Source organism: Carica papaya, chromosome 8, assembly GCF_054855325.1.
Source record: "Carica papaya isolate Zhongbai chromosome 8, ASM5485532v1, whole genome shotgun sequence".
Taxonomy (NCBI): Eukaryota; Viridiplantae; Streptophyta; class Magnoliopsida; order Brassicales; family Caricaceae; genus Carica; species Carica papaya.
The window spans coordinates 12,523,277-12,595,365 of NC_142316.1; the positions used below are offsets into that span (position 1 = coordinate 12,523,277).

Consider the following 72,089-nt stretch of genomic DNA (forward strand, 5'->3'; position numbering starts at 1 on the left):
ATGAAATAGTGTACACATAGGCACAATCATTCATATCCAAAATTATGTGAGTCATTCAATCATTCATAATATCCCAGCTTTATAACCCAAACATAATCAAACTCAGTTGGAAAAAGAGTAGGCATACATACAAATTTATTTTTAAATTTTTTTGACACACCTTATTGGTTTATTTGGAATATCAGTCAATCTTTTTACGTGAGTGCAAACATTGGTGATGTCAAGCCCCAGTTACTTAGTTTGTCACTCTTTCAAATGGCCACTACCTCTACTCATAACCACCATTGTTTTTTCGAGTCAAATCGGTCCACTAAGGAGTAACCCCTCCCTATTAAAGGCAGTTGCGTTCCCAGGGCTCAAAATTGAGACCTCTAGTTAAGCTAGACTAGCGACGGATCGCTAAACTATGCCACTTGGTGGTGTAAAATTAAGTGATCAACAAAGTATTTTTTTTTATTTTTTTATTTTTTGCATAGATATATATATATATATCTAATTCTATACCAAAATATACTTTCTTTTGTAAAGAATTATTCAGTTTAGATAAAAGAACGAATTTCATGACTCAAAGGATGTAGACGATTCTAAACTCTTAAAACTCGAATAAACTAAATAAGGTTGAATACTTCCATCGCTAAATTGTTTCCTCAAACAATCTTATCCCAGTACAGACATATTTAATACTATAATTATCATCATAAGTACTCATGACACAATAGGACACATCAAGATCAAACCATGGAACTTTATTAAGATTTAAAAGATAACAGTAATTATAAAGAATTAGAATACCACTTCCCCACACATAAATGCAACTATGTCCCTATACTTCGCAAAGTAGAAAAATAAAAGATAATGACAGCAAAAGAAACGAAACTTCCCTGAAATTTGGATGGAGTAGCATCCATGGTAGCCTTGGTGAAGTTTGCAAAAAACCTAAAAACATACTGACAAACACTAAAGGAAACCTAAGCAAGCAAGTTAGTTGTAAAGAAGAGAAGGGAACTAAAAGATATAAAAGGTAAAGATAGACTGGAAAAAAAAACATAAAAAAAATGAAAATAAAAAAAATAAAAAAAAATAAAAAGTGAGACTAACCGTCTGACGGTGGTGGGTACCTGGGGGTCGAAATCCTATATGCTAAAAGTACGCCATCATATAATGCTCCATTTACCTTTGGAGTTCTTCAATCCTTTCTTGTCCCCTACTAAGCTGCTCTAATCTCTCCTCTATGATGGAACTTGAACTAGAACCTGCTCCTACATCGTCCTGGGGAGAGATGGGGCCACCCTTATCCATGGAGTCATCAACCACTACATTCCCATCCTTTAAAATGCAACTATTTCCTCTCCTCTTAACCATTCCCATTCTTTGAATGCATGCTATGTCAATGGTCACAAGCCTTTGTTAAGCTTTGTGCTGCTTCGTCAAAAAATGCCTAAGTTCTTTGTTAGCATTGTGACATAGGCCCCTATAACAATAACACCCTTTTACTTATTTGCAATGCTTCTTATTTGGTAAGCAAACCATGCACCCAAATTAATCTTTTCATTCTTCACCATGCAGCATAAATGGGATAAGTCAGTTTTAGTAACTACCCCCAATACTCTTATTTCTACATGAAACACTACATGCAATATACCTATGGAGATACTTTAATGTGTAGCTATTGAGAAGAGAGATCTTGGAGCTACTTGGGTTGTAATCAAGATCTACACAACGAATTTCTGACCAAAAGCAACTGGTTAAAGAAAATTGGCTGTGTTTTTTTTTTGGGAAAACACATGCAACACAGCCGTGTGTTAAAACGACACGAGTGTGTGTAAAATAAGACGGGCTTGTGTAGAAGAACACGAGATTGTGTTGTGTCCAAGAATTACAAAAATGATAATGGTTTAATTGACGGTCGTGTGCACTTGACACATAGCCTTGTGATTAGTACTGCATATGTTGAAACTCTGTTTTTCCTATCAAAAGTGACTTTAAATTTACTACCTAACAATAACTCCTATATTTATAAAGGTTGGGAAAAAAACCATAAATATACATATCTGGGTTGCCTCCTTGTCAACACTTGTTTTTCATCCTTAGCTTGATGTAACAAGTGTCTTCAAGAGTCGTCAAGCGGGATAGTAATGGTCATGAGCTCATCTCCTGCATTATATGGTTTTAATCGTTGATCGTTAACCTTAAGAGTACCTTTCTCTGGGTGAGTTACTTCAATTGCTCTACTTGGCCATATTTAGGTAATTGTGAATGGACCTGACCACCTTGATTATAACTTGCTCAGAAACAATCGAAGTCGAGAGTTGAAGAGGAGCACATGTTGCCTAACCTTGAAGTTTCGTTACAATATGTGTTGATCATGCCACTTCTTTACACGTTCCTTGTAGATCTTTGCATTCTCATATGGATTAAGACGTAACTCGTCTAGCTCATTGAGTTAAAGGGTTTGATGTTTACCTGCAGTTTTCAAATACAAGTTTAAAAATTTTAATGCCCAATATGTTTTATGCTCTAACTCTATTTGCAAATGACATGTCTTCCTAAAAACAATCTTATATGGAGACATACGAATAGGGGTTTTAAATGTAGTCCTATAAGCCCATGAAGCATCATCAAGTTTCAATGTTCAATCCTTTTTAGTGTGTGCAAAAGCTTTCTCAAGGATCCTTTTTAATTCTCTATTCGAGATTTCCACTTGGCTACTAGTTTGAGAGTGATAAGGCATAGCTAATTTATGCTTCACACCATATTTAGCTAGAAGCTTTTCTAATTGTGGGGTTGTAAAAATGTGTCTCCCTATTACTAATTAAAGCTCTTGGCATACCAACCTACTGAAAATATTTTTCAAGAACTTGCAGATTATCATAGAATCATTAGTAGGAGAAGTAGAATCTTCAACCCATTTAAAAAAATAATCTACAGCAACTAAGATATATTTATTACCATAAGAATTGGGAAAGGGTCCCATGAAATCTATTCTCCACACATCAAAAATCTCACAAACAAGTATGTTGTTTAAAGGTAAGTCATGTTTTCTAGAAATATTAATTGTTCTTTAGCATTCATCACATGGTTGAACATACCTGTGGGCATCTTTAAACACATTAGGCCAATATAAACCTAATTGGAGCACCTTGTTGTAGTTCTTGTGGCTCTAAAATGCCCTCTAGCTTCCTTAATGTGACAGAATTTAAGGATCTCTTCAATGTTATAGTCAGAGATGCATCTCCTTATCACTTCATCTTCATATATCTTATACAAGAATGGATCTTCCCAAAAGTATTTCTTAATATCAGAAAAGAATTTCTACTTTTGTTGGTAAGAAAAATTACTTGGGATAATATTAGTAGTAAGGTAATTAGTAAAATCCACATACAAAGGAGAGTTACTTACCTCAACCATGTATAATCGCTCATCCAAAAAATTATCGTTGAATGCATCTTCATGAATTGTATTGTCTTCTAGATTCTTCAAATGAGAGAAATGGTTTGCTGCCAAGTCTTCAACTCCCTTTTTGTCCTTGATCTCCAAATTTAATTCTTGAAGAAGTAGGATCCATCTAATCAGTCTCAGTTTTGCATCTTGCTTAGCTAGGAGATGTCTCAATGCTGAATGGTCTGTAAAAATAGTTACTTAAGATAAAATAAGATAAGATCTAAATTTATCAAAAGTAAAAACAATGACTAACAACTCTTTCTCGATTATTGTGTAATTATGTTGGTGTCCGTTAGATTTTTGCTTGCATAGTAGACAAGTTAGAAGTATTTCTTCCTTCGTTGACCCAAAACAACCCTAATTGCATAGTCACTCACGTCATACATGATTTCAAATGGGAGGTCCCAATCCAGTGCCACCATGATGGGTGCATTGATCAATTTTTTCTTGAGAGTCTCAAATGCCTCAATTTTTTCTTGAAGGGTGCCTATTTCTGTAGAAGGTTGGTTAATGGGCATGTTATTTTGGAGAAGTCTTTTATGAACCTCTGGTAAAACCCTATATGGCCTAAAAAACTCCTCATTGCTTTGACTGAAACTGGTGGTGGCAACTTCTCAATTGCCTCTATATTGGCCTTTTCCACCTCAATCCCCTTGTGCAACACCTTGTGATCAAAGACTATTCCTTCTCTTAGCATGAAATGACACTTCTCCCAGTTGAAAACCAAATTGGTCTCCTCATATCTCCTTAATACATGCCTAAAATTTTCCAAATATACATCAAATGAAGTACCAAAAATAGAAAAATCATTCATTAATAGCTCCATAGTTTTCTCTACCATATTGGTGAAGATTACCATCATGCATCTCTGAAAAATTGCTGGAGCATTACACAAACCATAGGGCATCCTTCTATAAGCAAAAGTGCCATAATTATATGTGAATATTGTCTTCTCTTGATCCTCCAGTATAATGGGAATCTGAAAGTAACCCCGAATATCCATCCAAAAAATAGTAGTAAGCATAACCTGAAAGTCTCTCTAACATTTGATCAATGAATGAAAGTGGAAAGTGATATTTTTTTGTAGCATCATTAAGCTTCCAGTAGTCAATGCTCTACATCCTATCACTGTTCTAGTGGGAATCAACTTGTTCTTCTCATTAGGAACTACTATCATTCCTTATTTTTTTGGTACCACTTAAATCGGGCTCACCCAGTTGCTATCCGAGATTGGATAGATGATTCCTGCATCAAAAAGCTTGATCATTTATGCTTTCACCACCTCTTTCATCTTAGGATTCAACCTCCTTTTGGGTTGCACATAAGGCTTGTGTCCATCCTCCATTAGAATTTTATGAGTACAAAAAGAGAGGTTTATCCATTTTATGTCAGCAATCTTCCATACTATGGCAACTTTGTGATCTCTCAATACCCAAAATAACTTCTCCTTTTTTCAGGTTTGATAATTCTGAAGAAATAATCACTGGTAACCTGGACTTCTCCTTTAAGAAGGCATACTCTAAATGTGAGGGTAATGGTTTTAACTCCAACTTTGGTGGCTCCTTAGTCGATGACTTATTTTTTCATCACTAGAGCTGCGAATCTACTCAAATATAAAATTGATTGGTACATTAAGCTGAGGTCTTGCTTCTAGCAAAGGTACTTGCTCTTGGACTTCTTCATTATTCATGTCACTTTTTTCTCCATTCACGATACTTTGTTCCAAAGCATCTTTAAAGAAATTTTTCTGAAAAATATCTTATACGACCAGATCAAGTGTATCGATCATGAAACAATTATCATTTAAAGTATTCGCATATCTCATGGATTCAGATACATGAAACATAATTTCTTCATTATATAACCTAAGAGTCAATTTACCATTATGAGCTTTAATTCTAGCAGTTGTAAGAAATAGTTTTCTTAGGACAATTGGTATCTAAAAATCCTCTTCCTTAAATAAGATCATAAATTCTACTGGAAATATAAACTTATTAACCTTAACTGGCACATCTTTTATTATTCCAAACGGAATTTTGATAGACCTATCCGCTTATTGCAAAGTAATCTTAATAGGCGTAGGCTCCCCTAAGCCTAATTTCTTATAGATATCATATGGCACCAAATTAATGCTTCCTCCTAAATAACATAATGCTTTTTCAATTAAAAGATCTCTTAAGTCACATGGAACAGTAAACTTACCTGGATCCTTCAACTTTTGTGGCATATTGTTTTCTAAAATAGCTGAGCATTCTTCGTTAAGCATCACCATGGCCACGTCTTCCAACTTCCTTTTGTTAGAGAGAATCTCCTTTAAGAACTTTGTATAGCTAGGAATTTGTTTTAAAGTTTTAACTAAGGGAATATTAATATGCAATTGTTTAAAAATATCCCAAAACTTACTAAATTGCTTATCCAATCGTTACTATTTTAATCTCCCCGGATATGGACTATTGGAATGTTCTCCTCCTCAATTGGGTAGCTACTTCTCTTAATCTCTTTCCTATTTTTCTTCTTCTTCCTTGTTTGGGTTGCTCTCATCTGTTTGCATTTTTTTTCCTGGTTCTACCTCCACTAATCTCAATGCTATAGCATTCATATGCTCTTTTGGGTTAGTCTCTGTATTGCTTGGCAAAGTTCCTTGGGCACACTCAGAAATCAACTTTACTAATTGTCCAATTTAGTTCTCTAGACTCTTGATGGAGGTTTCATTACTTTGCAGCCTAGCATCCATTGGTATCATGAATTTAACGAGCATATCCTCCATATTTACCCTTCGTTCAATGGGGGCATAGGCTAGTGGGGCAGCTTGTCTATGATTATTTTGGTTGGCCCTTGAAAAATTAGGGTGATTCCTCCATCTAGGATTGTAAGTATTAGAATAAGGATTTCGTTGTTGTCTTGGAGCATTACCAACATATTCCACTTGTTCAGTTTGTTGAGACAAACCCCTTTGTTGAACTTCAGAATTATGAATTCGCACTGCTTGCAATGTTGCCATATTTATGTTTTTTATCTTCTTAATTAAGGAGTCAATTTGTGCAAATAGAGCTGTATAGTTGTCAATACTATGCAAGCTAATATTCTTTCTTGATGAGGATCTCTCCTTCTCCCAATGGTAATTATTGTTCACCATCTCCTCGATCAACTTGTAGGACGCCTCAGGTGTTTTATTATTCAATGTTCCTCCAGTTGTTGTATCAATCATGGTCTTGATGTTGGTGATGAGACCATTGTAGAATGTTTGCATTTGAAGCCACATAGGTAGACCATGGTGAGGAACTCTCCTTAGCAGATCCCTATAGCGATCCCAAGATTCATACAATGATTCCCCATCTATTTGTGCGAATACGGTGATGTCATTCCTCAACTTAGCTGTCTTTGAAAGGAGAAAGTATTTTAGTAGAAAGTATTGAGCTATGTCCTCCCAAGTAGTGATGGAACCAGCTGGCAATGAATTCAACAAAGCCTTAGATCTATCCTTCAATGAGAAAAGGAAGAGCCTCAATCTGATTGTATCATTGCTAATTTAATTGTGCTTGAAAGTATTGCAAATATCCAGAAAATTAGCAATGTGCTCATTAGGATCTTCAGTTAGGAACCCAGAAAATTGTACACTCTCCTGAATCATCTGGCTGATGGCTGGCTTAATCTCAAAGTTATTAGCTACTACAGCCGCCCTTGTGACACATGGTTCAATTCTAACAAGGGATGGAATAGCATAATCCATCATTGTGTGCTCTCTTCACCCTTCTGGTTCATTACCAATTGTTGTTGTTTTTTCTCTCAATGAATTTTTGACACGAGACAAGTGTAGTCTACTTCTTGTGTGTGCTTTCAGTTTACGACAACTCTTCTCGATTTATGGATTAAAAATCAATAAGTCTTTGCTGCTTTTTGTCATACACTATAGAATCCACTGCAAATAGCTAACAAAACAAATAAATAAGGTAAAAATACCAAATTAATAAAAATCAACCAATTCTAATATTGCTAGTATTAGCCTCCGGCAACAGTGTCAAAAACTTGTTGTGATGTGAACTCACCTAGCAAGTGCACTAGTTTGAACACATACTATAGAGGTAAATTCATATATTGTCCCACAAAGACTAATATAACAATTGCTAGAATCTCAACTAATTGATATTATTTGGCCAATGACTAGGAAAATGAGTATAAATTAAAACTTAACAAAAATAAAAATGATGAATTAGGACTGATTAACAATCAAGATATAATTACGGTTAAAATCTTAGAATCCACCCTAAGTTCAACTATGAATTTTCTTAATTCAATCTGTAACCAGAACTTTCACCCAGTTTCATTCAATGATTTAGTAATCTCTTTCTCAAGAACAATTACCCTACCTACTTCATAATAACACACATATCTCTATATATTAGTATGAATCGATGCATTAACATTCAATCATTAAATATATTGATCATGCCAGGTAACTCTACTCACATTCAATCTATTGTGCTATTCTAATGAACAATCAATCTCTCAATTCAATCATTCATCGTAAATCAATAAATAAGTGATCAATCTATTTATACATTAATCCACAAGATGATACATAGGGATTGGGAAAAAATACTTTCAAAGATTGAATAAAGAAATCACAATGTATCCCTTAGGGTTTATCAAAGATCCCAACAAAAAAGTTTAATTATACATCCTAAAGAAAATTGCAAGAATCAAATTTAAAGGAAATATGAAATGATTAAGAATAACCCATTAGAAGAAGCTCTCGATGTCTGCATCCGTCTTCTCTTTTCTCCTCCTCCGATATATTCTTTCTTTTTGAGATAATCCCTTTTTATATAGTTTAAGACTTAATAACTTGAAAGATTCCAAATCTGATCTAGCATGTCCCATGACCGTGTCGAATTTGCACACAGCCATGTCTTTCTCACTGAACTAAATAGAAACACTAGCTTCTTAACACCTGGCCGTGTGTTAACTTGGTATAGGGCACACGGTCGTGTCTCCCAGGCACAGGCTATGTCTCTTTCACTTAATGAAATAGGAAGACTAACTTCTTAACACATAGTCATGTGTTAACTTGGTATAGGGCACACGATCGTGTCTCTAAGGAACACTGCCGTGTCGCACTCCTCCTCAAAAATATAAATGCTAGCTCCTTAATAAATGGTCGTGTGTTATGGCCATGTCTCTGATATCTTCATGTTTCAACCCTTTTCTGTCTAAAGCTTGCTCTAATCCACTCTAATTTACTTTCAAGTCCCAGAATCATTATTGAAAAGTGCCAAAGACAATCCAACAGTATGTGTGGTAAAAAAATCAATCAAAATTAAGTCAAATGAAATAGAAGAATATCTATAAAATTCAATTATATCAGTAGTTAATGCTAAGAAAGAGGTATCCATCTTTCTCCTTCGCTAGTTGCACTGGAGCACCCCAAGGAGAGGAGTTAGGGCAAATGAACTTCTTCTCACACAGTGTTAACAGCTGACAATGTAATTCTCAGAGTTCCACTCAATCTATTTGGTGCATGGGACTATCGATAGGTTGGGTGCCTGGTACTAGGTTAATAGATAGCTCGACCTCTCATCTCGGTGACAGGTCTGGTAGCTCTCCTAGAAAAACATTTGAAAAGTCACGAACAACAGGAATTGAATGAATAAATGGCTCAAGATCCATCCTCCTATTCATCACAAGGGTTAGAGGAAAAACAAACAAATATTTTTGAAATAACCTCCTTATTATGTAGTCTTAAAATTAGTCAAGAAACATTCATTTACAAAATATAGTTTTATTTTAATTATTAAGAGTGTTTTCTTCTAGACGAGCGTAATCGCTCAATAGTTTTCTAACCAATCCATCCTTAAGATTATATTGAATCCTGAGAAGTCTAAAAGTATAAGATCTACAATTAATTTCCTACCTAAAACACTCACTTTACAATTCCTATATATAATATATGCTTTCAAAAGTCCTTAAAAGGTGTTTATACTTCTAACACTTGCTCTAAAGGCTCTGGTTTAACTTCTAAATTCCTTGCGAATTCGTAAGACACAAAAGAATGAGTGGCACTAGTATCAATCAAAACATGGGCGGTATAACGGTAAAGAGAAAACATACCCTAGATGATGGCTGGGTAGCTCTCGCAATAGACTCGTCAAGATGAAAAACTCTCCTTACGTGACAGGTCTCACAACATCATAGGACTTTTAAGGGCAATCCCTCATAAAGTGCTAAGTGCTACCACACTTATAGTAGACATTGTTTAGGCAACGACAGGATCGGTCACCATGGTTTCGCCCATAGTGTCTACATGACGGGGCAGGTGACAAGGGTTACTAGGATGTAGGGGCAAACCAACAATAGGTTTGACATAGGGTCTCTTCGCAATACTACTAGAGCTAGAGTAAGAAATTCTCCTTTTTTGTTGTTGTTGGGCATGGATATGGGTAAAGCATTGATGTCGGGCTGAAATGAGATCTTTGGCCACCTGGGCATATTCAAGGGCCTCAGTATAGGAGCTAAGCTTCAAAATGGTAATGCCATCAAAGATGTCAGCCCTAATGCCCTTCAGAAACTTTCTTGCCTTTCGACTCTCGGTGCCACTAAAATAGGACAGCTAGATGAAACTAGTAGCATATTGGTTGATAGATCTATTTCCCTAACAAAGGTCCTAGAATTCTTCCTTCTTCTTCTCCTTAACATAGGCTATGAAGAAGTTATCTATGAAAGCATCCATAAAAAAATCCTAGGTGATGGGGGTAAATAATATGTCCTTCATAAACTGCCACCAATGTTCAGTTTCTCCGGTAAACATAAAAGTAGCTAGAGGGACCTTCTATTCCTCATTCAGGTCAAGAATAGAGAAAAAGTTTCCTATCTATAGAATCCAGACTTTTGCAACTAAAGGATCATGTCTGCCATCAAAGTAATCTCATAAACTCAGAGATATCTGGGAGATGGATCTTTCTACTGAATGAAAGTCAAGAGTAGGGGGTGGTTGGTGTTGGTTCTGACCCACCGTAGCAATCAATCTCTAAATGCTCAGAATAATTCGGCAAACTCGACACAGGTTAAATCATCCTGGCCTCAAGTCTTTCAATGGAAGATCTAACTCGATTCATTGAATCCTATAAAAAGGAGACAACAAAGAGGATGATTAGATAGAAAAGTTATTTCTCATTCTAGAAATTTTTCTTAAGGTCATTTCTAAGCCTAATTGTAAACCTACGTGTAAGGGATTTTCCTAGAATCGGGTTATGATACCAATTGTAACATCCCAAATACTTAAAGAGTAAGGGAGCCAACTACAAAGTAGTTACGAGTGGTAATAACAAACTTTCATTTCAGCGGAAGATAGAAATCCCTTACAAAATAATCTAGGTTTAATATTTACATTAGATGCCATAAATTGGAAATCTTAGATATTAAAATACAAAATAGGGTTCTTACAAAATAACTACATCATAGTGAAAATTTAACTATTACACTTGAATTATATACTAGAAATTTACTAGAGATCTGTGAATGGATCCAAAAAAGCTTCTGGGGGGAATCCAAGGAACAACTCCTCAACTTCCACATCATCTGGGGGGCACATATTAGGGGTGAGTTCCATGTAAACTCAGTAAGCAAAACAAGATTTAAACAACATAGCTAAGGTTTTAAAAGTAATTAACCTGAATAATATTTTCAAATAAAACTTTTGCCTCAGAGGACCGTTGCAGGACAAACATATTTAAGTATTTAGAAAATCTTTTTGTCTTTCTTAGAAAAATCCAGTGAATAGATTTTAGACCAAGTAGAGGAGACAAATAATCAATGCCATAGACAAGTGTGTTAAGTCACATCAAGCATAACAGAACATATCAGGTATTCAACAGAAACCAAGTAAATGGAGTATTCCATAGTCTTAGAATAAACAGAAGAACAGTCATACAAAATTATCCTAGAATACCTATTAAGGATTATGGTCGTGTTTTATTTAAGTCTTCTTCTAACCTTCACATGAAGCTGTTTAATACATATATTTACTGAGGGCATAATGATCCCAGACTACCACTATAAATGATAAAAAATTTCTATTTCATATCGGTATAAACTAATGACCACAGTCGTATGTCACCGCTATGGCCCTATATACCATCATGAATCCACTTTAACTAGAGGGAACACCAATTCTATTTCCATATCCATTTCAGACGTAATCTAATTACTACAGGAGTACATCACCACTGCGGCTCCTACACGTGTAGATTGTGAATCCCACTCTCGTCAGAGAAAACACCATCACTTACAGGGGGCAGTTCATCAATAATTTCACATCATAGAGTAAATAGAGACAAAAACCCTTAAGATATAACAGTCAAACGAATTTTTATTCTTTTCACTTATTTATTTAGTATTATATCAATCATACATTTTGAACCTGATGGGGTTCAGTGACATATTCGGCCCAAGGCTTAGAATAATGATCACATATCCAGAACCCAATAAGGGTCCACTAACATATTCAGCACAAGACCCATATTATCCAAACTTGACTGTCGAAATATTGCTCAAAGCCGGGGCTCCTAGAATAACCCTCTCCATCATGCCAAATGGTAATGCAAAGGGTCAACTCGCATGCATTTTCAATCATCGTGTTTTCCATGCATGGTCATCATTTCATATTTTGATGTTTAAAAAAATTATAACTCATCAATGCAAGGTTTATGCATAACAAATTATCATGTTTAATAATTTCGTATACAAATCATGTATAATTCCATATAATAAAATATTATTCAATATTTAAATTATTCTTTCTAGAAAACGCATTTGGAAGTGTGAGAGAAAATACTAAGAGAATCCCCTACTGATACCGAAGTCAATTAAGTCTTTAGAGAAGGAGAAGAACATCTATAAACTCTTGATCAAGTTCTTGAAACCCCCAACTTTCATTTCTTCCTCTTACCTTTTTTCTCTCTCTAACTTTCTCTCTTTTCTTCCTTAAAAATAATATATAATGGCGAGAATAAAATGATGGAAAAGAGAGAAGAATTGAGTATGTGTGCAAAAAAGGAGAAGAGGAATTTTAAATACATTTCAGGAGGCTCACGGATGCACGACAAGTGGCAAGCATTCGCAAAAACATGTGGCGAAGTGGGTGGCTGGGTGGGGCCCACACGGCATGGCCAAACATACCCGACAAGACAAGACAACCACTATCCTATCTGTGTGCGGTTGACAGTGCGCAGTGTGCCCGCGCGAGGTTGCAGGATATATTTGGGGATTTTTCCCCTTTTTTCCAATTTTTTTTTCTTTTTCCTTTTTCTTCCATTTTAGGAAAATGTTAAAATAAATTAAATTCAAATAAATCACAATTTTTAGAATATAATAAAATTTAAAATACAGAAAGCTAACAATTAAAATTTTAAAAACAAATTTCAATTTAAAATGGAGTTTATAACCACACATTAAAGTGTAAAGGTTCGGGGTGTTATAGTGAGTGGGTCACCTACCAAACGTACTTGCTGTGACCAATATGAAATTTTATGTGTATGCTATCCATGAAATGGGGGGTTCTTTTTTGCCTCTTCTCAATGATGATATAAACGGTATTGCACAATGAAACCTTAGACGTACCGAGTATAAATATATTTTTTTGGGTATATTTGTAATATTCCGAGTGTACATGTGATACTTCAAGTGTATTTATGATAATTCAAATTCGTAAGTGATATTTGAGTGTAGAAATGATATTCAAGTGTAATTGAGATATTCGATTAAAATATGTGAAAATTCGATAAAAGAAATAATTGTGAATAATAAGTGAATTCTTAAGCATAAGATTGTGAAATTAAAAATATTGTGAAAAATTAGAAATAAGTTTTGATTTGAAAATATTAATATTGTATATGTTACATGTTTGCATGTGTTTGAATGATATTTGATTTAGGTATTGAAATAATGGAAATACTTACTGAGTTCGTGAAACTCATTAAATTTCACCTTAATATTTTTTAGAACATGAAGAACAAGACTAATTGCTGAACGAGCGAAAGACACGTGAAGGTGTTATAATCAGTGTGCATTTTGTTCTTATCTTAGATATCACATCATTTTGTTAAACTCTATGTTTTGTATATATAAATGTTGTATATGTTATAATGGATGTTTTATTTTATATTAAACTTTTGGGCTATGCATGCGAATGAGTTATGGCTCCCATTAGCTGGAAAATGATGTGAGTACGTCTACGCCTCGTTATTAGGGTTCAAGAGTGTTACACTTGAGATGCTTTTCTCCCACTTAACCCTAGACATCCTTTTCTTTTCTTTCTTCCACTTCTATCATTCTTCTCTCCCTCTTGGAATGTCTTTCTACATCTCGAACTATTGTTTTCCCCTAGAGAAAAGTTTCTTGGCCGAGAGAAATTCATTTATCTTTGGAGAAAAACTCTTGCCTAGGGAAATGTTTCTCCCAAGGGAAATTATTTTCTCTCCCTTTAGTTTTTCTAATTTTCTCTCATTATTTCCATGGATAATTTTTCTCTTGAGGGATGTTTCTTTCCCTGAGATTCCCTTTTCATCTTTTCACTTTTATGTGAGAAAAATTGTCACTAATTTTTGGGGAAAATTTCTCTCACCTGAGGGATCAAATTCTTTCTTCACTTTTTTTTATGTTCCTTCCTTCTTCTCTTGTCCTAGGGTAATCTTCATTTATGTTTTATTCCTAATTTCACCTAAAATAACACTCCTCAAAATAAATGTTGAAGAGTTAAATGTCAAAAATCATGCATTTATGTTAAAACACCTTAATCATCCATACTAGGTTTTTTGGTCTATTAAAAATAGGTATATTAATTGATGCCCTAATAACATTTTAAATAAGGTTGTCTTGTCTGATAAGGCCTTATAATCTAGTGAGTTTGATTATGTATGATAGGTACAGGCCATCGTCATAATCTATTAGGTTGTACCTGTGAAGTAAGGTAATGATTTGCACTCTCTATGTTGGTGTTACTGTGGCCTGTGAGTTTGAGTGGGATTTAAGAGGTAAAATTAAAGATTATCAAGGAGTTGTCTTGAGAATTATTTCTTATATTTGAACATTGATATTTTGGGATCTTGCAGTAGAGGTTTCTGTCATGGTAAGAATAGTTTAAGTAGGTTATACTAATTGGATCTTCTTATGCTTTAATACCATATAAAGGTATTCGAAACAATGAAGATCTTGATTTTATTTATATAACATGTATATATATGTATAATGATTATTTTTAAGAGTGATGATGATAGAGTAAATTTAGGTTCTATATTTAGTACAAAATTAAGCTAATAATTAAATAAAAATATGTTGACTATTCAACTATAATCGAGATAGATAATAAGGGATTAGAGCTAATTGATTATCAACTATAAAAAGAATGGTCTTGCTTTCTAGCTTCTTGATTATCAAACTTTAGGTGTCGTGTTACTATACATTTTATAAATTTTGCTACTATATTATGACTTTTACGTGTTTAGTGAGTTTTTATAATATATTAAACTACAATATAAAATAACAAAAAAAAGCTATTAATTTACCAAAAACTTGTCCTCTTAGTATATATATTAATTATCTAGGTCTATAAGGATTGGACGATAGCATTATTGATAAAATCATACACACTATCACGGGAACTCTAAAAAATTAAGTAGAGCAAATGTCTAAATCACAATTGTAACCCAATTGACTTAAGAGTATTAACCTTCATTTATTAATTTCAATAATTGCATAACCCACCAATCAACTAGTAAGAAAGTCTAAACAACCAACTCTATATTCGTCCTCTAACGAATATTTCATTAGTTTTCTGCTAAATTATTATTTTATGGACAACTCACTTATTAAGATGGAAAAGCGATGACATGGTAATGGGTCCATTATCCTTGTTATATATGATATATGTGTATATATATATATATATAGTGGTAATATATATCAAAATTATAACTTATATAAATAGATAGTATTGGAGAAATATGAAGCGGATTGAAGTGGGGCAATTGTCGTGGCTGGGAAATTTTGAAATGTTAAAGAAAGTGAGTTGTAGTGGGAAGAAATTGAATTTGAAAATACCATTCCCTTCCCCTATATAAACTTTGTCTTATTGCCTTAATTGAATCATACCCACAAAAAATAATTTAAGCTTAAGAAGAAGCTTAAACATATGGCCACCCAAAACCGCCATTGTTGCATTACCTTCATCTTTCTGTTATTACAATTGATCTTCCACTTTCATATTGGTACATACTCATATATCATTCTATGATATATATATATATATATATATATATATGCGTGTAGATCAATCTTCAGTTTGTGATTGTGCAGGTAAAAGTGATCTGGAGTTGAATTATTACGCAGAGAATTGTCCAAGAACTTAGGAGATCATCAAACAAGAAGTCGTAAAGCTTTATTATAAACATGGAAATACTGTTGTTTCTTGGGTCAGAAATCTATTCCACGATTGAGTAGTTAACGTACAGATCTACAGATATTTATATATATAAATATAAATACATATATATATTAGATTATGTATGAATATTTTGATGTGTAGTCATGCGATGCATCCTTATTGTTGGAGACAATGAATGGGATAGAATCAGAGCAGGAATCTGGAAGAAGCTTTGGCATGAGAAACTTCAAGTATGTTAAAACAATCAAAGATGCCCAAGAAAAGGAATGCCCGCTCACCGTCTCTTGTGCTGATATTGTTGCTCTCTTTGCTAGAGATGACATCATCATGGTATGTTTTCCTTGTCTAATATATGCATATATATATATATATATATATCAACTTTTATTTATAATAGATTATTCAGTACGAGAATTAGTCAAATGGGATCTGGATAATACATATGTATATTATTAACTTTTCTAGTCATGTATGTAAAAATTAGATGAAATGGACTCTATTGGACATACAAATATATATGATCTATATTGTAACATTCTCTCTATTTCTGTACTAAAATGATTTAAAAATTTTATTTATTTGTACTTTTGACTGCCTTAAACTTAAATTAATTTATACTGTTTAATATTTACTGAGATTCATAATTTTGATCTATTTTTAGTTTTAATTATTTATTATTTATTATTTTTCTTTTATTTTATTTTAAAATATTTTAAATTATTTCATTTTATTTTAAAGGAAAAAATTTAGAAAAAATTAGAAAATGGTAAAACGAGAGAAAACATGCGCACGTGAAAAATACCGCAAAAAAGCAATTTGCCCGCATGGGTGCTGGGCACTGTGCGCGTGTGCATGAGTGCACAGTAGTCACAGGGCGTGTGCACAGCGCGCATGTGCACATTGTGCATGTCCCCTCCACGCGCACGGTGCGGGGTTAGGACCTGTGCGCGCGTCTTATCGAACGCAGGAGGACCGTCTGCACGTCACTTCACGCATGGACTGGTGCTGCACACTGTGCACGCGGTGTTCGCGCAGCAGGCCTGTGCGGACGAGCCCTGTGCGCTTGGGGCCAGCACACAGTAAGCCTACGTGTGCAGCGCCCAGTACGCCTACGCGTGCAGCGCCCAGTACGCCCAAGCCCTGTGCGTGCAACAGTAGGCCTGTGTGCCTGTAGGCTAGCCTCCAGCGCACCGGCCGGGCACTGTCACTGCCTTGGGCGGTATGCCTCCATCACCGTTGGAGGAAATTTTCGTCCCTCGTTTTTTGTGCCAAGAATCTTTCCTCTTTCTCCACCGAATTTCGCCACTTAGTTCAAATCCAGTGGTTCCAAAATTTAATCTGATTAGTATTTTGTTTGTTTTGTATGTCTTTGTGTTCAAATGAGTCAAATTGTTCTGGTTTTCAAGCATGCTATGTGAATTACAGACACAATGAATTTGCATATAATATATGTAATATGTAGTCTGTAATAGCAAAAGTAAAAAGAAAACAAAAAAAAAAGTAGATTGAAACCTATATGGTCTGAAGTGTATCTGTATTGACATACATATTGCATCAAGTGTCTTGTTAGGCTTTTTATCTCTGAGGGGTATCTGTTCCCCTTACCCTTTGGGATATCTGTTTCTCCCTCCCCTTACACTTCGGGGTATCTATGCTTCGGCGAGCATAAGGTATGTGCTTCCACTATGACGAAAAGTTTACCTTCGGCCACAGATGTCGTTGATCTCAACTATTACTTCTAAAAGTTGATGAAGAGGAATAGGATGTCAAACCTGCAAAGCCTGGCTGAACGGAGAGACAAGAGTACTTGAACCTTGAGGACAAGGTTCTAAAAAGGGGAAGGCAATGATAGAACCAAATGCCGCAGATCAAGGAAAGGAAATGTGACAAAAGAATCCCAGGTATTTTGGCCTCAACAGCTCAGAAAAACATGAGAAATCAACCAAGTTGTAACTTCGCAAGACCTGGTCAAGTTATCTTTCTCTTTTTTATTTTATGTTAAGCTTTTAACGTTAGAATTGCTATTGTATCGCAACTATCAGATGTGCTCCTGAATAGTAGGAAAAGCTATTGTAATTTTCTCTATTTAAGCTTCCCAGATTCTGAATAAAAGGGAGGACTTTTGGCAGCAAATATTTGTGGTAATTCTAGCCCAAAATAGAAATTAAACACCATTTATCTTATTGATTTTGACTGGGACTTATCACAGCAACTCAAACAAAGCTTGAGAATGTTCATTAAGCGAGAATCCCACATTTAATCCTGATTTCTTCTTTATATATTAGGGCTAGAGTATCTACAGCTGCCAAGCACTGTAACACGAGCTTGATTGATTTTTGAGTCTTACGCGTAGGCTTGGGACTCAATGCTCTTATAGCAGAGGAGACTGCATGAGGCTGGATACAGAGCAGCAAAGACATTCCACTCTCTTTAAAATGACAACCATTTATGAGGTTCTCTCTCTCTCTCTCAACATATATATATGTTTATCAATATTTTGATTTTGATTGATTTTTTGTTTGTCAGTGGAAATTGAAGGTACTTAATTCCACCTTGAGTTTGAATGGGGGAGACTCCCATTTTCTCCGCGGGCAAGATTCAAGCCTCTTTACTTCCACTCCTCCGATTGTCACTACAATGTCCCTTATCAACTTGCAGGTTCCTATCTTTCTATTTCCTCGTTAATCTCTGTGTTTAAACTGTGTGTAACCTTTAGTTAGTAATGTATTTAATTAATTTGTAATAAATTAATAATTTCTAATTATATTGTATTGACCATTACATTATTTCACAGTCAAATGCGTACATAGCAAATATCCCTATATCAACTTTACTTCTCTCCCTTTTAGTCTATCTTACACCAACATTATATAAACAATTGTTTCTAGACCATGGCATACAAAATACTATATGTTGTAACTTCCTAAACAATTGTTTGGAAAAATCTTGAATTTGAAAAATTTTCACAAGGAATTTTTTGCATCACATTGATTGGTTTGCCATTAAGGCATGATGTAAATGATGGTGATTTGAGGTTTCTGGAGGTTTTTGTGCTACGTTTTGAAAAATTAAATCCTAAAATTTGTTACAGAATCTATAAATTTTATTGTTAGATTAATATAGATAAAATTATGAGTTTGTAAAATGAATTTGTAGAATTTATTTGCTGCAAATATGGTTTTAAAGAAAAATTAGGCTAAACAAACATGATTCAGTTATATCTTTATCTCATTGAGGATATAGAATTTTTACTTTATAAATATATTATGGGTTATAATCGGCCTATAATAATTAATTCAGTGAGACGTACAATTAAGTTTAATGGTGTATTGTTTGAGTTTTAAGTGATCAAATTGAATTTTGTATCAACAAATTTATTATATTTTGGATAGAAGAAATATTTCAAAATAGTTAGATTCTCTTAATTGTAGTAGTAACATATTAAAAAAAAAAGACTTAAACTTTGTAACAGAGTCTAACCATGGACTGATAATAAATCTAAAATCTAATTTTCTATCTTTCATGTCATGTAACTATAGTCTTCTTTTCTATTTAGAATGGGATACTGAGACTTTATGAGCAAGAAATTTCTTATAATCTATAAAATTTCAATCTAAATTTGATCTACTTATTTTAGAGTATCAACATTACTAGATATATAATTATTAGTTATCATTTTTAACTATTATTTAATATATGTCGATTATTGCTTCCTACATTTTTTTAATTATCATTTGTTATTATCTTTAGCTTTAACAAATTGTTGTGGTATTAGCTTTAGCTACTAGTTATAGCGTATGTATTGACAGTCAACATATGGTGATGCATAATCATAAATAATAAAAAGTAATAAAAAATAATGAAAAATACTGCCAAAAATACTATGAACATGTAGTAAATATTAGTACAAATAATTAAGAATTGAGCAATATTCGTTAATTGATTGCAGCAAAACAACTTATAACATCACTCTTCCAATTTTTAAAGACATTTCTAAATACAAGAAACAAAACTCCCACTCCCAACATATAAAATAGTGTATATTATTAAAAGAAATACAAAGTATGAGTATATATATCCCAAAACATAATTAGAGCTTAGAATCTAAGACAATAATAGTGACATCCCATGTAACGGCCCCGGAATTTTAAAGAGAAATGTATATATAAGAAAAACTCTAAATACGGAAGCGGAATAAAATTTTTGATTAATATCCCTTACACAATAATCCAAACGTACTAAACGTATGAAAGAATAAACTAAATAAAGTAAATATTAGAGACGAATGTTATAAATAAAACTATGAAATCTTTAGACATCTACTAGCCGTCTTCCTGCGAGACGGGCTCGGGAACCAAGTATTCCTTATCTGAAATGGTTAAGTAAGGAATGGGCTACACTACCACAGTAAAGACATCACACTATCTCACTGTCACAAAAGTAAAGGTTGGTAGAAAACAAAACCGACCAATGGAGCATAATTTATAATAAACTCATTTATCAATAATAAAAACTTTTACTGTCCACTAACCTCGGTGAGATTCATGAAAACAACTTATGAGAAACAATAACATCATAAATATCATAAGATCATGCACACTCTGTAACATAACACATATCATATTTTTGTATTTCAATTATCAGGCAACAAATTTCCTCTTTTATCAGCCTACTAGTATCCATGGGGATCCATAGGGGGTCCCCGCTACAAGTGAACTATTCACATTAATAACTTAATTCCAGGGCTGTCCCCATACTTTGACCGGTATGGGTGCCAAAATCATAAACCTCAATACCCCGTCCGGTATAAGGGTGAAACGGGCCGTCCCCATACCCGTTCGGTATAGGCGCCAAAACACATAAAGTCTCCATACCCCGTCTGATATGAGAGACCATGCTCCTGGTAGGGTTTCCTATGGACCCGGTCCGTCCACCATGTCCCAGGATATCTAGTTAGGCTGTCGACATTATCCATTTATCAATTCACATACTTTTTTTCATTTTTCTTAATCTCAATTATCCAATTAAACATAAACACGTAAACCAGTAATGGACACCAAATAAGGCAACACAACATCGGGTTCACAATAATTCAAACCATAATAAATGAAACCATGATTCATGCGTACGAAACCATAGAATAAACACATCAGGTACCATACTGCATTCAAAACTGTAAAATAAATCAAACAACACCTGACCGAAAAATACATCAGATTCGGGCTCCATTAGAAATCTTAATTAATTATACGTATCTATTAATTCATAACATACCATTTTATCACTTATTAAGCTTTAATGCCGTAATAGAAAATAGGGTGAGAGATCCTTACTTGTTTCAGAGTCTGAAATCATCTTCTCATTGTGCCTACGAGCAGTTCCTAGATTCCCTGAATTTTTTCCTCGGAAACTGAAACACACTTCCGGTACTTGCACATGTCCCCAAAAAACCCCAAATCAGACCCAGGGCCTTTTCGGCCAATTTCAAAATTCTGGCACGGCGGCTCCATCGTGCTCCGGTGACGGCGCCGTCGTTCACGATGGCGATCTGCCTCAGGTTGGCCATTTTTGGTCGTTTTTGGCCAGATTTGACCAAACTTGCTTTGGTTCCTGTGATAAAACACCCCTAGGGCTCTCGGTGGGCCAAAAAATTACAGAAAACCGAGACTTACCGGCAGTGGAGCTCTCGGGTGCGGCGGCTCCTCCGGTGCGAGTCGCGATTTGGTGTTTTGCTCTGGTCAACCTGTAGAGAAAAGGACGGTGGTCACAGTGGTATAAAAATTACATCGAACGGGAACCGAAAAGGGCCTCATCGGAGGCAAAAATTGAGAAAATCTGTGGCAGTGCTGCTGGATTTCGGCGGTGTTTTCCAGCCAATTGGCCGGTGGTTTGGCTCTGATTTGGCCACAGGGAGGTTCAACATCGAAAAACGAGCCAATGTGAGAAATTTTACCTCGTTTGGCGGCAAGAAAATCCTTCGGTGTGGCGGCGGGTGGCGGTAGCCGGTTCCTCCGGTGGCTGGGTTGTCTTCTCCGTCGAGGGTTCTGGCGGCTAAGGTTTGGGGTTGGGTGTGAATGCGATTATTTATAACATTTCCCTTTTAATCTGAGTCGTTCATCACAATTTAATATGGACCGTCCGATTACGGTTAAATTAGAAATAAATCTGGACTGTCCATCGCGATGCAATCTGGGCCATCCGTGCGTGATCAAATCTGGGCCGTCCGCACGCGTGAGATCTGGGCCGTCCATGCACGCTTTTGATCTGGGCTGTCCGTGCGTGCGGGAACTGATCTTGGTCGTCCGATCGTGCGCACGCGGATCGCCCACGTGTCTCCGTTCTGCGTGGCTTCCCGCGTCAGCTTCTCTCCCACGCGGTGTGTCCTGGTTGGCCAGGACTGCTGACCAGGCTGCTGACGTGGCTGTTGACGTGGCGCAATTTTTTAAATTGCGTTTTGACCTCCGATTTTTGATTTTCCTTTCAAAAACACCTCCAAAATCCAAATTTTTATCCCTTTTTCTCAAAATTAATTTCAATTAAATCCCAAAAATAATTTTGACCCATTTTATCATTATTATTATTTTTATTTCTTTTAAATTAAATTAAATTAAATTAAAACATATTATTACAAAATAAATTAATTATTAAAATGAAATAAACCAAAATAATTCCAATAAAAAATAATAATAAAAGGTTTGGGTGTTACAACTCTCCCCCATTAAGAAATTTGGTCTCCCAAATTTGCTTCTTACTCTTGGTCGAACAAATGGGGATACTGGGCTATAAAGTCTGATTCTAGCTCCCAGGTAGCCTCCCTTGGTGAGTGGTTCTACCACACTACCTTTACAAATGATATTTTCCGGTTGCGGAGTATTCTGCTCTTTCTGTCCGTGATACCAACTGGTACTTCGTCATAAGATAAGTCCTCTTAGAGTGGAAGTGGTTCATGAGCCAAGACATGAGAGGGGTTCGGGTTGTACTTACTTAGCATGGATACATGGAACTACTCAAACACAATAGTTTGTTTGAGATGATAAATTATGACAGGAACAATCACTACATGTTAAAAGAATCATTTACATAATTTTTTTAAAACAGAAATCATACATTTCAATAACTAGGCAGTGTCAATACATTAATGATAACACAACTAATAATACTACAAACTCTCATTAAAGACACACACATTGTGGTAACGAGTTTTATTGGGGTATTTTAAAGCAGAATTGGTTACGCGCAGCAAAGGTGGCAAGTGTGCAGCTGAATTACAACAAGTTGCAAGCTTGTATAATCAACAACTTATAAAAATGCTAAAAAGTGTCAACACTGAATTGGGTTAGGATATCTTCATTGCTGTTAATGACAAGAGATGCATAATTTTTTCATTACTAATCCTCAAGCATTTCGTAAGTTATTGAATTTGATGGTGCATATAAACAAGGATAATCAGTGATATATAGATAAAAATTAGATCTAATATGATTATGGTTAGGATTCAAAATCAAAGGTAGTTTGCTATGGACAAGGACATTATAATGGACTAAATTTTGCATTATGGCATCAAACATATGTGAAAACTAAGATGAGTATGCATTTTGGGATCCATTTCATCCATCTAAAAAGGTTAATCATTTGATTGTTCAACAGATGATGAGTGAATCTAGCAAGTATATGATTCCCATGAATTTAAGCACCATTATTGTAACACCCTATCAACTTCATGATTAATTATGGTCATGTAAAAACTCATTTATTTGGGCTATAAGGCCGTTAACTATTTAAATTTGATGTATTAAATTTCTTTATAAATTTTGGGTTTTATTTAAATTTTATTTATCTATTTATTTATGTAATTGTTATTTCTAATTTTTAATTCTCAAGAAAAATTGAGAAAACTGTAGAAACATTTTCCCCGCCCGCGTGGGCCTTGTGCCCTGTGTGTCGTGCACATGCACGCACGTGGCCAACTGGATGCGCGCCTGTTCAAACGTCCCATCCACGTGGGGCGCAAGGTGCACGGTCTGCGCGTGCATCACACTATGCGAGCTTGTTAACACACTTATGCAAGTTATCCCTTGAGGGCGAGCGCCGCCTTTTGGGAGGCATGCACTGTCCCTTGGCTTGCGTGCCCCTAAACTTTGTGCTAAGTTTTCACGTCGCCATCATCTTATCAGCTGTCTATTAGTCACATCCATCGGTTATCGCGTCGCATTGATCAATCTTTCCCTCTCTCTCTCCTCATGGATTTGCACCACTTGGCAAAATCCAACGACCTTTTTTCTCTATAAATAAGGCCCCTTCCCCACCATTTCTTCAAACTTCTTCTTCATTTCACTTGCTAAAGAAATTCTAGAGAGAGAAAGAGCTAGGAGAAGGCTTAGAGGGAAAAGGAACGAAAGAAGAAATAAAAACATAGGAAACTCTTCAACCTTTTGGTAAGGAAATTTTTGGTATTTTTACGTACATTCTATAGAGAATTTCTAGAAAAAATAACTTCATATATATTGCATGATTAATATGAAATAGAATGGCATGCTTTTAGGAGATTTGAGATGTAAATTTATTTGTGGAATGATATGAAATATAAATAAGGCATGAGATATCATGATGTTTGCATTAAGACACATGAAATATTATGAAAATGGATATGAAGGTCAAACACCAGAATGTATATTACTTGATATTTAAATGGTCAAATCCATTAGGCTATTATCACCGAGAGATTCTGTTTTTCCCCTATCTGGTCTAAAAAGATGTGAGAGGACCACTCCATGTTGATGACAACATACTCTCTTATGAGAGTGAATACGCGATATGATTGTAGGGATCACTGTGGTGAAGTACAGTTGTGACTATAGTTTACATGTGGGACTATTGTGATTGGTACGGCCGTGGTCATAAAACGTGTCATGGTTTGGCAAGTCATAAATGTGTTGTGATTTAGTAAATGTGCTAACATGAATTGAATTGAATTTTTCATTCCATAATGGTAGTTGGAAATCCATATTTCCCCCAGTAGATATAGGTCGAAACGATTTCCTGTGAAGAATAGATGAAAATGAAAAGTTATAAAGACATTTCATATTTATTTAATTTTCTCTATTTTATGCATGATTAATATATTTTTTTATGTTAACAATTTTTTAAGTAAATAAATTTTTTTTCTTTATCATCGAAATGAACCACCATGTGACGAATTTTGACAATAAGCGGTTAATGGTATATTCCTTAAAGTTTATTTACCTTTAAAATCTTAGTAATATTGTTTAAATATTATTTTCCTTACAGTTTATAGAATTCACTCCTTTCCATGCCCCCCTTAGATGATGAGGATGATAGTGAGGACCCGCTTGCTGATTTGTCCATTGAAGTCTTTGATGATCTCGTGGATCCCTAAAATGTTAGGAGTGCATAATTTGTTTCACACTCTGATGAGTTTATTTTTGTATATTATGTTTTGCCAAATATGGTCTCATTGATGTAAAATTTGGAACTCAAATTTTATTCTGTAAGGGATTTATAATATATATTCCATTGCAAATCATTATTTAAATGCACTCGTGATCGGTTTCTAGATTTGATCACGCACGGATGGTCCAGATCGCATCACGATGGACGGTCCAGATTTATATCTAATTTAATCGCGATCGGATGGCCCAGATTAAATCATGATGGACGGCTCAGATTAAAAGGAAAATGTTATAAATAATCGCATCCACACCCAACCCCAAACCCTAGCCACCAGAACCCTCGCCGGAGAAGACAACTCAGCCATTGAAGGAACCGGTCGCCGCCACCCGCCGCTGCACCGGAGGATTTTTCGGCCACCAAACGAGGTAAAATTTCTCCCCTTGGCTCATTTTTCGATGCTGAACCTCTTTGTGGCCAAATCAGAGCCAAACCACCGGCCAATTGGCCGAAAAATACCGTCGAAGTCCAACGGCGCCGCCACGGGTTTTCTCAGTTTTTACCTCCGATGAGGCTCTTCCCGGTTCTCGTTTGATGTAAATTTTATACCACTGTGACCACCTTCCTTTTCTCTACAGGTTGATCGGAGCAAAACACCAAATCGTGACTCGTGCCGGAGGAGCCGCCGCAACCGAGAGCTCCACCACCGGTAAGTCTCGGTTTTCTGTAATTTTTTGGCCCACCGAGGGCCCTAGGGGTGTTTTATCACAGGAATCAATGCAAGTTTGGCCGAATTCGGTCGAAAACGTTCAACCCGAGGTAGATCGCCGCCATGGGCGGCGATGCCGTCACCGGAGCACGGCGGAGCCGCCGTGCCGGAATTTTAAAATTGGCAGAAAAGGCCTTGGGTCTGATTTGGGGTTTTTTGGGGACATGTGCAGGTACCAAAAGTGTGTTTCAGTTTTCGAAGAAAAAATTCAGAGAATCTAGGGACTGCCCGTAGGTGCAGTGAGAACCCGATTTCAGACTCTGAAACAAGTAAGGATCTCTCACCCTATTTTCTATTACGACATTAAAGCTTAATAAATGATAAAATGGTATGTTATGAATTAATAGATATGTATAATTAATTAAGGTTGCTAATGGAGCCCGAATCTGATGTATTTTTCGGTCAGGTGTTGTTTGATTTATTTTACAATTTTGAATGCAGTATGGTGCCTGATGTGTTTATTTTATAGTTTCGTATGCATGAATCACGGTTTCATTTATTATGATTTGAATTATTGTGAACCCGATGTTGTGTTGCCTTGTTTGATGTCCATTACTAGTTTACGTGTTTATGTTTGATTGGATAATTGAGATTAAGAAAAATGAAAAAAGGTATATGAATTGATAAATGGATAATATCGACAGCCTAACTAGATATCCTAGGAGATGGTGGACGGACCGGGTCCATAGGGAACCCTCCCGAGAACGTGGTCTCTCATATCGGACGGGGTATGGAGACTTTATGTGTTTTGGCGCCTTGCAAATTCGATCATCAAATTTTTAGTGCCATTACAGGAATACTAAGGGTTCAATTATTAATCTAAAATTTACTTTTTTTATTTTTAATTTAAATTTAAATTTTTTTATTTTAATTATTTATATATTTTTTATTTTTTGTTTTTAGTTTACTTGCATTTTTAGTTTTTATTTTTCTTATTTTATTTCATTTGAATTAAATTTATTTTTATTTCTATTTATTACTATTTTAAATTTAAGTGATTTATTTTATTTTATTTTGTTTTGTTCATTTATTTTATTTTATTTTTATGTATTATTTTTTTGTGAGCAAATTATGTTATTTCTTTTTCTAGTTTCAGTAGATATATGAGTCGATTGAACAATGCAGAACTACTTCCTATAAATGTAGAAATCGAAAAGACTTGTGACAATTGAATCGTGAGAAAAGGGAACGTTTAGCAACAGAAAGACAAACAAGAGTTGAGATGGCTGAACACGAAAAAATTAGACAAGCAGGGGATGTTTTGAACAAGAATAATGGGAGAGCACTTAGTGACTTTACTACTCCTTCACTTTTAGGAGCTTTATCCAGCATAGTTCGACCAAGTGTCAATGCTAACAACTTAGAGATTAAACTTGCCATTATTCAGATGATCCAAACCTCAATTTAATTTGGAGGTTTACCAACTGATGGTCCTAATGCACATCTCTTTAATTTTTTAGAAATTTGTGATACTTTTAAACAAAATGGTGTTTCTAATTATGCAACTAAACTTAAACTTCTTCCTTTTTCTTTAAGAGATAAAGATAAGAATTTGTCACATTCTCTTCCTAGAGGTAGAGTTACTAGATGGGAAGACCTAGCTCAAAAATTTTTCGCTAAAGTTTTTCCACCAGTTAAGATGGCAAAGATGAGAAATGATATCGCAAGTTTTTATCAAATGGATTGAGAGACATTATATGAGGCATGGTAGCGATTTAAAGGAGTTGATTAGAAGATGTCCTCATCATGGGTTGCCTAAGTGGTTATTGGTCCAAACCTTTTACAATGGATTGAACCAACAAACTAGGATCACAATCAATGCAGCTGTTAGAGGTGCTTTGATGGGAAAGTCTACGGATGATGCTTTTGAACTATTGGAAGAAATAGCCATGAATAACTATCAATGGCTAACAGAAAGACTTCAACCTAATAAAAATGCTAGATTATATGAGATTGATGCTTTAACTGCTCTTAATGCAAAAATTGATTCTTTATTTAAGAAGATTGATAAAAAGAGTGTTAATGTTGTTAATTCTCATGTGCAGGGTTTATTTGAAGAATCTTTTCAAAGAAATGAGCCGGAGCAAGTAAGTTGTGTGCGAGTTGCCCACAACACGATATATCAAAACAGTCCCTTATTCACTATTTTTATGAAGGGCTGCTTCCCTTAGAAAGAAGAATGTTGGGTGCAGCTAATGGTTGTGCCATAATGAACAACACACCATGAGAACCCAGAGAATTAATAGCGATCATAGCAGCCACCTCACAGTAATTTGGAACCACATGGGACACCCCAATAATGGTGAACAAGGTAAGTATATATTTTCTCAAATCTCATATTTCTTAACTAACCATTTTAATGGAAAACTTGGATGTAAGAAACACTCAACAAATGAGAGTTTGTTGAATCTATGCACATTCTGGACATTCTATAGCATGTCAATCCATAGGAGGGGTCCCAAACCAACTACAAAGAAGTTATGACCCTTTCTCCAACACATACACCCCAGGATGGAGGGATCATCCCAACTTCAATTATAGGTTGAGACAACAAAACTTCCAACAGTACCAGCCAAGGCCACCTTCGCAACAACAACCAACACCCTCAAAAATAAGTTGTCTCTCAAAGAGACAATTAAATCTCTTGCTACTAGCACTCAATAGTTCCAACAAGAGACGAGAGCAAGCATTCATAATTGGGAAACCCTAGTGAGCCAACTGGCAATGTTTATGAGTAAGCTGAAATCATAGATAAATAGCCTTCTCAAACAAAGGTAAATCTAAGGCCCAGTGTGAGTGTTGTCACACTACGAAGTGATAAAGAGCTACTGAAAAATCCACGTCTGGTAGGCCTTAGGTAAGGCTTACATAAAGGCACAGAGTCAGAAGCTGTAGTTGAGGACAAGGTAGATGAAACAAAACCAAATTCTGATCAGTCGAAAGCATTCACAGTTAGTCCACCCTTCCGAAAAGGTTTGCTAAATCAAAGAAAGAAAAGAAGGACAAAGAAATCCTGAAAATCTTTTGTAAAGTTAAGTTAAATATCCCTTTACTTGATGCAATCAAACAAGTATCTCACTATGTCAAATATCTAAAAACATTGTACACCAATAAAAAGAAGTTGAGCTATAATGAAAAGGTTAGCATGGGGGAGAATGTCTCGGTTATAATTCAGAGAAATTTACCCCCCCAAGTGCAAGGACGAATGTATGTTTACTATCTCTTATAGAATAGGGACCTTAAGATAAAGAAGGCTATGTGTGATTTAAGAGCTTCAATAAATTTGATGTTATTGTCTATTTATTCAAAACTGAATACTACCCACTAAAGGAAACTAGTGTCATCATTGAATTAGCTAATAGGTTAGTTGTCTAACTTGAAAGAGTTCTAGAAGATGTACTGGTCCAAGTAGACAATCTTATTTTCCCTGCTGACTTCTATATGTTAGACATATAACAGGACAAATCTCTAACGCATTTCATCTTTCTCTAGGTAGGCCTTTCGTTAGCATGGCCAAGACAAATACATATAAAATGATACCCTCATTATGGAATATGATGGAGAGATTGTAAAATTTAATGTTTATGATGCCATTAAGTACCCTTGTGATTTATCTTGTGTGTATGGTGTGGATGTCATTGATCTATAAATTAGAAATGCTTAGACTTATGCCATGGTGATGAGTTAAATATTATACTTTCTAATGGTTTAAATGTGGACAAATAAGGGGTTTTAGAGGAAAATTATGCTTCCAAAAGGAATCTGCAAGAGACAATGTTTAGACTAGAAACACTTAAATCGTAAAAAAGTAATACACCAAATATTGATCTCCCTATTTCTCTCATGAAGCTTCCACCTTCTATTTTATAAGCACCCAAGCTATAGTGAAAACCACTACCCGAGTAGCTAAAGTATATGTACTTGGGAGAAGGAGAGACTCTTTCGGTAATAATTTTTGATAAGTTAAGCAAAACAGAAGAAGACAGGTTAATCAGGGTGCTTCGAGAGCACAGGAAAGTAGTTGAATGTACTATTGCTGATATTAAGGGGATATCACCTGCTATGTGTATGCACAAGATACTACTAGAGGACGACAACAAACCAAACAGACAAGCATAGAGATACCTGAACTTGCCAATGATGGAAGTTGTGAAGAAGGAAGTCTTGAAACTACTTAATGTCGGGGTCATTTACCCAATTTTAGACAGCAAATGGGTAAGTTCGATGTAAGTGGTGACAAAGAAAACAAGGATAATAATGGTTGAAAACCACGATGGTGAGTTGGTGGTATCCACTAGGGTGCAGAATGGCTGAAGGGTTTGCATATACTATTGAAAGTTGAATGTTTCTATTAGAAAAGATCACTTCCCAGTCCCTTAATTGATCATATGCCAAAATAATTAGCTAGCCATATACATTACTACTGTTTAGATGGATATTCAAACTTCTACCAAATCTTGGTTGCACTTGAAGATCAAGAAAAGACAACCTCCACATGTCCCTTTGGCACCTTCGCCTATAAGAGGATGTCCTTTGGCCTTTGCAATGCCCTTGCTACATTTTAGAGATGCATTGACAGCATTTTTTTTTATTTTGTGAAGCACATAATAGAGATTTTTATGGATAATTTCACAATTTAAGGTAACTCATTTAATGAATGCCTCATCAACGTCACAAAAGTGCTAAAATGATGTCTTGAGTCTAATCTTATCTTGAATTATAAAAAGTATAATTTTATGGTAGATCAAGAATTAATTTGGGACATGTGTCTTCAAAAGGGATAGAGGTGGACAAGGCAAAGGTTGATGTGATTAAATTCCTAGCTTACCCCACAAGTGTGCGAGAAGTGAGATATTTCCTTGGACATGTAGGGTTTTATAGGCAATTCATCAAGTACTTCTCCAAGATTACCCAACCTTTATATTGACCGCTGCAAAAGGAAATAATGTTCGAATTTGATGCATATTGCAAGGAGGCATTTGATATACTCAAGGAGAAGCTGGTATTAGTACCTATCATACAACCACCAAATTGGGGGCTTTCATTTGAGAACATGTGTGATGCAAGTAAACGAGCCATGGGTGTAGTCCTTGGGTAAAGAATGAGCAATGACCTGTATCTAATCTATTATGCCTCAAGAACTCTTGACAGGGCTTAGGTCAATTACTCAATTACAAAAAAAGAGCTTTTGGTTGTCATATTTGTATTGGAAAATTTTTAATCTTACTTACTTCAAACTAAGGTGATTGTGTCTTCAAACTGTGCAGCATTGAAGTACTTACTCAAGGAAAAAGAGGCAAAACTAAGGTTGATTCGGTGGATACTCCTACTATAAGAATTTGACTTGGAAATATAGGATAAAAAGGTATGGAGAACCTTTTTGTTGACCAGCTATAATTGAGTGAAGAGCCATTGTCGCTAAAGGATGATTTCCCAGATGAACATCTTTTCTCAGTTTGACAATCAACAATGTGGTATGTTATCTGATCACCAATACACTTCCAGATGAGTTGTCGAGAGCAAAGAGAGATAGCATCAAGAAATAAGATAAATGTTATATGTGGGATTACCCCCATTTGTGGAAATACTATGTAGAACAAATCACTCACCATTATGTCTCATAAATAAAAGTCCCCTCCATTCTAAACTTCTGTCATTCTCATACTTACTGGGAACATTTTGGCTCCAAGCGGATAGCTTGCAAGGTGTTAGAATATGGCTTGTTTTGGCCCTCCATGTTTAATGATGCATATGTCTATTGAAAAACATGTGAAAAATGCAAAAGGATAGGAAACTTAGGCAACAAAGATCAAATGCTACTGATACGCATCTTGATTTATGAGATCTTTGACGTGTGGGGCATATATTTCATTGGGGCATTCCCCTTCTCTTTCAGCAACTCTTATATTCTAGTTGCGATTGACTATTTTTCTAAGTGGTAGAAGTCAAAGCTACTAGAATTGACGACACTAAAACTATTGTGAACTTTATCAAAACTCATATTTGCATCAGGTTTGGATACCACGAGTGATAATAAATGGTTGGGGGACACACTCTTACAATCGAATTGTGGAAGCTCTCTTTAAGAAATATCATGTCATCCACAACATCTCCACTACATACCACCCGCAGACTAGTGGGCAAGTAAAAGTTTCCAACATATAAGTGAAGTCGATCTTTGAAAAAACTGTCAATCCTTATAGGAAGGATTGGAGCCCGTGACTAGATGATACTTTATGGGCTTACCGAACTATTTTCAAAACTCCCATAAGAACGTTGCCACATCATCGGGTCTTTGGCAAAGCTTGTCACCTTCCTTTTGAATTAGAGCATAAAGCCTATTGGGAGTTTAAAGTTGGAACATGAAATTAGAAGAACTTAAGGAGCACAAGAAGCTATAGCTGCAAGAACTCGAGAATCTATAAAGAAAAGATGAAACTTTCCATGATCGGATGATCTCTAAAAAATAATTCTCAATAGGGTAAAAAGTCTTGCTTTATGATTCTTGCCTGAAGGTATTTCTGGAGAAGCTACATTCAAAGTGGTTAGGCCTGTTCATTGTTACCAACACATTCCTCTTGGTATAATCAAGATCTAAAGCTTGGACACCCATAAAATTTTTAAAGTAAATGGGCATTGGCTGAAACCCTTCTGTGAAGGGTTCTCTGTACAATAGGTTGAAGAACTCACCCTGGGCATTCCTGAAGAAAGCGCCTAATAGAAGTAGGAAATGTTTAGCCTAGGATAATAAATAAGTAATGGGAGGCAAACCATTTAGTTTTTATTATGAATATTAGTTATTTAGTTGTTAGTAATCTTGTTCTGTCTATTCTGACTGGATTGTGTTGTCCAGTGCTTGCAGATCGCCAATAAAGAGACCACGCGTAGACCCACTGAGTCTTCAGACTGAAGTGTTTTCATATGCTTTGCACAAGGTTTACATCGACCACTCTAGCCGTGCCCGGGCTCTATGCCAAGTCCTCAGGGGTAATGGCATAAGCCTTGCCCAAGGGTCATGCCAACAACTTGAGCATTGCCCAAGGCATATGTCACGACAATACCTGGAGTTTGATTTAAAGGTACTCGTATAAGCCTTGCCTAAGGTTTATGCTACAGTTATATCTGGGGTTTGATTTCAGATATTCGCATAAGCCTTGCCCAAGGCATATACTACGACCATATATTTCAAAAATAAAATCTCTCTTGAGATATGATGCGCGAATTCGTAGGTGCACGAAATCGTTCAAGTAGTAAAGTGATGAATAAAGTATCATCCTATAGGATTGTGTACCAAATACCAATATTTTAGAAATTATATTATTATTTCGAAATTGAAATTAAATTTATAATGAAAAAAAGTTTAAAATAATTTATCAAAGCAGAATAATTTAAAATTAGAGAAACTATTAATGGAGAAGCATCAGAGTAATTGATTTCACCTGAATCTTGGGTATATTCGCATTTGATTTTGTAGTCGATTTAATTTAATCTATAATGGTCAAGCTATCCTACTATACTTTCGATTTCCTTCCCAATAATCCCTAGGTCTATCAATTAACATCTGCTAACATTTTATAACAATTATTAATTTGATTCAATTAAATATGTGATAATTTAATTAATCCACGTTAATTCGATTATATTACTCCCGTTCAAATTGCAGTTAACCCTTAACAGTATATTTCTAATTGATGAAATTTCACTTCTATTACTCTAAAACTATCAATCACAAATAAAGTTATGAGCTTACCAATTCTCACAACCTAATTAAGTATAATACTGCTAAATTGCAACTAGAAGAAAGCTAAAAATTTAATAACAAACTTATCTTTGATTCAGACTACATCAATTACTCTAGTAAAGAAATTTTAGCCAAATGTGGTGATTGAGCAATAATAATTATATTTGAGAAAAAAATAATCGTGTGATATTCAAGAATAAATATATAGAAAAATTTCAAACATTGAAGTTCCAAAATTTCTTAGAATTTCTATCCAAAAAAAATATTAAAAATAAAAATAAAAATATATTACTTGATCAGTTTCTCTCCCTTTCAAACTCTGTGCTTTTCTCTCCTACTTTCTAATCAGTGATGCTCCAGGTTTCTCCAAACTTGCTATTGGGATCTACTCTCTGTCAAGCTCCACCTTCACACGCTCTTATGCAAATTTTGTAAATTTAAAATCTACTTTCTCTCTCTAGCTCCCGTCTCTCTCTCTTTCTATGTCTTTACAAGTTTTTTCTCTTTCTTTTTCTATCTTTTTTCGTCTGCTAGCTACTACCATCTCCCTCTCTGTTACTCCCTTTTTATATTTAAAAGGAAGAGAAGAGATCTTATTTTTGCTTAAGCTTTTTTTCCTTTTCAGAGGACTCTTTCCTCTTCAACTCTTTTTTTTTTTTGTTTCCTCATCAGTCCTTTTCATTTTTAGAGGCCTCCCTCGCCTCTTTATGTTTCTACATATATATTTTCAAAAACAACATGTTTTATTGAGTGTTATTGGGCTAGTTTGCATATCTAGGCCTGGGCTGCTGTTGCTGGTTTGGGCTAATTTCTTCCTGTTATCTTTTATTCTTTTTAAATTTTTTTTCTCTTTTCTTCATCAGAGCACCTGTATCACAATTCTGCTTATAACTTTATTTTGTAACTCCAAGTGCATTCCATTACAAATCTAAGTAATAAGAGCATAAAAAATATGATAAAAATATAGCACATCAAATATCCCCAAACTTAAATTTTTGCTTGTCCTCAAGCAAAAGACCAAAAGGAAATACTTAAAATCAAACTTTTCCACCATGTTTATCTATTCGGCTTAATAATATTAAAATTTTATTCATTTCTTGAAATTGTTAGTCAATTAAAAATTCAAAAGGAATATTGCAAAATATAAATAGACTATTAGCTCTTATATCCCTCAACAAAATTTGCATAATTTCAATACGTAAGTTCCCTCTCTAAGTCTTTACCTTTGATTCATTAATTATGCTTTTTTTTAACCTTACCTCTTTATTGTGAGTGCGTCTTACACTCCATCTTACACTTTTACCCCAAATATATTTTTGTTAGTGAGTGCGTTTTACGCTCTATCTCACCCAACACATGCTAGCTGATTTTTTTTTCTTCACTCAATTCTCAGTCTAGGACTAGTTGAAGGGTAAAAATCAAACTCACATTTTCTATGTCACAAGGATACTGCCCTAGATTAGGTTCCTATGCAAATGTCCTTATACTAATTAAGCTAAGGAAAAAATTACTAATTAATCTAATTATTAGTTGCAAACATGTCCTATTTTCTTTTCAAAGTAATTGCAATCTTAGTAGGGATAAAATCTCAATTCTATCCTGCTTCACTAACTACTAATGGTGAAAAGTTTAGCCTTTTGGTGTATAAAAAAAATATAACTTAAAAAAATGGCAATATAAACTCTAAAGACCCAATACTCCCAAACGTACTACAGTATCCTCACTATTTATTAACATATTATGCCCAAGAAAATAAAAATAAAATAGTGAGGAAACGAAATACTCGCCTTGCATGGTGCCCATGTAGGTTGCTCTAAAAGTGATCACTAAAATTTTTCCATGGGAGCTATTCTAATCTAAAGTAGATATCATCACCATCAAAAAACATATTGGCCTGAACACAATTAAGAGTTCACAAGTGTTAGTTAAACAATGATAAAGTAAAAGGGAGGGGTGCAAAGAAAGAAAAATGAATGAATAAATAAATAAATAAAATAAATGAATAAAAAAATAGGATTCTATCAAATTAAAAAAAAATAAAAAAAATTGTACTTATTTGTCTAATACTCTCTATATTGGGTTGCCTCTTAATCAATGTTTTGTTTATAGTTGTTAGCTCGACTTTGCAACAGATGACTCAAGTGAGAACTAAGACAACTTCAACTTCTTGAAATCTCCTCCCAAATACGGCTTCACATGTTACCATTAATCTTAAACTTATGCTCTTTTCCATTAAGCTCAACAGTTCCATAAGGGAACACCTTAGTGATGGTGAAGGGTCCTATCCAACGAGATTTCAACTTTCCCGAAAATAATCGAAGGTGTGTATTATAAAGGAAGACTTGTTGACCAACTGGTAATTCTCTCCTTTCAATGTGCTTATCATGCTACCTTTTGGTTCACTCTTTATAGATTTTCACATCTCGTAGGCATGAAGTCTAAATTCTTTCAAGGCATTTAATTGTAATAAGTGCTTGTCACTAACATCCTTGGAATTAAATTTCAACAACTTTATAAGCCAAGAAGCCTTATGTTTGAGTTCCATTGGAAAATGACATGTTTTTCCATATACTATACGACAGGGAGACATTCCAATTGGTGTTTTAAATGCAGTCCTATATGCCCATAATGCATCATCTAGCTTCTTTGACCAATCTTTCCTTGTTCCATTTACAGTTGCTTCCAAGATGCGTTTGATTTACCTATTAAAGATCTCCACTTGACCGCTTATTTGAGGATGGTAAGGGGTACCTATACGATGAATAACACTATATTTAGCAAATAAGGTATCCAAATAGCGATTATAAAAATGCTTACCTCCATCAGATGATTGCTTGAGGCATGCCGAATCTTGTGAACATATTCTTTCTACAGAAATTTATCACACCCTTGGCATTATTATTGTGAAGGGGAATAGCTTCCACTCATTTAGAAACATAATCAACTGCCACAAAAATGTACAAATTCTCAAAGGATGGAGGAAAAGGTCCCATGAAATCAATCCCCCACACATCAAACAATTCAACCTCCAAAATATTTTTTAGCAGTATCTTATCATTTTTTGAGATGTTGCCCATCCTTTGACATCTATCACATGAAGCCACATACACAATAGCATTCTTAACTATGGATAGCCAATAGAATCCACATTGGAGTAGTTTTGATGTAGTTTTATTTGCCGTAAAATGTCCTCCACATGCCAATGAATGGCAATGCATTAAAATATCCTAAACTTATTCCTCGGGAACACATCTCCTTATTATTTGGTCTGCGCAATATTTATATAAATATGGTTCTTCCTAATAATAGTATTTCACATCAGAAAAGAATTTCTTCTTTTGCAGATATGAAAACTCAAGAGGAACTATATTACACTGCATGTAGTTCACAACATATACATACCATGGGGCTTGAGCTGTCACCATAGAAAAAAGTTGTTGATCGAGAAAAAACTCGTTGATGTCCACCTTATCCTACTCGACCTTACCTTCTCCAATTGTGATAAGTGATCTGCTACTAAGTTTTCTACTCCTTGTTTGTCTCTAATGTCAATATCAAATTCTCGCAACAGTAAAACCCAACGGATTAGACGAGGTTTAACATCCTTTTTTGTAAGGAAATATTTAATTACAGAATGATCAGTAAAAACTATTATTTTAACTCCAATGAGATATGATCTAAATTTATCAAAAGCAAAATCTATAGCAAAAAGCTTTTTTTCAGTTGTCGCATAGTTAAGTTTTGCATCATTTAACATCTTGCTAGCATAATAGATCACGTGCAACTTCTTTTCCTTGTGTTGACCAAACACAACACCAATAGCATAATCTCAAGCATCACACATCAACTCAATTGGCACGGACCAATATAGTGCTTCCATAATTGGAGCTGAAATGAGTTTTTTTTTACTTTCAAAAGCACATAAACATTCTTCGATAAAATCAAATTGTGTATCTTTGACAAGTAATTGACACAAGGGTTTAGTAATTTTTTAAAAATCCTTTATGACTCATCGATAAAAGCTTGCATGCCTAAGGAAACTCCTCACACCCTTTACAGAAGTAGGTGGTGGTAATCTCTCAATGACTTCAATCTTGGCTCTTTCCACCTCTATTCCACTTTTGGAAATTCTATGCCCTAATATAATATCTTTTATACCATAAAGTAGCATTTTTATCAATTTAGCACCAAATTAACTTCTTCACATTGCTGTAATACTCTATTAAGATTAGCAAGGCATAAATCAAAAGAAGAACCAAAGATAGAAAAATCATCCATAAATACCTCAATCATATTCTCAATCATATCATTAAATATGGATATCATACACCTTTAAAAAGTCACAGGTGCATTACATAATCCAAATGCTATCCTTCGATATGTAAAGGTACCATATGGACATGTAAAGGTATTCTTTTCTTGGTCCTTGAGTGGAATCAAAATTTGGTAATACCCTGAATAGCCATCTAAGAAACAATAGTAAGCATAGCCTACTAATCACTAGTCCTTCTGGGTGGCTTTATTTAGCTTCCTATAGTTTATGCACACATGTTATCTTATAACCATCCTAGTTAGGATCGATTCATTATTTTCATTGGTGATGACAATCATGCTCCAATTCTTAGGTACTACATGTATAGGGCTTACCCACTCACTATCTGAAACAGGGTAAATAATCCTTGCATCCAAGAGTTTAATCACTTTAGCCTTCACTACATCTTTCGTATGAGGATTCAACCTACATTGATACTCAATAAAAGAGTTATAGTTATCTTCCATCAAAATTTTATGCATGCACAAAGAAGGACTAATACTTTTCATATCATTTATACCCCAACCTATGGCCCTAATCCTTTTTCTAAGAACACACAATAAAGCCTCTTCTTGTTCTTTATCTAAAGAATCAGAAATAATCACAAGAAAAGTGGAGTTCTTACCTAAATATGCATATCTTATGTGTGAAGGTAACTATTTTAGCTCAAGTTTGGGTGGCTCTTCAATGGAAGGTTTCTTGGTGTGTTTACCTTTTTCTAACTTCTCTTGTATTGCACCATCCTCTTCTTGCCCATCTCTTCATTTAAATTAGCTACTTCTTTGCCATCAAGGTTTTTTCCTGTCTTGGTGAGACTTTTAGACACACATTCATTAATTATATCAATATTAAAGCATTCATCAGTGTTCAAAGGGAATTTTAAGGTATTAAAAATATTAAAAGTTACTTGTTCATTCCCAACTCGCAATGTTAACTTATCATCATGCACATCGACTAATGCCTTACCCATTGCAAAGAAGGGTCTTCCAAGTATGAGGAGAACTTTTCTATCAAACTCAATGCAAACACCACAAAGTCAATGGGGGAATATGAGGTTGTCCACCTTTATTGGAACTTCCTCTACTATTCCCAACAGGTATCTCACTGATCTATCTACTAATTGCATGACATTGTTGTGGGCTTCACCTTACTCGTACCTAATTTTTTGAACACAAAACAAAGCATTAAGTTAATAATAGTACCAAGATCACAAAGAGCTTTATTAAAATCAAAATTTCCAATATTGCAAGGTATAGTAAAGCTCCATGGATCTTTCACTTTACAAGGTAGCTTATTCTAAATGATGGCACTACATTCCTCAATGAGCATAACAGTCTCATGGTCTTCCAAGCCCCTCTTCTTTGCTAGAATCTCCTTAAGAAACTTTGCATAACTTGGCATTTGAGTACAAGCCTCTACAAAAGGAATATTAATGTGAAGTTTTTTAAATATATCAAGGAATTTAAGGAAAAAACTATCTTCATTATCTTTTTTGAGGCATTATAGAAATGGAACTAGTGGCAAATAAAGTTTGACCACTACTTGTTTCTTCTCTTCTTTTTGTTTTTCCTTCTCTTTTTTTACCTTTTCCTTTGTGGTTGCTTCATCTTTTCTTGTATCTATCAATTGTTTCCCACTCCTCAAGGTAATTATGTTGACTTGTTCTTTTGGATTTGTATCTATATTACTTGGCAAGGTACCTTGAGCTCATCCATTGATCATGCTTGCTAATTGCCTCATATGGATCACCAGGTTCTTGATCAACGTTTATTGGTTTTACAACATTAATTGTTGATTTGAATGGTTGATTCAGTCTTCGTTGCAAACTTTGTTGTGTTCTTATAAATGATTGCAATCATATCTTCAAGTGAGCCTTCTTTTCTTGAGGCTAAATCCTGGGGAGGCAAGACCACATTCTATTGATTCCTCCATGAAAAATTTGGATGATTTCTTATCCCAGGATTATATGTATTGGAGTATGAATTATATGGTGGCCTACCCTACCTAGCTCTAAAACTTACTTGCTCCCTTACACCCTTGAAAAAGATCTTCAAATAAACCCTGCACATGAGAATTAACAGTATTAATACTCTTTTGATCAATTTTCTTAAATAAATAATCAATTTTTGCATTAAGAGAATTTAAAGCATCAATCTCATATATTCTAGCATTGTTCTTGGGCTGATGTCTTTCTATTGGCAATTGATAGTTATTCGTGGCCATCTCTTCTAATAGCTCATAAGCATCATGTATAGACTTTCCCATTAAAGCACCTCTAGACGCTGCATCAATTATGATCCTGGTTTGTTGGCTCAATCCATTGTAAAAGGTTTGGACCAATAACCACTCAGTTAACCCATGATGAAGACATCTTCTAATCAACTCCTTAAATTGCTCCCATGCATCGTACAATGTCTCTCCACTCATTTGATTGAAACTTATGATATTGTTTCTCAACCTTGCTGTCTTGACCAGTGGAAAAAATTTAGCCAAAAAGTTTTGAGCAAAGTCTTCCCATGTAGTAACTATACCTGTAAAAAGAGAATACAACAAATTTTTAACTTTATCTTTTAAAGAAAAAAGAAAAAATCCGAGTCTAATTTCATCATTAGAAACACCATTTTGTTTAAAAGTATCACAATTTTTCAAAAAATTAAAGAGATTTGCATTAAGATCATCATTTAGTAAATCCTAAAAAGGATATTAAAATAAACCCTGGCCATGAGAATTGACAATAATAATACTCTTTTGATCAATTTTCTTAAATAAATAATCAATTTTTGCATTAATAGCAATTAAAGCATCAATCTCATATTTTTAAGTGTTGTTCTTGGGTTGAAGTCTTTCTGTTGGCGATTGATAGTTATTCATGGCCATCTCTTCTAATAGCTCATAAGCATTATCTGTAAACTTTCCAATCAAAACATCTCTAGACACTGCATCAATTGTGATCCTGGTTTGTTGGCTCAATCCGTTGCAAAAGGTTTGGACCAACAACCACTTAAGCAGCCCATGATGAAGACATCTTTTAACCAACTCCTTCATTTGCTCCCATGCCACATACAATGTCTCTCCACCCATTGATTGAAACTTGTGATATTTTTTCTCATCCTTGATGTCTTGACTGATGGGAAAAATTTAGCCAAAAGGTTTTGAGCTAGGTCTCCCTATGTAGTAACTATACCTACAATAAGAGAATGCAACCAGTTTTTAGCTTTATCTCTTAAAGAAAAAGGAAAAAATCTAAGTCTAATTCATCACTAGAAATACCATTTTGTTTGAAAGTATCACGAAGTTTTAAAAAATTAAAGAGATGCGCATTAGGATCACCATTTGGTAAACCCTAAAAAGGATCTTCAAATAAACCCTAGACATGAGAATTGATAACATTAATACTCTTTTGATCAATTTTCTTAAATAAATAATCAATTTTTGCATTGAGAGAAGTTAAAGCATCAATATCATATATTCTAGTGTTCTTGGGTTGAAGTCTTTCTATTGACCATTGATAGTTTTTCATGGCCATCTCTTCTAATAACTCATAAGCATCATCTGTAGACTTTCCAATCAAAGCACCTCTAGACGCTGCATCAATTATGATCCTAGTTTGTTGGCTCAATCCGTTGCAAAAGGTTTGGACCAATAACCACTTAGGCAGCCCATGATGAAGACATCTTTTAACCAACTCCTTCATTTGCTCCCATGCCTCATACAATGTCTCTCCACCATTTGATTGAAACTTGTGATATTGTTTCTCATCCTTGATGTCTTGACTGGTGGGAAAAATTTAGCCAAAAAGTTTTGAGCTAGGTCTCCCTATGTAGTAACTATACCTACAATAAGAGAATGCAACAAGTTTTTAGCTTTATCTCTTAAAGAAAAAGGAAAAAATCTAAGTCTAATTCATCACTAGAAATACCATTTTTTTTAAAAGTATCACAAAGTTTTAAAAATTTAAAGAGATGCGCATTAGGATCACCATTTGGTAAACCCTAAAAAGGATCTTCAAATAAACCCTGGACATGAGAATTGATAACATTAATACTCTTTTGATCAATTTTCTTAAATAAATAATCAATTTTTGCATTAAGAGAAATAAAAGCATCAATATCATATATTCTAGTGTTCTTGGGTTGAAGTCTTTCTGTTGACCATTGATAGTTTTTCATGGCCATCTCTTCTAATAACTCATAAGCATCATCCGTAGACTTTCCCATCAAAGTACCTCTAGACGCTGCATCAATTGTGATCCTGGTTTGTTGGCTCAATCTGTTGCAAAAGGTTTGGACCAACAACCACTTAGGTAGCCCATGATGAAGACATCTTTTAACCAACTCCTTCATTTGCTCCCATGCCTCATACAATGTCTCTCCACCCATTTGATTGAAACTTGTGATATTGTTTCTCATCCTTGATGTCTTGACTGGTGGGAAAAATTTAGCCAAAAAGTTTTGAGCTAGGTCTCCCTATGTAGTAACTATACCTACAATAAGAGAATGCAACCAGTTTTTAGCTTTATCTCTTAAAGAAAAAGGAAAAAAGTTAAGTCTAATTCATCACTAGAAATACCATTTTGTTTAAAAGTATCACAAAGTTTTAAAAATTTAAAGAGATGCGCATTAGGATCACCATTTGGTAAACCCTAAAAAGGATCTTCAAATAAACCTTGGACATGAGAATTGATAACATTAATACTCTTTTGATCAATTTTCTTAAATAAATAATCAATTTTTGCATTAAGAGAAGTTAAAGCATCAATATCATATATTCTAGTGTTCTTGGGTTGAAGTCTTTCTGTTGGCCATTGATAGTTTTTTGTGGCCATCTCTTCTAATAGCTCATAAGCATCATCCGTAGACTTTCCCATCAAAGCACCTTTAGACGCTGCATCAATTATGATCCTGGTTTGTTGGCTCAATCCGTTGCAAAAGGTTTGGACCAACAACCACTTAGGCAGCCCATGATGAAGACATCTTTTAACCAACTCCTTCATTTGCTCCCATGCCTCATACAATGTCTCTCCACCCATTTGATTGAAACTTGTGATATTGTTTCTCATCCTTGATGTCTTGACTGGTGGGAAAACTTTAGCCAAAAAGTTTTGAGCTAGGTCTCCCTATGTAGTAACTATACCTGCAATAAGAGAATGCAACAAGTTTTTAGCTTTATCTCTTAAAGAAAAATGAGAAAATCTAAGTCTAATTCATCACTAGAAATACCATTTTGTTTAAAAGTATCACGAAGTTTTAAAAAATTAAAGAGATGCGCATTAGGATCACCATTTGGAAACCCTAAAAAGGATCTTCAAATAAACCCTGTACATGAGAATTAATAACATTAATACTCTTTTGATCAATTTTCTTAAATAAATAATCAATTTTTGCATTAAGAGAAGTTAAAGCATCAATATCATATATTCTAGTGTTCTTGGGTTGAAGTCTTTCTGTTGACCATTGATAGTTTTTCGTGGCCATCTCTTCTAATAGCTCATAAGCATCATCCGTAGACTTTCCCATCAAAGCACCTCTAAACACTGCATCAATTATGATCCTGGTTTGTTGGCTCAATCCGTTGTAAAAGGTTTAGACAAACAACCACTTAGGCAACCCATGATGAAGACATCTTTTAACCAACTCCTTAAATCACTCCCATGCCTTATACAATGTCTCTCAACCGATTTGATTGAAACTTGTGATATTGTTTTCTTATCCTTGCTATCTTGGCTGGTGGAAAAAATTTAGCCAAAAAGTTTTGAGCTAGGTCTCCCCATGTAGTAACTATACATGCAAGAAGAGAATGCAACAAATTTTTAGCTTTATCTCTTAAAGAAAAAGGAAAAAATCTAAGTCTAATTCATCATTAAAACCACTATTTTGTTCATCACAAATTTTTTAAAAATTAAAGAGATGTGCATTAGGATCATCATTTGGTAAAACCCCAAACTGAGTTGAGGTTTGGATCATCTGAAAGATGACATGTTTAATCTCGAAGTTGTTAACATTAACACTTGGTCAAACTATGCTGGACGAAACTCATAAAATTAAAGGAGCAGCAAAGTCCCCAATGCTCTCCCATTATTCTCATTCAAAACATCCCCTGCTTGTCCAATTTCTGTGTTCAGTCATCTCAACTTTTGTTTGTCTTTTTATTGCTAAATGTTCCATTCTCTCTCAATTCAATTGTTTACAAGTCTTTTTTATATATGAATTTATAGGAAGCAATTTTACATTGTTCGATCAACTCATATACCAACTGAAACCAGAAAAAGAAACGGCATAATCTACTCACAAAAAGATAATAAATGAAAATAAAATAAATGAACCAAAAAAAAATCACTTAAATTAAAAATAATAAATTAAAATATAAATAAAATAAATTAAAATGAAACAAAATAAAAAATAAAAACACAAATGCAAGTAAACTAAAAATAAAAAAATTAAATTAAGTAAAAAAAATGAAATAAAATAAATATATATAAATAAGTAAATAAAATAAAAAATCCAAACTTAAATTAAAAATAGAAAAAATAAATAAATAAACTCTAGATTAATAATAGAACCTTTGGTATTGATATTGATACTAACAATTTCCGGCAATGGCACCAAAAACTTTATGGGCGAATTCATAAGTGCACGAAATCGTTCAAGCAATAAAGTAATTAATAGAGTATCGTCCCACAGGGATTGTGTACCAAATACCAAAATTTTAGAAATTATATTATTATCTAGAAATCAAAATTAAATATATGCACAAAAAATTAAAATAATTTAATCAAAGTAAAATAATTTAAACTTAGAGAAATAAATAAAAAAAAAATCTAAATTAATAATAGAACCCTTGGTATTGATATTGATACTAACAATCTACGGCAATAGCGCCAAAAACATGATGGGTGAATTCACAAGTGCACGAAATCGTTCAAGTAATAAAGTGATGAATAAAGTATCGTCCCACAGGGATTGCGTACCAAATACCAAAATTTTAAAAATTATATTATTATCTAGAAATCAAAATTAAATATATGCAAAAAAAAATTAAATAATTTAATCAAAGCAGAATAATTTAAAATTAGAGAAATTATTTATAGAGAAGCACTAAAGTAATTGATTTGACTTGAATTTTGGGTATATTTATATTTAATTTTACATCGATTTAATCTAATCTACAATGGTTGAACTATCATAATATACTTTCAGTTTTCTTACCACTATTCTTTAGGTCTATCAATTAACAATTGCTAATCTTTTATAATAATTATTAATTTGATCCAATTAACTAAGTGATAATTCGATTAATCCATATTAATTTGATTATATTACTCCCGTTCAAATTGCAAATAACGTTTAACAATATATGTCTAATTTATAGAATTTTACTTCCCTTACTGTAAAATCATTCATCACAAATAAAGCTACAAGTTGGTCAATTCTCACAATCTAATTAAGTTCAATATTGCTAAACTGCAATAAGAGAAAAGTTAAATATTAAATAACAAATTTACCATTGATTCAGGCTACATTAATGACTCTAGTAAAGAAAATTTAGCCAGAGATGGTGGATTGAGCAATAATAATTATATTTGAGACAAAAAATAATCGTGTGATAATCAAGAATAAATATATAAAAAAATTTCAAACAATCAAGTTCCAAAAATTCTTAAAATTTCTATCCAAAAAAAATATATTAAACATATAAATATAAATATATTACTTGATCAATTTATCTCCCTTTCAAACTTTCTGCTTTGCTCTCCTTCTGCTCTCCAATTAATGGAGATTTGGGTTTCTCCAAACTTGCCATCGGGATGTGCCCTCTATCAAGTTCCACCTTCAGCTCGCCCTTTTATAAGTTTTGTAAATTTGAAATCTACTTTCTCTCTCTAGCTCCTGCCTCTCTTTTTCTCTCCAAGTTTCTTCTCCTTTTTTTCTTGTTTTCTCGTCCACTAGCTACTGCCCTATCCCTCTCTATTACTCCTTTTTTTTATATGCTAAAGGAAGAAAAGAGATCATATTTCCTCTTAAGCTCCTTTTCTTTTTCAAAGGATTCTTTCCTCTTTAACTCTATTTTTTTATTTCCTCATCAGCCTTTTTCCTTTTCAGAGGCCTCCCCCACCTCTTTATGTTTCTGTATATATCTATATACATATACATATATATGTTTTTTTTCTTTTCTTTTCTACAAAAACAACATGTTTCATTGAGTGTTGTTGGGCTGGTTTGCAAATCTGGGCTTGGGTTGCTGTTACTGGTTTGGGTCGATTTCTTCCTCTTTTTTTCTTTTTTTTTTTAGTAAATTTTTTTCTCTTTTCTTCATCAAAGCACTTGCATCAAAATTTTTCTTGTAACTTGATTTTGTAACGCCAAATACATTCTATTTTTTCATAAATTTAAGTAATAAGTGCATAAAAAATATGATAAAAATATAACACATCAAGATATCAGCATAAGCCTCGACTAAGGCTTATGCCAGGGTTATTTGGTGCCCATTTCAATTTATTTTTTTTTACCCTAAGCCTTTTTATTTAAAATGCAACCCACTTCCCCCTTTTTTTCTCTCTATAAATAAACCCCTTTTCCTTTCCCCTAACCTGAACCTCCAACCTTTGATTCAAAACTCCAAACTTCTCCCACTCTTGACCCAAACCCCCTCCTTCCTAACGTCAAAACGACAGAAATCTCATGAGAATGCTGGCGGGAAGAATCCTGCTCGTGCAGGCTTCACGCATTGCACGCATGTGCGTACGCGCAGCCAGCTCGAGACGAGTCAATTATGCGCACGTCCTGTCCGCGTGGGTGCAAGATGCGGTCTGCGTGCGCATCCCATTGCAAGCAGACGGGCACGCGTGGCAGGCTAGGGCGACATGCGCTACCTCGGGCGGAGTGTGCTTCCCCCTTGGCTGTCGTGCGCTGCCTTTAGGTGGTGAGCCGTAGCTGGCTTGGGCAGCATGCCCCCGTCGCTTGGGTGGCGTGCCTTTAATTTTTGTGTTGCCGTCACATCGCATCGTCCATCCATTGGTCACATCTGATAGTCATCACATCTCACATTTTTCATTGACTTTCTCTCTCCTTGCCAGATTTTGCCACTTGGTACAAATCCAATGGTCCTCATTTTCTATAAATAAGGACCCTTCCTTCACCATTTTCTCATCACATCCATTTTTATTCTTACATCCTCTAAGAGTTTTAGAGAGAGAGGGAGTGATCTAGAGAGAGAAGGGTGAGGAGGAGAAGAAGAAAAGGTGTAGGAAACATCAAGGTTTCGGTAAGAAATTTAGTATTTACTTTTAAACATTCTAAGGAGTATTTCTAGATTAAAATTAACGAATTTTAAATTAATGGTTGCATGATTTAAATTAAATGCTTAAATAAAGAAATTTTATGTGCTAATGCATGTTTTACGATCGTATATGAACTTATCAATTTTTGTGTGTAATTTAAATGATTTAATGCTTGTGATAAATATTGATATATGATGCAATTGACGATGGAAAAATGATTAAGAATGAAATAAGGTATAAGCATGAGAAATATATATTGGCATCGGCATGCATAATGCATAAAGTATTTCGTTAAGCTTTTTATCTCTGAGGGGTTTTTCTTTCTCCCCCCATCTGGTTTGAAAAGACGTGAGATAACCACTCCCTGTGGATAATAGTATACCCTCTATCGATGGTGGTGGCGCGATATGATTGTAGGACTCACCTTTGGTGAAGTACGTCTGTGATCATAGTTAACATATAAGACCACTATGGTTGGCACAACTGTGGTCATAGATAGTGTCATAGTTTGGCAAACAGTAAATGTATTGTTGGTTTTGCAATTCATAAATTGTTGTTATATATGAAATGAATTGGTCATTCCACACAGGTAGTGGAAATTCGTACTGCCATCAATAAATGGAATTTGGAATAACTTCGCACAAAGAAATAAAATGAAAGAAAGTGCATATCATAATTTGTTATTTTCTCTATAGTCAGTGTGATTGGTTGATTGACTTGACCATGATGGATTTGATGTTTTCTTTAATAAAATAAATTGTTTTTCTAATTTAATAAAGAACTCTGATGTGGCTCTTGATGGTAAGTAATGATGGTACATTTAACTAGCTTTAAAATCTTATGATGTTATTTAAATATTATTTTTCTTACTAAGTATATAGAACTCACCCCTTTCCATGTTCCCCCTAGATGGGGAAGATAGTGAGAAACCGGTCACTGACCTACCCCATGACGCCTTTGAGGATCCCGTGGATCCATGATCTTTTATGAGTACATGATTTGTCTAGCACTATGATGAGTCCATTTATATAATGATAGAAGTGGCCCTCTTCTGTATTTTGTTATTTTGTATTTTGTCATCACTTTTGGTCTCAGTTATATATGTAATTGGGAACTCAAATATTTTATAAGGAATCTATAAATATTTGTTTCCACTGTATACATTTATCTATTGTTCACTCGTATTCTGTTTCTGTATCTGGCACCTTTTGCCTTAATTTGCATTTGGGATATTACAAATGGTATCAAAGCAGTTATGCGGAATAACCCTTACAATTTAGGTTGTAGTTAGGAAACCCTTCTAAGATACTTAGGAAATATATCATCTAGGGTCTAACCGCAGCCATAAGACAAAACCAATCCAACCCTTGCCAATATCCTCCTGCCCCTGACTACTGGCCAACTGAGAGGTCTATCTCTCACATATAGTAGAATTTAGAAAACTTAACCCACCCTACTTTGAAGGAGGCCCCGACTCCTTAGTAGCTGAAACTTAGATCCTGCAGATAGAGCAATAGTTCTCTATCTTAAACCTAACTGAGGAGGAAAAAAGTTCCCCTAGCATCCTTTGTGCTAATTGGTGAAGCTAAACATTAGTGGCAACATAAAAAAGAAGTCCTACCTACCCCTACCACTTGAGAGATTTTTATGGACACGTTCTTTGAGAACTTCTTCCCAGTCTATGTTCAAGAGAAGAAGGAGGAGGAATTTTAGGAACTCTACTAGGAAACTTGACGGTTTCCTAATATGTAGGCTGATTTGTCTAGCTGTCTAGGTTTGCACCATTAATGGTCACCCTTGAGAATCGCAAATGTAGGAAGTTTTTGAAGGACCTTCGTGCCGATATCTATGAGTGGGTTACGATGCTAAGACCCAGTTCGTGTGCCAAAGTGATAAAACATACCCAGTTGGCCAAAAACCTTATCTCGGCCAGACACCAAAGCATTGCCCAAGTCTAAACCCAATAACAACAACACTAACCCCAACAATCTAGAAGAAGACTGCTTGATCTAGTTACTAGCCATCCTGATAAATGAGCCCGAGTTGCCCCTCCCCCTATTCTATCTGCACCTATTGGACAACCTGTCTGACCTTCCTAACCATGCCAACATTGTGGTTGTTTGTATGGTGATTAGCCATATCGACATTTGAACAATGCTTGTTATAAGTGCGGAAGTACTCAATACTTTGTGAAAGACTGCCCTCAACAGCCTGAGGACATGGCCAAATTAATAGCCCATGGTCGTGTGTACCACCTTGATGAACTTGGTGCCCTCACCACTCATGTCCTTATCCAGGGTATGCTTTCTATCGATGATACTTCTACCAAAGCTGTGATTGATATAGGTGCTACCTACTCTTTCATTTCTTATTCATTTGCTTGTAAATTAGATATTAGATTTGAACTTTTAGATGAAGTGTTAGCGATAGAAACTCCCTCTATGAGGTTATTAGAAGCTCATTGTATGTATAAAAATTGTAAAATAAAAGCTTCAGAAGTAGAACTCTTAGTAGATCTAATACTTTTTGATTTTTTAGGATTTGATATCATTTTAGGAATGGATTAATTAGAGAAATATAACGCAATCATTAATTGTGAAAGTAAAGTTGTAACTTTGTAATCACCAAAAATGAAATAAAAATCTAATTTTGCTATTATCTAACCTTTGAATAAACAGGAATATGGATGCCGATCTCGCTGTATACACCATCCTATTGTTTGTAACTTTTCAGAAGTCTTTCCAAAATATCTACTTGGTCTGCCTTCCCACGAGAGATAGAGTTTTTTATCAAATTACTTTCTAAAACACAACCTATCTCAAAACCTGCCTATCGCGTGAGTCATACTGAGCTTGTAGAATTAAAAAATCAACTTTCAGAACTTCTTGGTCAAAAATTCATCCACCCCAGCCATTCCCCTTGGGATGCACCGGTATTATTTGTCAAGAAGAAGGATGGCTCCCTCCAACTGTGCATAGATTACAGAGAACTCAACCATGTCATGGTAAAAAGTAAGTATCCTTTACCTTGTGTTGATGACCTCTTTAATAAGTTGTAAGGAGCTATGGTCTTTTCAAAGATCGATCTCAAATAGAGACTCTACCAATTGCAGATAAAAAAATAAGATATTTTAAAAGCTACTTTCCGATGTCGATACGATCTGTACAAGTTTAAGGTATAAAAAAAAAATCCATATTCGGGTCACCATTTTTGAGATAGTTTTAAATTACTTATACCTATTTAGATAAGGTTATCCCTTCATCTTTTTTGGAGGTTCGATAGAAGGATTCCTTTACCAACACAAGGTAATGAACTCCATTTGTTAGAACAGCTTCCTATTGAGTCTCTGCACCTATCCCCCTTTTCTCGCTTTTTGAACTCTTGTTTTGTTATGTCTTTTGGATTAACTAATGCCCCTGCTGCTTTTATGGATCATATGAACAGGATTTTTTGGCATGTACTAGATCAGTACGTCATCATATTCATTGATGACATCCTAGAATATTTTAAGAGCCCAGAAGAACATACAGACCATTTGTCTCGAGTATTGGAAACCCTTTGCGAAACCAACTGTATGTTAAGTTTAACAAGTGCTTTTTTTAGTTGGATGGAGTCTCCTTTCTTAGCCATGTAATTTCCGGCGAAAGAGTTTATGTGGATCCATCCAAAGTCAAAATAGTGATTAACTGGAACCCACCAACAAATGTTGCTTAAGTACGTATTGTTTTTGGTTTGGCAGGTTATTACAAGCGATTTACTAATGGGTTCTCCAAGATTATAGCTCTGTTGAGTCGTCTCACCAGGAAGGGTGTACCTTTCATATGAGATTACGAATGTGATGAAAATTTTGCTAAGTTAAAGTATCATCTCACCTTTACTCTGGTGTTGATCCTCCTCGACAATATTGGAAGATTTCAGGTTCACTGTGATGCACCTCACATAGGTTTGGGTTGTATTTTAATGTAGCACGGTTTGGTGGTTGTTTATGGATCCAAACAATTGAAGTCTCATGAGCGCAGCTACCCTACTCACGACCTAGAGTTGGCGGCCATAATCTTTTCCCTGAAGATATAGTGCCATTATTTGTATAGTCAGACATTTGAAATCTATACTGACCACAAAATTTTGAAATATATATTTTCGTAGAGGAAACTAAATATAAGACAGAGGCATTGGATAGACCTCCTGCAAGACTATGATTGCAAGATCATCTACCGCCCTGGTAGAGGTAATGTAGTAGTAGATACTCTAAGCCGGAAGGAGTCCGCTTTATTAGCCAAAACCATGGCTTTCAGTTGAAAATTAGTTGATGCTATGCAGGCACTCTGCCTTAACCACTATGGCAATGGTGCCTATATGACATCCCAAATGCTAATTAAGGCATAAGGGTGCCAGATACAGAAATAGATTATGAGTACATAGTAGTTAATTATATGCATCAGAGCAATTTAGTACAAATCCTTTACAAAATATATGAGTTTCAATTACATACATAACTAAGGATAGAAATGGCAATAAAATACAAAATATCAAAATATTAAAATACAAAGAGGGACACTTCTATTATTATGTAAATGGACTCATTAGAGTCTGAGTTAAATCATGCACTCATAAAAGATTATGGATCCACAGGATCCTTAAAGGCTTTAAGGGGTAGGTTAGCGATCGGTTCCTCACTATCTTCCTCATCAAGGGGGACATGGAAAGGGGTGAGTTCGATATACTCAGTAAGAAAAACAATATTTAAATAACATCAAAAGATTTTAAAGGTAATTAAAGGTATCAATACTTACCATTAAGAGTCATGTCAGGGTCTTTTCTTAAATTAAGAAGACAATTTGTTTAGTAAAGAAAATATTAAATCTATCATTTCATAGTCATATCAATCAAATCAATCATACTGATAATAGAGAAAATCAAACAAATCATGATATGCACAGTTTTTCATGTCATTCTTCATGAAGTCGTTCCGACTTTCATCTACTAAGGACAGTACGGACTTTTGACTACCCATGTGGAATGACCAGTTCATTTATAATAGCAATTTGCAGCTTGCCAAACTAACAGCACATTTGCGACTTGCTCAACCATGGCATGATCTATGTCCACAGCCGTGTCCACCACAGTGGTCCTACAGTAAAACTATGGCCACGGTCGTACTTCGCCAAATGTGACCTCTATAGTAATATTGCACCACCACTCTTGTTAGAGGGTACGCCGTCATCCACTGGGAGCAATCCTCTCACATCTTTTCAAACCAAATAGTGGGAGAAATAAAAAGTCTTTAGAGATAAAAAGCCTAACAAAACACTTTATGAATCATGCTTAATCACTTTCTCACCATCAATTACATCACATATCAGTATTAACTTTAAGCATTCAATCATTCAAACAACATACAAATTAACAAGTTCATAATTAATCATAAAATATGCATTATCATGTAAAATTTACCTCGTTTAGACTTTAAAATTTAACCATGCAATCATAAATTAAAACTTCATAATTTTTATTCTAGAAATACTCCTTACGATGTTTAAAAGTAAATTCTAAATTCCTTACCAAAACTTTGAAGTTTCTTACACTTTTTCTTCTTCTTCTCCTCTCCCTCTCTCTTTAGATCACTCTCTTTCTCTACAAGCTCTTGAAGGATGGAAGACTGGAATGGAAGTGATGAGGAAATGATGAAGGGAGAGTCCTTATTTATCGAAAATAGGGACCGTTGAATTTACACCAAGTGGCAAAATTTTGTGAGGAAAGAGAAAGTCAATTGAAAAGAAGTGATATCATGACTTACAAATGTGATCGATGGACAGACGATGCGACATAACGGCAGTGTGAAAAACTTAGGCATGCCACCCCAATTGACGGCAACATGTCACCCGAGCGACGACAGCACTCCGTCAAAGCCACCGGGGGCTCGCTGCCCAACCAACTGCGTACAATGCCCAAAGGGGCGGCACGCATTGCCTAATGTAGTTGCACACTACCCCAGCCGACCACGGACTACAGGCTTAGCCTTTCATGCGTAGGACCTACTCACGGATGGTGCGCACACAGGGCACATGAAACTATAACTGTCTACACATGATGGGAAACGTGCGCGTAGACCTGCCCTCCTACCCCTCGCAGATGGGACGTGCGCATTGTGCACACATCCTATGCTGACCAAGCACGTGTATACAAGAGCTGCGTGTAGTGCCTGCGCAGGCAGGACCCTTCCCGCAGGTGTTTCCCCACAAGATTTTTGTTTCTTTTCTCTGTTTTTCCTAAAAATTATTCTTTTAATAACAACAAAATATAATTTTTCTATAAAAAAAATAAAATAATGAATTTTTAAGAATTATTTAATTAAATAAAAATATGAAATTTAAAATACGAGATTCAATATTTATCAAAAAATTAAAATTACGAAATATTTAAAGAGTTTACGTGGCCTTAGGGCTTGAATAAATTGGGGTTCGCATTACAAATTAAGTGTAAAGGTTTTCGAGGTGTTACATCCCCCCACCTCAAAAAATTTGGTCCCCCCAAATTTGTCATGAATAAGTTTGGACACTTCTCTCTCATCTCGCTCTCCAACTCCTACGTCGTCTCTTCTGGAGTGTTGTGTTGCCACTGTACCTTTACTACAGGGATCCTCTTGTTGTGCAAAACCTTATCAGTCCAACCAAGAAATTTCATGGGGAGTTACTCGTACGTCATATCTGCTTGCACCTATATCTCTTCGTGAGGAATGATGTGAGAAGGATCAAGGTAGTACCTTTTAAGCATAAAGACATGGAAAACATCATGTAGACCTGTAAACTCTCGGGCAGAGCAAGGCGGTATATCACAAGTCCAACACATTCCACGATCCAAAAAAGTCTCACATAATGGGGGGCTCAACTTTCCACTCTTATCGAACCACATTTTTCACTTATAAGGGAAAATATTGAGGACGACTTGGTCATCAACGACGAATTCCAAGGGTCCTCCACAATTATCTGCGTAACTTTTCAGGTGACTCTGGGCGGTGGCCAAGTTCCTACGGATGATAGGAACCTTCTCAATAGTCTCCTAAATGAAATTAGGTCCTAAACGATGCTTGTTTCTGACTTCGCTCCAGCAAGTGGGAGAACGGCAAAGCCTACCATATAGGGGCTTCATAGGAGACATGCTAATGCTAGAATGATAGTTGTTATTATAAGCAAATTCACACAGAGGAAGATACTCATACCAGTTATTTCCAAACTCGAGACATAAACGTGCAACATATCTTCCAATGTCTGCATAGTGCGTTTAGACTGACCATTAGTCTAGGGATAATAAGCATCACTGAAATACAGTCCAAACCCAAACACTTCTTGAAAACTGTACCAAAAGTGGAAGGAGAATCGAGGATCTCGGTCGGACACAATGGATGAGGGGACGACATGGAGTCGAACAATTTCATCGACGTACAGGTAGGTTAATCTACTGGTTGAATTAGTGGTTCTGATGGATCGGAAGTGAGTGATCCTGGTTAATCTGCCAATAATAACCAATATGGCATTACGACCAGAGCAAGTCCTGGGCAGGCCAGTGACAAAGTCCATGGTTACATGCTCCTATTTTTATTTTGGAATAAGAAGGACTTGCAACAAACACCCAGGTCTTTGGTGTTCTGCCATAACTCGTTGGCAAGTGAGGCATTGGGAGACATAGTTAACAATGTCCTTCTTCATTCCAGGCCATCAATATTGATGCTTCACATCCCGGTATATCTTGGTACTTCAGGGGTGGATGAACATCCATCTTGAAAGCAACAGGGACCTAAATATGGTTCTGAAATTTGCACAACCCATCATTTATGAGCCTGAAATCAAGAAACTCGTCAAAAGTAAACTAACTCAAATTTTTGGTGATCCGTGAACTGAGCTTCCCAAATCATCATAAAACGATTGGGCAAAGCTCAGATATGAGCGAGGTATGCACTGTTGCCATAGTGGTTAAGGCAGAGTGCGTACATAGCACCAACTAATTTCCAACTACATGTCATGGTTTAGGCCAACACAGCAGACTCCTTTCGGCTCGGTGCATATGCGACCACATTTCCTCTACTAGGGTTGTAGATGATCTTGCAATCATAATCCTTCAAGAGGTCCATTCAACATCTCTATCTCATGTTCAATTCTCTCTACGAGAATATATACATCAAACTTCTGTGGTTAGTGTAGATTTCAAACATTTGACCGAATAAATAATGCTGCCATATCTTTAAGGCAAAGATTATGGCTGCTAATTCCAGGTCGTGAGTAGGGTAGTTGCACTCATGGGGCTTCAATTGTTTGGATCCATAAGCGACCACCCTACCATGCTACATCAAAACACATTCTAACCCTATGTGAGATGCATCATAGTAAACCTGAAATGTTCCAATGTTGTTGGGCAGGATCAATACTAAAGCAGAGGTGAGACAATACTTCAATTTCATAAAGCTTTTGCCACATTCATACTCCCAAGAAAAAGTTACACTTTTCCTAGTGAGACGGGTCAATGGAGTAGCAATCTTAGAGAATCCATCAATGAATCATCGGTAATAACTTTTTAAACCAAGGAAACTACATACCCCAGCTACGTTGATTGGTGGGTTCTAGTTGATCACTATTTCAACTTTTGATGGATCCATAGAAACTCCTTCACTCAAAATTACATGGCGAAGGAAAGAGAGTCAATCCAACTAAAAAGAACACTTGTTGAGCTTAACATACAGCTGATTCTGACGAAGGGTCCCTGATACCTGAGATAAGTGGACTGCATATTCTTTCGGACTCTTAGAATACACAAGGGTGCCATCAATGTATACAATGACATATTATTCTAGTGCATGCTAGAAAATCCTGTTTATAAGATCCATAAAGGCAGCAGGGGCATTAGTTAGTTTGAAAGGCATAAGTTTGAACTCGTACAGACTATATCAGCATTGAAAGATGGTCTTTAGAATATCTTCTTCTTTGACTCGTAATTAGTAGTATCTTGATCTGAAGTCGATCTTCGAGAAGACTATAGCTCCTTGAAACTGATTAAAAGGGTCATTGATACGAGATAGAAGATACTTGCTCTATCATTATCTGATTGAGTTCTCTGTAATCTATGCATAATCTGAGGGAGCTGTCCTTTTGCTTCATGAATAACACCAGGGCACCAAAAGGGGAATGACTAGGGCAGATGAATTTTTGACCAAGAAGTTTGGAAAGCTAGTTTTCTAATTTCGTAAGCTCAATACGACTCATGCGATAGGTAGGTTTTAAGATTGGTTGTGTCCAAGGGAGCAGGTCGATAGAAAAATCTATCTCCTGTGGGGGAGGTAAACTAGGTAGTTTTTCTAGAAAGACTTCTAAAAAGCTGCAAATAGTAGGAATGTAGTACACAGCAGGATCAGCATCCATATTCCTATTTATTCAATGGTTAGAAAATAACAAAAATATATTTATTTCAATTTTAGTGATCGCAAGGTTACAACTTTACTTTCATAGTTAATGATTGCCCTATATTTCTCTAACCAATCCATTTTTAAAATAATGTCAAATTCTGAGAAATCTAAAAATATTAGATCTACTAATAATTCTACCTTTAAACTTTTTATTTTACAAATTTTATACACAACGAGATTCTAATAAACCTTAGAGGGAGTTTCTACTACTAATACTTCACCTAGAGGTTCAGGTCTAATATCTAATTTACAAAAAAATGTGCAATAAATAAAAGAGTGGGTAGCACCTGTATCAATCAGAGCTCTGACAAAAATTTCATGGATAGAAAGCATACCCTGGATGAGGACTAGAGTGGCAAGGGCACCATGTTCATCAAGGTGATGCACACGACCTTAGGCTACAGTTCTGGCCATGTCTTTTGGCCGCTGAGGGTAGTCATTCACAATGTGCTGAGTACTTCCACACCTATAGCAGGCATCATTCAAATACTACTAGCGCTTATCAAAATGCAAGCGACCACAATGCTCTCATGGTTGGGAAGGTCAGATAGGTTGTCCAGTAGGTATAGGTAGAGCAAGGGGGGGAAACTCGGGGTCATTTATCAAGGTGGCTATTTATTGAGTCAGACAATCTTCTTCTGGGTTATTGGGGTTGGATTGTTATTGTTGTTGGCTATAGATTCGGGTAATAAATTATTGCCCGACTGAGATGAGGTCTTCGGTCAACCGGGTATGCCTAACACCTTGGCATAGGAGCTGGTCTCAACATCGCGATCTAATGTAGATATCAGCATGAAGGCCTTTTAAGAAACTTCCCACCTTTACGATTTTTAGGGGTGACCATTACTGGGGCAAACCTAGATAGCTTGACGAATTTGGCTGTATATTGGGCAACCGTCAAGTTTTTCTAGCAAAGTTCTTCCTCCTACTTCTCTCGAACATAGACTGGGAGAAAGTTCTCAAAGAATGCATCCATGAAAACTTCCCAAGTGGTAGGGGTAGGTAAGACTTCTTTTTTAAGTCGCCACCACTGTTTGGCTTCACCGGTTAGCATGAAGACTGCTAAGGGGACTTTTTGCTCCTCGATTAGATCTTAGACAGAGAAAATCTTCTTTATCTGCAGGATCCAGGCTTTAGTTACTAAGGCGTTGGGGCCTCCTTCAAAGTGGAGTGGGTTAAACTTCCTAAACTCTACTATATTGTGGGAGATAGATCTTTCGGCTGGTCGATATTCTGGGGAAAGATGTTGGCAACCGTTGGTTTGCTTCTGTCCTACAGCTGCAGTCAGACCTTGGATAGCTCGAAAGAGTTTAGTAAACTCGGCCCTGATCGGATGATCTTGGGCCTCGAGTCTTTTGGTATGTTCTACAGAAGGTCTTTCTCGGGTCATTCCTACAAAAGAAAAGGAAGACACAAGTTGGTGGTCTAGTTTTTGAAAGATAACTTATTTCCTAAATATCCTAGAGGGTTTTCTACTTACAGCCTCATTTCTAAGGATTGGTTAGCGTAACTATTTTGATACCATTTGTGACATCCCAAATTCTAAGGCATAAGGGTGCCAGATACAGAAACAGATTATGAGTGCATAGTAGTTAATTGTATGCAGTGGAGCAATTTATTATAAATCTCTTATAAAATATGAGTTCCAATTACATATATAACTGAGGTCAAAAGTGACAACAAAATACAAAATATCAAAATACAAAAAGGGCCACTTCTATCATTATGTAAAATGACTCATCAAAGTGCGGGACAAGTCATGCACTCAAAAAGGTTTATGTATCCACAGGATCCTTAAAGACTTCAAGGGGTAGGTCAGCGATCGGTTCCTCGCTATCTTCCTCATCTGGAGGGGCATGGAAAGGGGTGAGTTCCATATACACAGTAACAAAAATAGTATTTAAATAACATCACAAGATTTTATAGGTAATTAAAGGTATCAATACTTACCATCAAAAGTCATGTCAAGGTCTTTCCTTAAATTATGGAAACAGTTGTTTATTAATGAAAACATTAAATCCATCATGCCATAATCATATCAATCAAATCAGTGATGTTGATAATAGAGAAAATCAAACAAATCATGATATGCACAGTTTTTTGTGTCATTCTTACCGAAGTCTTTCCAACTTTCTTCTACTAAGGATAATACAGATTTCTGACTATCCATGTAGAATGATCAGTTCATTTGTAATAGCAATTTGCTACTTACCAAATCATGACACGATCTATGACCATGACCATGTCTACCACAGTGGTCCTATAGTAAAACTATGGCAATGGCTATACTTTGCCAAAGGTGATCCCTACAGTAATATCACAACACCACTCTCGTCAGAGAGTACGACATCTTCTACAGGGAGCGGTCCTCTCACGTCTTTTCAAACTAGATGGGGGAAGAAACAGAAACTCCTCAGAGATAAAAAACCTAACAAAATGAATTATGCATGTGAATACCAATATATGTTTCTCATGTCATTACATTATTTCATGCTTAATCACTTTTCCATCGTCAATTGCATCACATATCAGTATTAACTTTGAGCATTTAATCATTCAAATCACATGTAAATTAACAAATTCATAATTGATCATAAAACATGCATTATCATGTAAAATTTACCTTGTTTAGACTTTAAAATTTAACCATGCAATCATAAATTCAAACCTCATAAATTTTATTCTAGAAATACTCCTTAGGATGTTTAAAAGTAAATATTAAATACTTTGCTGAAACTTTGAAGTTTACTATTCCTTTTCTTCTTCTTCTTCTCTCCCTTTCCCTCTTTAGATCATTTCTTTCTCTCTCTAAACTATTGGAGGATGGAAGAATGGAATGGATGTGATGAAAAAATGGTGAAGGGAGGGTCCTATTTATAGAAAATAAGGACAATCAGATTTGCGCCAACTAGTAAAATTTGGGGAGGAGAGAGAAAGTCAATGGGAAAGAAGTAATGTGACAACTGATGGATGTGACCGATGGATGGATAACACGACGTGAAGATAGCACAAAAAATAAAGGCATACCACCCAATCCGTAACGGCATGTCGCCCAAACAATAACAGCACGTGCTCAAGCCAATGGTGGCTCATCTTCCAAGGGATGTATGACGCCCAAAAGGGTGGCGTGCCCTACTTGAGGCAGCTACACACAGCCCTAGTCGATTGTGCATTGCAAGCGTAGCCTGGGTGTGGGACTACAACTCACAGGGCACTTCGTGCAAGCCTACCGTGCAAGCTTACTATGTTGATGGCTCACGCATAGGGCACATAGAGCCATGCCCATCTGTGCGCAATGGAATGCACATGTATACAATGCCCATCTGCGCACGAAGGGACAAGTGCGTAGACCAGGCCTTACGCCCCATGTGATCGGGACATTAATTATTTTATTACGAGCAGTGTGTGGTGCCTAGGCCCCCCTGCCCACAAGCGTTTTCCCACGAGATGTTTTCGCCTTTTTTCTATTTTTTTGATAGCAACAAAATATAATTCTTCTACGACGAAATAAAATAATTAATTTTTAAGAATTATTTAATTAAATAAAAATTTAAATTTTAAAATTACAAAATATTTAATGAGTTTAAGCGACCTTAGGGCCCAAATAAATAGGGGTTCACATTAAAAATTAAGCACGAAGGCTTTTGGGGTGTTACTGCCTACTTTAACTAGATCCGAGCTTTGTCTGATCTTTTCATGAAAATTTGAAAAACTCAATCCATCGACATAGAAATCACAAAAAATTTGATTAAGTTTATTTCTGCCGAGTTTCCTGATTTTAGGCTCATGGATGACAAATTGTGCAGATTTCAGGATCGTATTTGAGTTCCTTCGCTGTCAGAATGGTTGTTCTCTAGGCTGCCCATGCCTTTAAATTTTCCATCCACCTTGGGAGTACCAAGATGTACCGAGACCTAAAGCGTCAATATTGGTGGCATAGAATAAAGAAAGATATTGTCAACTATGTCTCCCAATGCCTTACTTGCTAACAAGTTGAGGCAAAACACTAGAGACCCGGTAGTTTGTTGCAAGGCCTCCCTACTCTGGAATAGAAGTGATAGGACGTGACCATGGACTTTATCACCGGTCTGTCCTGGACATGTTCTGGTCGCAATGTAATATGGGTGATTGTTGATAAATTGACAAGAACGCTCATTTGCTACTAATCAGAATCATAGATTCCATCAACAGATTAGCTCATCTGTATGTCGAGGAGATTTTTCGACTCCACAGCATCCCCTAATCCATTGTGTCAGACCAAGATCACCGGTTCACCTTCCATTTCTGGGATAGCTTCTAAGAAGCACTTGGTTTAGGATTTTACTTTAGCACTACTTATCATCCCTAGACCGATAACCAATCTGAACGTACTATTCAGATATTGGAAGTCATATTGTGCACTTATGTCCTTAACTTTGGTGATAACTAGTATGGGTATCTTCCCTTGTGTGAATTTGCTTATAATAACAGTTATCATTCCAGTATCGGCGTGGCTCTATATGAAGCTCTATACGGTAGGCCCTACCGTTCTCCCACTTATTGAAACAAAGTTAGGAACCAGCATCGTTTAGGACCTGATTACATCTAGGAGACTATCGAGAAAGTTGCTATCATTCAAATGAACTTAACCACCGCCTAAAGTCGCCAGAAAAGTTACGCCGACAACCTTAAAAGACCCTTAGAATTTGTTATTGGTGATCAAGTCTTCTTTAAGATCTTCCCTTATAAAGGAAAAATACGATTCGATAAGAAGGGAAAGTTGAACCCTCGATATGTGGGATCTTTTTAGATCATGGAACCTGTTGGACCCTTGGCATATTGCTTTGCTCTACCCCTAGAATTTATAGGTTTCCATGATGTTTTCCATATCTACATGGTCAAAAGGTACCACTTTGACCCTTCTCACATCATTCCTCACTAAGAGATGCAGGTTCAAGCTGATATGATGTATGAGGAGCTCCCCCACGGTAATTCTTGATTGGACTGACAAGGTTTTGCGTAACAAAAGGATTCCTATGACAAAGGTGCAGTGGCAACACCAAACTCTGGAAGAGGCAACGTGGGAGTTAGAAAGTGAAATGCGAGAGAAGTTCCAAAACCTATTCATGACAAATTTGGGGGACGAAATTTTCTAAGGTGGAAAGGAATGTAAGACTCTAAAAACCTTCGTGTTTAATTTGTAATGTGAACTCCTATTTATTCAAGCCCTAAGGCTATTTAAACTCTTTAATATTTCGTATTTTAAATTTTTAGAAAAATTTTATATTTCGTATTTTAATTTTGTATTTTATTTGGTTAAACAATTATTGAAATTATTTATTTTATTTTTCTTGTGGGAAAAAATATATTTTTAAAATAAATAAAAAGATTTCAAGGAAAAATGGAGGAAAATGATAGAAATCCCGCAGAAAAAATCTTGCTCGCTTGGGCTGTGCGCACCGCACGTGTGAGCGCGCTGCCTTCAAGTAGCATGCACTGCTTGGGCAGCATGCCAGCGTCATTTCGGCGGCATGCCTCTGGTTTTCGCATCACCATCACACTGCTTTAACTATCCGTCGGTTTGTACATCTCACCTTTACCATTGATTTTCTCTCTCTCCACTAGATTTCACAACTTGGCGCAAATCTAATGGTACCCAATTTCTATAAATAAGGACCCCCATTTCACCATTTCTTCATCACTTCCATTTCCATTCTTCCACCAAAGAGCTTTAATGAGAGAGGCAGTGATCTAGAGAGATAGGGAGAGGACGAGAAGAAGAAAAAGCGTAGGAAACATCAAGGTTTTAGTAAAGAATTTAGTACTTACTTTTAAATATCATAAGGAGCATTTCTAGATTAAAATTAATAAAGTTTAAATTAATGATTGCATGATTTGAATTATATGCTTAAATGAAGAAATTTTGTGTTAATGCATGTTATAATCATATATGAAGTTATCAATTTGCGTGTGTAATTTAAATGATTTAATGCTTGCGATAAATATTGATATATGATGCAACTAATGATGGAAAAATGATTGAGGATGAAATTAGGTATAGATATGAGAAATATCTATTGCAATTAGCATGTATAATTCATAAAATATTTTGTTAGACTTTTTATCTTTGAGAGGTTTCTGTTTCTCCCCCCATCTTGTCTAAAAAGAAGTGAGAGGACCGCTCCTTGTGGACAGCGTATCCTTTGACGAGAGTTGTGCTTGATATGATTGTAGGGATCACCTTTGGCGAAGTATGGTCGTGGTCATAGTTAATATGTATGACCATTGTGGTTGGCACAACCTAAGTAATAGATCATGTCATGGTTTCACAAGCCATAAATGTGCTGTTGGTTTGGCAAGTTGCAAACTACTATTATATATGAAATGAATTGGTCATTCCACATGGGTAGTCAAAAATTCGTATTGCCTTCAGTAGATGGAAGTCGAAACGATTTCGTGTAAAGAAATAAAATAAAATAAAATAAAGTGCATATCATGATTTGTTTGATTTTCTCTATTGTCAGCATGATTGATTGATTGACATGACCATGATGGATTTGATGTTTTCTTTAATAAAATAATTTTTTTTCATAATTTAATAAAGAATCTTGACATGACTCTTGATGGTAAGTAGTGATGATAATTTTAACTATCTTATGATGTTATTTAAATACTGTTTTCCTTACTGAGTATATGAAACTCATCCATTTCCATATCCCCCCCAAATGAGGAAGATAGTGATGAACCGATCGCTAACCTACCCCTTAAAGCCTTTGAGGATCTTGTGGATCCATGATTTTTTATGAGTGCATGATTTCTCTCGCACTCTAATGAGTCCATTAACATAATAATAGAAGTGGCCCTCTATATTTTATTATTTTGTATTTTTTCATCACTTCTAACATCAGTTATATATGTAATTGAGAGCTCATATATTTTGTAAGGGATTTGTAAATACTTGTTTCCACTGCATACATTATCTATTGTGCACTCATAATCTATTTTTGTATCTAGCACGCTTATGCCTTAATTTGCATTTAGGATGTCACAGTCCCACTCTCAAAACTATAAAAATTAAACATGGGGTACTTAAATTGATTCATAACATTTTCTAGGAATCCTACTTCGAGGTTGACATACCCGCATATGTAAAACAATTTAGGGAGTTTTACACGACTTTAAATTGTTAGAAACTGGCCAAATTAACCCTTCACCACCTAATCTAGTTTCTTTTTGTTTACTGAGCAAACACTTTAATTTTCCATAGTTGAGAGCAATAATGCAATGGGTTTTTCTATATTCGATCATGAAAACTTTTAATGTGACTTTTGCGACGATTTTGATGCTACCATTGTGTATGCTCAATTTTGTGACAATCCACCATACACATTAGACCATAGTAAATATAGGGACCTATATTTGTGCGACCAATGCTTGAAATACATTAATAGGATCTTAGCTTACTCTTTTTTGAGTTTAAAGGATGCACCTAGTATCCACTAAAAAATCGAGTTATAATTTCTATAGTGTATGGTTAACAAGAAAAGAGTCAATGATAGTACCTTAAAACAACATCAATACCACCCACTTTTGGGTAGTTAAACTTGATGGTATGCTATCTAATCTGAACTATTTTTCATGTTTTGTTGTATGAAAGGATATAAGGATGAAACGGAAAAAAAACAACATGAAAAAAGGAAGACTTCATGAAAAGAGTCACGAACTCATAAACAAGCCTTAAACAAGGCTTGGTCCAGCAGACAGCCAACTTAGCCTTAAACAAGGCTAAGAGTCGTGCACAACAGCAAAGTTAAATTAAAACATACGATTTTTAAATATAGAAAAAGATATCATTCCAACTAAGATTTGGGGTAGAAAATCAAGGAAAAAATATTCTAAAAAGCTTGGGATATGCCAAAAATCAAGGAAAATGATTTTAATCAATAAAAGAAAAAACTAGCCCCTTTTTGCTATATAAATTGGGACTGCTAAGCAGAATGATCGCTCTCTTCTTTCCGACACCGCACATAGTAGCTTATGTTGCTTATGCAATTTTTTATTCATATTTCTTCTTCTCTTTACTCTCCAAGAACTCATTTGTGTTAAAAATTCCACCATGAGTGGCTGATTTATTTTCTTTTACCTAGTTCATAGATCTAGAAAACTCCAGCAATTATTTATGAGATCTAATCGAATTAATTTGAGTTTTATTTTAGAGCTTATATTTATTTACTTCTTGTACCGATATATATTTGTTGTTTTGAATCCATTTAAACAGGGGCCAACGTACAAGAAAAGAAACTAGAGGCAGCTAGTTGATTTCCTTAAATTAGTAATTGATTGAGTGGTTCTGGCACCAAGTAGCAATCAATGCGGCACTGAAGAGGTAAGTAATCTACTTGACCGATTCACACAAATCAATCCGACAACTTAAATCAAGTCCTTCTAACTCTCAAAGGTCATTGATAAGTTAAATCCTACGGACGTTTCCGAGACTGCTTGGCAGTGAATAACCAACTAATGAACATTTCTTGGTTGGTTTAAGAATAAGGAACAATTAGTTATCGAAATATTTGTGGCAACTATAATTGATTTGTCATATTTTAGATGAAATGAATCTCTGTATCTATGATCAACTACGTTACTGGAGCTAACTATTTTGTCGACTAAAAATCTTTCTTATAATTGATTTAGTTTCCAACTTGCAGCTAAGAGTTTGGTTTACATTACTTTTTTAATTTCCTATTTCATATTTTGCATTGATTTTGAATCTATAAAAACCCCCTTTTGTTTGTTTTTTATTCGTTGGTCAAGGAAGAAAATTGGTTTTCAATTCCCTGTGGATACGACCCTTCTTACCACTACTACAGTATTTTTTTATTAGTTAATTAGGAATTTATTTTTGGTGGATTTAACACCCAATAAATTTTGGCGCTGTTGCCAGGAAGTTGAGATTAAGTAATTATTTTTCATTTTTATGACCAGTACTAATAGTGGAGAACCTCTTCTTTATGATCCAAAAATCGAGAAAATTGAAAAAAGTTTAAGAAAACAGACTTAGCTCAAGAGAAGAACATGTAAACAGGACACAGTTTTTGCAAGAAATAAAGCAACCATTGTAACCGAAGCAGAAACCGAGTAGATGGCCAAGGAACGCACCTTGAGGGAGCTGGCAGCCCCACCTACCAACTAATAGCCCCTTTGCATCACTTGTCCAGCCTTGGAAGCTACGTTTGAGCTAAAATCCAGGTTAATTCATTTGTTGCCAATGTTTTGAGGATTAGAGAATGAAGACTTACACAAGTATCTCAAGGAATTCTATATTGTCTGCTCAAGCATGAAGCTAAAAAGAGTCTCTGAAGAACAAATAAAATTAAGAGTATCCCTCTTGGTGAAGAACTGCTAAAAATATCCTGACATGGGCAAGGCTTATGGAAAGGCATAGAATTAGAAGCTACAGTTGATGGCAAGATAGATGGAATAAAGCTAGATTCCGACCATGCAGCATTATTCATATGATATCTCGAATACTAATTAAAGCATACGGGTACCAAATACATAAATAGATACGAGTGCATTTAAGATAATTATATGCAGTAGAATAAAAGTATTACAATCCCTTATAACATAATAATAGAGTTCTAAATCTTACAATACTGAGGTGAAAAAAAATTAATTAGAAGCCTCTACAAAAGATGGACTCATCAGAGTATGGAATAAAACATGCACTCGTAACAGTTTACGGATCCATGGGATCCTCAAGAGCTTCAATAGGTTGGTCAACGGTCAGTTCCTCACTATTGTCCTTATCTGGGGGGAGGGGGCATGGAAAGGGGTGAGTTCTACATGCACAGTAAGAAAAATAATATTTAAATAAAATTACTAAGATTTTAAAGATAACTAATCTTAAAAATGGGTACCTTATTTACTCACCATTGAAAATCGTGTCATAGGTCCATTTCAATAATCATGAAAATAGTTTATTTTACTTATAAAAAAATCAAATCAATCATGTTAAGTCATTTCATAATCATATCAATTCCTACTGATTATATCAGGTCAGTTATATCAATCATGCTAAAATTAAATAGAAAAAATCAAACAAATCATGTCATGCTTTTATCTTAATTTATTTTTCGCGTGAAGTCATTTTGACTTCCATCTACTAAGGGCAAAACGAATTCCTAACTACCCATGTTCAATGACCAAATCATTTCATATCATATCAACAATTTGCAGCTTGCTAAACCATCAGCAAACCATCAGCACATTTATAGCTTATTAAAACATGACACGATCTATGACCATGGCTGTGCCAACCACATTGGTCCTACATGTAGGCTATAGTCATGGTGGTACTTCACCAAAAGTAACCCCTATAATTATATCGCGTCACTGCTCTCGTCAGAGGGTATGTCGTCATCCACAAGGAGTAGTCCTCTTACGTCTTTTCAGACGAGATGAAGGAGAAACAAAAATCCTTCAAAGATAAAAAGCCTAACGAATCATGTACTTTATAAACCACGCATGCCAATATCAATAAATATTTCCCGTATATATGATATAACATCATGCTTCATCACTTGATCATGTCATCATATGCACTTTGTTTATTTATCTATACATATAATATAAACATGTATTAACATTTATCATATGCATAAATAATCATAAAAATAATTAAGCATGCAAACAATTGGTTTATATCTGTTAATATTCCATTTATTTAATGTAGAAATACTCTTTAGAATGTAAAGATAAGTACTAAATTCTTTACCAAAATCTGACATTTTTCCTAGGTTTTTCCTTCATCTATTCCTTCCTCTTCTCACTCTAGCTCTCTCTCTCCCTCTAGAATTTTTTTGGTGGATTGAAGAATGAAGTTGGAATAATGAAGGAATGGAGGAAAAGGGTTCCTAGTTATAAAAAATGGGAACCATTGGATTTGAATCAAGTGGCAAAATCTTGTGAGGAGAGAGGGAGGGGAAAGAGTGACTTGATGCAATGTGACGACTGATAGACGCAATTGATAGATGGTCAACACAACAACGGCAATGCAAAGACCGAAGGTACGCTGCCCAAACGGTAGTGGCACACTGCCCAACAGGCAGCACACGCCCCCCAAGGGATGACTGACACCCCCAAGGGGCGACTGCCGAACGTGTAGGCCTACTGCGCGTTGACCAAAGGCCTACGTATGCAGGCTCGCACAGACTGCTCACCTTGCGCCCTGGTGGATGGAGAAAACCTTCTTACGGCCCTTTCCATGAGATTTTTTTGCCATTAAAATCTTTTTAAAATTAATTAAACAATTAAAAATTTTAAAATAAATAAATAATTATTTAATTAAATAAATAAAAAATATTTTAGTCTGTAAAAATATAAAATTTAAATTTAAATTTTATTTCATTCGAAGATCAGAACATAAATTTCAAAGAGTTTAAATGGCTTTAGGGTCCAAATAAGAGGTTTTACACAAAAATTAAGAGCAAAAATTTCGATGTGTTACAGTTCAAAATCCCTCCACCATTTCTACAAATATTTGCACAATTAAGGAATGAAAGAGAATACAAGGAGATCTTAGAAACTTTTCACAAAGTTGAGGTAAACATTCCTTTACTCGATGTAATTAAACAGGTACCTTGATATGCCAAGTTTTTAAAAGAGCTGTGCACCAAAAAGAAAAGGTTGAGTTGTAATGAAAGGGTAAGTGTGGGGGAAAATATTTGATGTATAATTTAAAGAAAACTATCCCCCAAATGTAAAGACCAAGGTATGTTTGCTATTTCTTGTAAAATATGCACTTTAGGCATAAAGAAAGGCATGTGTGATTTAGGAGAATCAATAAATGTCATGCCATTGTTTATTTACTCAAAATTCAATGCTGGTCCATTAAAAGAAATGGATGTTATAATTCAGCTAGCTGATAGATTAGTTGTTTATCCTGAAAGAATTCTAGAGGATGTGTTTGTCAAAGTTGATAATCTCATTTTTCCTACTGATTTTTTATGTATTAGATATAGAAGATGATAAAACATCTAACCCCTTTGATACTTTACACGGAAAACATTTCTTTAGCATGATCAAGACGAAGATCGATATGCAGGATGGTACACTCACTATGAAATTATGTGCTTTGAATAAATAAATCAAATTAGCTATCATGTGATGACTGAGGTAGAGCATAAAACACACTCATTTTAAAAAATATTTGGAGTAAAAGTGTGCGATGTAATATAAAATGCACTCATAATAAAAAAGATAGAGAAGAGAGCACGAATAATAACATACTCATCAAGTCAAATGACTACAAGTAGTGCTCGTAGCCACTTGAAACTGTGACCAATTGAATAATTGGGTGCCTTCATAAAAAATGTTCGCCCTCGGGTCAAAAGATTGGTGATATTTTAAGCAAGTAAAAAGTGCTCAAATTTTTATGTTTTTAGCATGAACCAATTGCATGAATCCTTATATCTAGACAGGTTTAGTGGTTGGTCTACTAGGTATTGGATATTCCCCTCAATAAAATTTGTGTGTGCTAAATTTGTAAAACTCTCTCATGTCGTATTTGGATGTTGTCAAAATGGTTATTCATTGGCGAGGTTTCATGAAACTCAAGCCTACAAATTGCTACTTAATGGTTATTCTTGCAACTTGAAGGTTGAGGTGTAAAATGCAAGTTGTGATGAAATTATTAGGAGTTAATGAGTTGAAGGTGAAGAGATGGGGATTGATGGAGTGTATTATGTACTGCTTGAGGGAAAGCATAAGATAAGTTTGGGAGAATTTGATAGTGCCTTAAAATAGCATCATTATCACCCACTTTTGGGTTGTCAAACTTAAAGATATGCTATATAATCTGAACTATTTTTTATGTTTTATTGCAGGATAGGATATAAGGACAAAACGAGAAATAACAACATGAAAAGAGTCATCAATTAAGAAACAAGCCTTAGGCAAGGCTTGGTCCAGCAGACAGATAACTTTGCCTTGGGTAAGACTAAGAGTTGCGCACAGTAGTATATTTAAATTAAAATGTGCACTTTTTAAATATGAAAAAAGTATCATTCCAACCAAGATCTGAGGTCAAAAATCAAGGGAAAAATATTCTAAAAAGCTTGGGATAAGCTAAAAATCAAGGAAAATAATCCTAATCAACAAAAGAAAAAACTTTAACCCCTTTCACTATATAAATCATGGATGCCATGCAGAATGATCATCTCTCTTCTTCCCAATGCTGCACACAGCAGCTTTTGTTGCTTCTGCAATTTTTTTTTCATCTTTCTTCTTCTCTTTACTCTCCAAGAACTCATTTGTGTTAAAAATTCTACAATTAGTGGTTAATTTATTTTTTTTACCTAGTTGATAGATATAGCAAACTCCAATAATGTATTTGTGAGATCTAATCAAATAAATTTAAGTTTTATTTCAAAGCTAGTATTTATTTACTTCTTGCACCTATATATATTTATTATTTTGAATCTGTTTGAATAGAACCCGTCATATAAGAAGAAAAACCGCAAGCAGCTAGCCGAACTACTCAAATATGTAATTGTTTGAGTGGTCTTGACACCAAATAATGATTAGTGCCACACTGAAAAAGTAAGTAATCTAGTTGAACGGTTCATGCGGATGAATCTAACAACTTGAATAAGGTTCTTCTCTCTCTTAAGGTTGTTGACAAGTTAAATACTATAGACGTTGTCGGGACTGCTTTATAGCGAAGAACCAACTAACGAACGTTTCTTGGTTGGTTTAGGAATAAGGAAGGATTGGTTGCTGGAACATTTCTAATAACTATTATTGATTTGCCATTTTTTAGATAAAATGAATCCTTGCATCTGTGATCAACTACATTACTAGAGCTAGTTATTTCGTCGACTATTGATTTAGTTTCTAACGTGTACCTAAGAGTTCAGTTTATATTACTTTGCTTATTTCCTATTTTGTATTTTGCATTGATGTTGAATTTATTAATGTCTAAACGAAGTAAATTTTACATGATAATGTATTTTTTATGATCATACATGAACTTATTAATTTGCATGTGATTTAAATGATTTAATGCTTGAAATCAATACTGATATGTGATGCAATTGACAGTGAAAGAGTGATTAAGCATGAAATGGTGTATAGACATGAGAAACATGTAGCGGCATTAACATGCATAATTCATAGTGTTTCATTAGACTTTTTATCTCTAAGGGGTCTCTGTTTCTCCCCTCATCTGCCCTGAAAAGACGTGAGATGACTGCTCCCTGTGGATGATAGTGTACCCTCTAACGAGAGTGGTGACGCGATATTACTGTAGAGATCACCTTTGGTGAAGTACGGTCATGGACATAGTCTTACTGTAGGACCATTGTGGTTGGCATGACCGTGGTCATAGATCGTGTCATGGTTTGGCAAGCCGCAAATGTGTTGTTGGTTTGGGCAAGCTGCAAATTGTTGTTATAACTGAACCGTTCATTCCACATGGGTAGTTGGAAATCCGTACTGCCATCAGTAGATGAAAGTCAGAATGACTCGCAAATAATGACACAAAAAACTGTGCATATCATGATTTGTTTGACTTTTTTATTATCAGCATGATTGATTTGATTGATATGACCATGGCATGATGGTTTGATATCTCCTTTAATAAATAAATTATTTTCATAATTTAATAAAGAACTCTAACGTGACTCTTGATGGTAAGTGTTGATGACATAATTAATTAGTTTTAAAATCTTATGATGTTATTTAAATACTATTTTTCTTACTGAGTATATGAAACTCACTCCTTTTCATGACCCCTGTAGATGAGGAAGATAGTGAGGAACCGATTGCTGACCTATCCCTTGAAGTCTTAAGGATCCCCCGTAAACTGTTTTGAGTGCGTGAATTGTCCTGCACTCTAATGAGTCCTTTTACATAACGAATCAAGTGGCCCTTTTTGTGTTTTATTGCCACTTATGGCTTCATTTATCTATGTAACTAGAACTCATATATTTTGTAACTACTATGCACTTGTAATATGTTTCTGTATCTGACACCCATATACCTTATTTAGCATTTGAGATGTCACATATTGCTTGCCCTTAAATTACCTTGGTTTTAGGTTCCTTAGATTACATGGGATTTCTACACCTTATGGACAACATCCTATGTTTTACCCCTGCTGGCCCACTTGTGTCTAAAAACATGAGAGTGTATAGCAAACAAAAAGCACAGATAACGTGTTGCCATAAAACCTGCATCAACTGACATCCATCAACTTCTTGAAATAGTAT

General features: G+C 35.2%; 1 long non-coding RNA gene, 7 other non-coding genes and 2 pseudogenes across 8 annotated transcripts; 7 read left to right on the forward strand and 3 right to left on the reverse strand.

Moving 5' to 3' along the window:
• Positions 1-1,916: 1,916 nt before the first annotated feature.
• On the reverse strand, positions 1,917-3,827 carry LOC148241957 (uncharacterized; annotated as a pseudogene).
• Positions 3,828-15,462: 11,635 nt separating this feature from the next.
• Positions 15,463-33,309, forward strand: LOC148241958 (uncharacterized). The gene is made up of 5 exons (XR_015814114.1): positions 15,463-15,701; positions 15,790-15,905; positions 16,019-18,330; positions 18,404-18,535; positions 32,908-33,309. It is a non-coding gene; the product is annotated as an uncharacterized LOC148241958 (long non-coding RNA).
• LOC148241959 (small nucleolar RNA R71) lies at positions 27,700-27,807 on the reverse strand. The gene has a single exon (XR_015815638.1). It is a non-coding gene; the product is annotated as a small nucleolar RNA R71 (small nucleolar RNA).
• A 2,489-nt stretch (positions 33,310-35,798) lies between the features above and the next one.
• LOC148241960 (uncharacterized) lies at positions 35,799-43,136 on the reverse strand (annotated as a pseudogene).
• LOC148241961 (small nucleolar RNA R71) lies at positions 40,461-40,567 on the forward strand. The gene has a single exon (XR_015815641.1). It is a non-coding gene; the product is annotated as a small nucleolar RNA R71 (small nucleolar RNA).
• Positions 41,115-41,220, forward strand: LOC148241962 (small nucleolar RNA R71). Its single transcript, XR_015815647.1, has one exon. It is a non-coding gene; the product is annotated as a small nucleolar RNA R71 (small nucleolar RNA).
• On the forward strand, positions 41,764-41,869 carry LOC148241963 (small nucleolar RNA R71). The gene has a single exon (XR_015815642.1). It is a non-coding gene; the product is annotated as a small nucleolar RNA R71 (small nucleolar RNA).
• LOC148241964 (small nucleolar RNA R71) lies at positions 42,413-42,519 on the forward strand. Its single transcript, XR_015815639.1, has one exon. It is a non-coding gene; the product is annotated as a small nucleolar RNA R71 (small nucleolar RNA).
• Positions 43,063-43,169, forward strand: LOC148241965 (small nucleolar RNA R71). Its single transcript, XR_015815640.1, has one exon. It is a non-coding gene; the product is annotated as a small nucleolar RNA R71 (small nucleolar RNA).
• Positions 43,170-43,711: 542 nt separating this feature from the next.
• Positions 43,712-43,819, forward strand: LOC148241966 (small nucleolar RNA R71). The gene has a single exon (XR_015815648.1). It is a non-coding gene; the product is annotated as a small nucleolar RNA R71 (small nucleolar RNA).
• The last annotated feature ends 28,270 nt before the right edge of the window (positions 43,820-72,089 follow it).